Source organism: Anolis carolinensis, chromosome 1, assembly GCF_035594765.1.
Source record: "Anolis carolinensis isolate JA03-04 chromosome 1, rAnoCar3.1.pri, whole genome shotgun sequence".
NCBI lineage: Eukaryota > Metazoa > Chordata > Lepidosauria > Squamata > Dactyloidae > Anolis > Anolis carolinensis.
Window position 1 is genome coordinate 165,562,198 of NC_085841.1, and position 72,089 is coordinate 165,634,286.

Consider the following 72,089-nt stretch of genomic DNA (forward strand, 5'->3'; position numbering starts at 1 on the left):
AACTCCCAGAAATCCTAACAGCTGGCAAACTGGCTGAGATTTCTGGGAGCTGTAGGCTAAAATACCTGGGGACCCCAGGTTGAGAACCACTATGTTAGATCAATTTCTTATGATCACCTATAACAGTGGTTCTTAACTTGTGGGTCCCCAGATGTTTTGGCCTTCAACTCCCAGAAATCCTAACAGCTGGTAAACTAACTGGGATTTCTGGGAGTTGTAGGCAAAAATATCTGGGGACCCACAGGTTGGGAACCACTGACCCACAAGTATGTATACTCCTGTGAGGGTCAGTAATATTAAGTTGTATGTGTACTGTCTGATATTAACCTATTAGTTTTGCTTTCTGAATATGTCTCATTATACAGGCCTCAGCAAGAAGATTTATGAAGCATGCCTCATTTAACTTCTAAATGAGAACATGAAGCACACTAAATGCAAGATAGGGAAGTGAGAAAAATCATATTCTGTGACAGATGTAGTAGTGCTGTGAAAAACCCAACATATGTATATTGCCCAGTTGGAACATATGATAATCATTTGAAACAGTCACTTATTTTTGTCCTAAACACAAGTACCTCTAGATATTTTTGTGGGGGCAGAATAGACATATGACTATTCTGAAATTTTGACCCCAAAAAGAACCTTCATGTGAGAGATGCCATGATTCCCTCATGGAATGATAGAGCTGGTTTTTTTTCCCTTTCTGTCCCTGGAAATAGAATCAAAATTATGTCTCTGAGAAACAAGAAGATGGTATGATGCTCATGTTTAGGATGTGGAGACATACTTCTGGGTCATGGAGTGTCCACTTTCTATCTTGGCAACAACTCCCTCCTCATTTTGGTGTAAAAATATATACTAGAAAACACCAAAGAACAAATAGTTGTAGCCTGGAATATCTCACATGAAAAACAGATTGGGGTTCAGAGGATTTAAGCTCAGAAAATAGTAATAGAAACATAGTTCAAGCATGGAAAGTTGAAAATGCCATTTTCTTTACACATGCACACAGAACGTGACCTTTATGAACTGCCCAGATTTTCATCACCCATTGTTTTGTCTTTTTAATTTTGTGTTCAAATATTTGCAAATATTCTTTCCACTCCTACTTTGGTGACACCCTTTCATTAAAGAAAGTGACACCTTTGACCAGTCTAACTTTAGTCTAAGAGTACTTTTTATGGAAACTCAGCAGTTTGGTTTAAGAAGACATTGGGAATAGGTTCCCCATGTATTAGTCTCAATTTGTTTTGAACACAAGAGACTGTGGTGTAATCAAGGAGAGAGAAAATGTGAAGGGAAGCAAAGAGAGGTCAGCCATAGACCTATAAATCAGTGGTAGAAAAGACATAACCCAGCCAGAGGGGACTGGCCATGCTGGCTGGGGGAAACTGAGAGCTATAGGTCACAAAGTAACTTTTCCAAATCCTGGACAGAAGTGTTATCAATCTGTGACAGAGAAGAATAAATGGGAAGAAAAGGGAGCACTTTTGAGGGATTCGTCTGACAAAAGTCTGACAACACTTATGCCAAGTCTTGGACAGTCCTTTAGGGAACTCGCTCTGCAACATGGGCCCACATGTTGTTGGATGACAATTTTTATCAAGACTGGTGATATGATTTGTAATCCAATGCAGAAGATCAGGAAACAGTGCTTAAGGGCATAGGGTTAAAGCTCAGTGTCTGAGCACATGATTGTAAATCATACAAGTTTGATATCTGCCATCCCTGCCATCCTAGAAAAGACCCCTATCTAAAAGGTCTAGTACTAGGGGTGAGGAAACTTAGGCATTCCAGATGTTGATAAACTGCTACTGTCATAATGCCCCACAATGCAAAAAAGACCTCGATTAAATCCCTAGCATTTCTAGGTTGGCTTTAAAAAGACCCCTGACCGAAACATTGGAAATCCACTTCCAATCAATATATCAGGTGTGGGGAAGCTTTGGTCTTTAGATATTGATGAACTATTGGCCTAATTAGTCAGGGTTAATGTGAGAGAGAAGACAACAATATATAGAGGGCTATAATTTTTTTCAATCTTGGTGTAGATGGTATAAAGCTGAGTGTATCAATGGCCTGTCTAGGCCAAACACAGCATCTGCACAACCCTTCTGGCAGAAGATAATTTCTTTATTCTTCTTGGTGTCTGATCCTAATTCATTCCCATTTAAGAGGCCAGACTGCCCATAAAGCAGTGAGATAGGGCTTATGGTACTGGGCATAGTAAATTCAAGAATGGCTAAATAAATAATCATAAATGCACAAACATTTTTACAATCCATTCCTAAATCATTTGTAATGGCACATATATGTCTGTATCATTGTTGCAACTGAGAGGATTTCTGTACATTGTGGAAGTGGGTACATACACTTGGTTTTGTGGGCACTCTGGAACTCTGTGGGTTTTAAACAAGAGCCAGAAGGGCCTGTAAATAAATATAGGTTGTGACAGTGTCCTCTCATTAATGTTGGTAAGAGGAAATGGTGCTCATCATCTAAGGTCAATGCTTGGGGCGGGGTGGTGGTGGACTTTTGGACTACAATACCCATAATCTCCCAGTTAGCATGACCATAGGTCATACTGGCTGGAGTATTCAAAGAGTCATGGTCCAAAAAAGTAGCATATCTAACCACTGCCTAACTGTATGATGTGAATTTCTGCACTGCCTCCAGATCCATGTGAACACAAACACTAAGCAGAAAGATGTGATCAGACAGGTTTTTTCATCTCTCAGGGCTAGTGCTCACATGTCTGTTAGGAAACTGACCTCAGATGACCTTGAAAACCGTGGCTTTCTGGAGCTCCTGTTTTGAAGTGTTAGACCTTTTAATGCCCAAAGGGCTTTCTACAAGTAGTAGTAGGGACCTTGTCAAATCAGCAGATTGAGCAGGAAGATACGGACAGTGGGATATAACACAGGCTGTGTTCCCACCAGTGCAACTCCCCAAGAGGAACCCTCAGTGGTGCAGTGGGTTTAACCCTTGTGCTGGCAGGACTGCTGGCCTGAAGGCTGGGTTGCTGACCTGAAAGTTGCCTGTTCGAATCTGCGGAGAAAGTGGATGTGCTCCCACTGTCAGCTCCAGCTCCCCATGCAGGCACATGAGAGAAGCCTCCCAAAAAAGATGGTAAAATATCAAAACATCCAGGCATCCCCTGGGTAATGTTCTTGCAGACAGCCAATTCTCTCACACCAGAAGTTACTTGCAGTTTCTCAAGTCACTCCTGACACATAAAAAGCTCCCCAAGAACCCAGAAGCATGGAGGGGATTGGGAACTTTCACACTACAGGAATTATAATGTTATTATTCCACTTGAACTGCCAGGCTTCCATCCTATGGAACACTGAGATCTGGAGTTTTGAGTATTTAGAATGCTCAGCCACAAAACTGCTGAGCCACGTCAAACTATGAAGCTCAGGATTCCATAGAGTATAACCAAGAAAAGTACAGTGGGATCATACCAATATATGTAGTGTGAAGAGGCCCTTTGGCATTTACATTCCACATGAAAAGCTAAACATGACTGCAAGTGAGTCAAGGATTCAGACGAATCCAAATCCCCAGACAAATTAAGGTGATTCTGGCAGAGTCTGGGAGCCCTCCAAAATGGAATAGGTCTCTTCCAAATATGGAATTTTGGACACTACTGAAGATCATTAGCAATTTCGATTCAAAACAGATATTGAGATACAGTGTTTCTCCACAAATGCTTAGATTTCTCCCAAATTTATGGGAAGGACCAAGATGTGCAGAACAAAAGAAGGTGTTTGTGAGGGGGCAGTTTTATTTCTGACAGTGCTAGCTTCAAATCATAGTAAATGGCCTGACCAGGTCTCTTCAGAGTCCTAGAGCTTTTGGGGAGAGGTGCTGAAGTAATAAATCACCCAAAAATCACCCAGTGTTTATCATCTTACATCAAGAGCAAGTTCTCTTACATCAAGAGCAAGAACTCTGAAAGTCTGTCAGTGGCCAATCATGAAAACCTGTTTAAAGCAAGCAGATTATTTGTCCTTAAGCATTTTTACTGTTTTTCCACTGGTATTTGACTGTATGATTTTCATCATGATTTCCATTGATATCTCAAGAGTTTGTAAACATGACCTTGGGGTCTCTGTGCCCCCCCCCCCCCACTGCTGTACACTACAGCCTCCCCAGCTGCCCACGCAGCCTAATCCAAAAGGCCCCATGGGAGGAGGTAGCTCGTATTTCTTCTGCTACAATTTCAGTGAAGCTGAAATTGCATTGAAAATTGCATTGAAAAGATATTTCTCATAGCACTAATTATAGAGTAATCAGTAGGCAGGAAAGATATTCCATAATACCAATATATAATAACAGGGTACATTATATAATAACAGTATAGAGGGGTAGAGATATCAAAAAATATTCCTTGGCTGGGAAAACAAAGCTATTACAAGTACCCATAACCCAACTCGCCTTGCCGATATTTCTGCTTAGAGACTATTTATTGCATCATTTCTAACCAGCCTTCTGCCAATAGACCTGAAGCCAAGGTAGAATCAATAAAATCATCTTAAAAGCATCCAGACAATCCAAAACATTTCAGAACAATTTAGCAATTCAACAGAACAATACCAGCAAACTCATAGCTTGGAAAACCAGTTATGATCTCATTAGGCACTGAATGCTTGAATGAATAGCTGGGTTTTCACTAGGCTTTGCAAGAAGGGCATAGTCAGCGCCAGACTGGTTTTCAAAAGGAGGACTTTCTACAAATGGTGTCCTAAGGCTGGGAGAAGTCCTTATCATTTCCACTGCAGCCATTTGATCAATTCAAGATTTTTTTCCCTGGCCTCTCTTCTCGTAGGCTTCTTGTATCCATCGACAATGTTACTATCCACCTGAAGATGAGGAGCTTTCATTGCCCTTTGACTCTTATGCTCCTTGTTCCCCATATTTATTCCACAGCCAAGGCATGTTGCTTTTCCATTTGCAGCAAGGGCAAGAGTCAGTTGTGTCATTGAGGTGCGATTCTCAGCAGCCCTAGCTATCAAAACCAATGGTGAGATTTTCTAAGAAGTGCAGCTCAATAATTTCTAAAAGGGCAATGACTCCCTACCCAGCTTCACCTCTTCCAGCTCATCTGGGTTTTTACCCTTCTCCTTTCCAAGGTTCAGCTCTCTCCTCATGGTCTGCTCATATCAATCTACCATTCTTCCATCAAAATCATTTGTGATTCTTGTCACATTGAACATGTGACATCTTTCTAAAATCTACAAGTCACCATTCTGCTCTTGAATCCAGTAGAAACTTTTTGTCCTCCACGCTTTTGCTCCAACGTGGTCTCTCAGCTCTTATATCCCTAAATATCTCTACTGTTAACTGTCATTACTATAGTTTTACCACTGACCAGAAGTCTCCAGTTCCATTATTTGTTTTCTTGTTGCCCCATGAGCTCAGGGGTGAGACACCATGTCACCGGTGTGTTACCATGTCACTTACAACATCTCAATCCCTCTGATTGGACAAAGTGTGGTCCATGAACTACATGCAGCCTTTCAGGGCCATTTCTGTAGTATCCAGTATCCACCAGAGGTCAACAAATACATCCAAACCATTCCAAATGAACTCTAAGGGAGTGCATTTCCATTGGGGGGGGGGGGGGCTGGACATTCAGGGACCCTAAACATTCATTACAAATTCTCCTCTTTCATGAAATGCTCCAAGATGTCTACTGAATGTGAACTGCATTTCCACCACATTTTGGATTTTCAAGGAATTTTTTTGGAAACAGGGAGTTAACAGGAAATTACTTCTGCTCACTTTTGATTGCTAAAAGGGCCTGTCCTAAAGTGGCCCAGAAAGTCACCAAAACATGATAAAAATGCCTCCCAAATATCGTGGTGAAGAGGTACTGTAGTCCAAGGTCTTCTGGTTGATAATTCAGCTCTTTAGCCTTCCAAAATTGTCCACCTCTGCTCTAATTCGTTCCCATGAAGAACCTCCCAGGTTCCAGACATTAACATGCTAATTTGTCCTATAGCTAAGGAACTCATCAGACAGGCAAAATTCCCTATCCTATGACACTTGCACTTTGTCACACATGCCGCTGAAGATGTCATAGATCACCGCATCCTGGTGATGTCATGTAGGGGGCATGGGGACCAATCATCCCATGTCCTGGTCTGTCGCGATCCCCCCCCCCCCCCAACACACACACACACATGGGAGGAAGCCCTTTTTTGGCTCCTCAATCCATCTTTCCTTATGAAAAGACAGGGAGCCCACCATTGTCTGCCATCACACTTCAACCATGGAACCTCCCCGGAAGTAGTTATCTGGGGTGTGATGGGAGCCATCAGACTCTGTGACTGAACCCTAAAAATCCATCTGCCACTGCCAAAAAAAGGTATGTGTGAAGAGGTCCTTGGACATCTCTTCAGGCACAAAGCACACCAGAACCCATCAGAACATGACGTCAATTTTAGCAGGGCTCCGTGCCTGAAGTGAGGTCCATGTGTCCTTCTCCTTTCTCTGTTATTCCCTTTGTGTTAAATTAAGAATTTGTACAATGTGGAGAAGTGTGGTGTAGTGATGAAAGTGGAGAACAAGAACTTGAAAACTCCACTTTCCATGGAGCCGTAGATTTCCCAGAAGACCTTCAGCCAAGTTGTTCTCTTCCTCTCTCTCTCTCCCTGACCTATCTTATGAGCTCAAATGGAGAAGAGTAGAGTTCATTGGTGGAATATTGGGATATGAGCCTAAACAATAAATATATATATATAAATCACCATGTACGCTAACTTGCATTCTTTTTTTCCCCCTCCTCTTCCTCCCACACACATGTACAGAAAGAATGTCAGTCTGTTATCTATTTGATGCAAGTGAGGTTTGCCCTTTAGTGGAATCACGACCCTGACTGAAGAGATTCCTTCCCACTCACTTTCCCCTGGAAATCTGAGGACAGATCTGAGGTGAGTGATCAGGGCCGGCCCAAGGTAATTTTCAAGTGTAAGCGAACAGAATTTTGGCGCCCCCCCCAAAACAATCGGATATCGAATTGTTGGCAGTTGTGAGGCTACCCTGAGTCCTCTTCAGGGTGAGAAGGGCGGGACACAAGTATGGGAAATAAATAAATAAATAAATAAAATCAGGACAGTAAAAAAGAACACTCAAAAACAGGGGAATTCCAGACATGAAACAATCAGGGCCAGCTAACACCACCCAACAAAGATTCCCTCAGGCAGGAAGCAGCCAGGTTTTGAATATGTGAGGGACATTCAATGCTAATCAAGGTGGCCAACTGCAACATTCACACTTGCCTCAAAGAGTTCTTTATCCCACCCTGGACATCATTCCACAGATATATAAACCCCACTTGCCTAATTTCCAACAGACCTCACAACCTCTGAGGATGCCTGCCATAGATGTGGGTGAAATGTCAGGAGAGAATGCTTCTGGAGCATGGCCAGACAGCCCAGAAAACGCACAGCAACTCAATAATGATAATGATAATGATAATTTTATTTCTTACCCGCTCAAGACGGTTGACAACATTGCTAGAACACATAATAATTTAAAAACACTCCGTAAAATATACATATGGAAACATATTTCCATAAAATACACAAAACAAAAAGGAGCCCCGGTAGCGAAGTGTGTTAAAGCACTGAGCTGCTGAACTTGCAGACCGAAAGGTCCCAGGTTCAAATTCCGGGAGCGAAATGAGCGCCCGCTGTTAGCTCCAGCTTTTGCCAACCTAGTAGTTCGAAAACATGCCAATGTGAGTAGATCAATAGGTACCACTTCCGGCGGGAAGGTAACGGTGCTCCATGCAGTCATGCTGGCCACATGACCTTGGAGGTGTCTACGGACAACACTGGCTCTTTGGCTTAGAAATGGAGATGAGCACCAACCCCCAGAGTCAGACATGACTGGACTTAACGTCAGGGGAAACCTTTACCTTTACCTTACACAAAACAAAAATTAGACATAGAGTGGAAGTTTAAACAATATCATGAAAAGGGCGAGAAATCTGCCCCTCTCCATATGGTATGAATCAGGGGTCCCCAAACTAAGGCCCGGGGGCCGGATGCGGCCCATCGAAGCCATTTATCCAGCCCCAGGGCACAAGGGCAGAAGGGGGTTGGGCTAAGTAACCCAAGGGGTCTCTTCTTCTCTTACAACCATTATTATTATTATTATTATTATTATTATTATTATTATTATTATTATTATTGAGGCTGGGTGGCCATCTATCAGGGATGCTTTGCTTGTGCTTTTGGTGCACACAGGCAGAAGGGGGTTGAACTAAATGGCCCAAGGGGTCTCTTCCAATCCTATTATTATTATTATTATTATTATTATTATTATTATTATTATTATTATTATTATTATTATTATTGAGGCTGGGTGGCCATCTATCAGGGATGCTTTGCTTGTGCTTTTGGTGCACACAGGCAGAAGGGGGTTGGACTAAATGGCCCAAGGGGTCTCTTCCAAACCTCTTTCTTCTTCTTCTTCTTCTTCTTCTTCTTCTTCTTCTTCTTCTTCTTCTTCTTCACATTGACGCTGGGTGATCATCTGTCAGGGGTGCTTTGCTTGTGCTTTCGATGCACAAAGCAGAAGGGGATTGGTGACTCTGGGGGTTGGTGCTCATCTCAATTTCTAAGCCAATGGCCCAAAGGGTGTCTTCCAACCCTCTTTTTTATTGTTATTATTATTTATTTATATATTTATTTATTATTGCTCAGTGGCCAACTATAGTCTGGCCCTCCAACGGTCCGAAGGATCGTGAACTGGCCCCCTGTTTAAAAAGTTTGGGGACCCCTGGTATGAATAAAGAAATCCACTGGACTTAACTGGCACTTGTATCTTTATTTCTCCATTGGAAGAAGTGAGGCACCGTGGAATTAACATAGTTTGGCTCCACTTTCACTGCCACGGCTCAATGCTATGGAATCCTGGGAGTTATAGTTCGGTGAGGCATCTAAACTATTTGGCAGAGAAGGTTTAAAGACCTTATAAAACTACAATTCCCAGGGTTTCATAGCATTGAGCCATGGCAATGAAATTGGAGTCAAACTGCATTAATTCCAAAGTGCAGCTGCCCTTTGGTGAGATATATGCATCCCTCTGAAGTACACCACTACAATATACACTACAATATACTCTTAGGCCCTTTCTGTATTGCCATATAAAATGCAGGTTATCTGCTTTGAACTGGATTATATGGCAGTGTAGACTCAGATAACCCAGTTCAAGGCAGATAATGTGGATTATCTGCGTTGATAATCTGAATTATATGGTTATGTAGAAGAACCCATACCCTGCCATATAAGATCCAGACTATCTGCTTTGAACTGGATTATATGGCTGTGTAGATGCATATAATCCGGTTCAGTGCATATGACCTGGATTATCTGCCTTCATAATCTCAATTATATGGTTATGTAGAAGAACCCATACCCTGCCATATAAAATCCAGACTATCTGCTCTGAACTGGATTATATGGCTGTGTGGATGCATATAATCTGGTTCAAAGCAGAAAATGTGGATTATCTGCCTTGATAATCTGTCTTCTATGGCTGTGAAGAAGGGGCCTTAGGAAACTATAAATCCTAGGAGTAGGCCCACATGTCCCAGCTTCTGGAACATGGCCAGGCAGCTGAAAAACCTGCAGCAACCCAGCCTCAGGCCCCTCCATTTCCCCCTCAGTTGCCAAGTTGGCCCAGGCCTGCCCTGGAGGTGCATGGCAGGAGGTGCATGGCAGGGGCACAGGCCTGCTCGACCTGCCAGAGCTCCTTCCAGCCACGGAGGGCTGCCGGGCGTTGCGGGAGGAATCCAGGAAGGGTGCAGGTGGAGCAGCAGGCCCAGAGGCGTGAGTGGGCCGAGTGCGAGAGGGGCGTGAGTGGGCCGAGTGCGAGAGGGGTGTGAGTGGGCCGAGTGCGAGAGAGGCGCGAGTGGGCCGAGTGAGAGAGAGGTGCGAGTGGGCCGAGTGCGAGAGAGGCGTGAGTGGGCCGAGTGCGAGAGGGGCGTGAGTGGGCCGAGTGAGAGAGATGTGTGAGTGGGCCGAGTGAGAGAGGGGCGCGAGTGGGCCGAGTGAGAGAGATGCGTGAGTGGGCCGAGTGCGAGAGAGGCGTGAGTGGGCCGAGTGAGAGAGAGGTGCGAGTGGGCCGAGTGCGAGAGAGGCGTGAGTGGGCCGAGTGCGAGAGGGGCGTGAGTGGGCCGAGTGCGAGAGAGGCGTGAGTGGGCCGAGTGCAAGAGGGGCATGAGTGGGCCGAGTGCGAGAGGGGCGTGAGTGGGCCGAGTGCGAGAGAGGCGCGAGTGGGCCGAGTGAGAGAGAGGTGCGAGTGGGCCGAGTGCGAGAGAGGCGTGAGTGGGCCGAGTGCGAGAGGGGCGTGAGTGGGCCGAGTGAGAGAGATGCGTAAGTGGGCCGAGTGCGAGAGGGGCGCGAGTGGGCCGAGTGAGAGAGATGCGTGAGTGGGCCGAGTGCGAGAGAGGCGTGAGTGGGCCGAGTGCGAGAGATGCGCGAGTGGGCCGAGGAGTGCGAGAGGGAGCCTCAACAGCGCCCCCCTTGACGTGCGCCCGAAGCGGCCGCTTAAACGGCCTCCATTGTTGGACCGGCCCTGTGAGTGATGGATTCAGAGTAGAAGAAAATGAAGTTCCTTTTCAAAAACTGAAGTCTGCTTACACCGTGACATTTAATGGTGCCTAGATCACAATCTTCTGCTCTTTCTTTCTGAAATGTTAAGACAGTGTGTAATTCGCCTTCTGCAGCTGTTCCAACCTTCGGACTGCAGGCCCTTCCTTGTTAAGTTCTGCAGTGTGTTTACAAGCATCATGAGCTCATGCCTTCATTTATTACCTGACATATCTCCATTCATTCTGTATGACTGTTATGTCAGTGCTGCACAGTTCAATGAACTATGGCAGTGGCTCATTTTTCCAGCAATGTCTCCACCCAGGTGCAGTTCCTTTCCTGAGTTCGATCTCCAACTGTTTGTTCCATGGCATTAAGATGCCAGGCATTTGAAAAACAATTTATACCAACATCTTCCTATTCAGGGATCTGTATGTGGGCATCTCACCTTCACAACAACATGTTAAACAGCTCACAATATTCCCATTTTACGGATGAAAACCCAAACTTAAAAAAACTATGTTTTGCTCAACCTCGCAAAAAGAATCTCTGATGCAGCTACAATCTCAACCAAAGTCCTCCATCTATACCTCATAGATTTCTAAGCTCAACCTGTTGTGGACCAGGCATATTCCACCTTCTGTGTCAGCTACCCATAGTTTATAGTTTTACACCTGATTCTTAAGTGAAAGTTAATAATGAGTAACACCTTACTCTAAGAGGAAGAGACAGGAGCAACAAAACAGCACCCTTGTCCTGATGCCACAGTGATATGCGACTAACAGTTCTGTAGCCATCCGAATTACTCTTAATTGCATTTTCGACTCTGTCACTCAGTTTCATGCGCCGTTGTATATAGTCTCACACTGCCACATCTATTATCAATGCAACATTTATATTAGATGGGTGTCCATGGCAACAACAGCTCTCAGACAGCCATTACAAATATTTATTTACTTTCCAAAGGCTTTTTTTTTTCAAAAATCAAATCCATTCCTCCTTTTTCCCCTTCCTGTGGTTGGTTTCACAACATTTCATCTTTAATACAACAGATGCCAAATAGAAACAAAAATAAAAATTCATAACTGTGCTGATGTAGCTGACAAATCACAGATTATTAAATCTTCATCAACACTTTCAAAACTGTCTCACGAATCCTGCCCCTCCTCTCTGTCATGTACATGCTTCCTATCCCCAAGACAGCATTTGCAACCGAGATTTCGCAGGTTTTAGGTCCGTTTGAGTGCATTTTCATTCAAAAGTGACAGTTATTAAATGAGGCAGATTTGCTGCAGCATTAATATTAGTAATTTCTTGCTTCAGTGACGGGGTTTTTTAAATGCAGATGGCCTCACAACCCAGTTGTAATTTCTTTCCGATTATATGCTGTGCTATTTGAAGCTCTGTTGGTATTTTACTGAGAGTGAAGGAAAATAGCTTACCATAAGTCCCTTTAATGAATTCATAGCACAAGGAACTTTTCAACTAGGGAAATTCTTTATTTATAGCTGGAGGCTCTATCCAACATAATCCAATGTAATTCAGGCCAAAACTAATAAAATGAGTTTCAACAGGAAGAAATGTGTAGTACCACACATAGGCAAAATGATAATGAAATGCATAGGTATAGGAAGGATGATGCCTGGCTGGACAACAGTATATATGAAACATCTGGGAGTCGTAGTGGACTGCAAACTGAACATGAGTCAACAGTGTGTAACACCTGCTCAAAAAGCCAATGTGATCAAAGGCTTCAATAGGAGGATACTGTCAAGATGAAGGAAATGAATGATATCACTCTATTCTGCCTTGGTCAAACCTCACCTGGAATACTGTGTCCAGTTCTGGGCAGCACAGTTCAAGAGGGATATTGACAAGCTGGAAGGTGTCCAGCAAAGAGCAGCCAAAAGGCCCAAAGATCTGGAAACCAAGCTCTATGAGGAGCATTGCAGTGTGTTCAGTGTGTTTAGCTTGGACGAAAGAAGGGAGAGGACTTTCTCTGTGAGGTTTTTGTTTTTTGTGAAAACTTCCCTGTAAAGAACTCAGGCAGGGGGGATCTTTTTTGAATCCCACTGCTGCCACCAATTTGTAAAGATGTTATTATTATATATTTTATATATATCCACTGCCACCACTTATTAAAGATGTTTTTATTTAAAAGCTGCCACCAGAGGTAAAGATGTTTATAATGCAACCACCAGATGTTAAGGGGATTATCTACTCTTGCCACCACTATAGGAATATGTAGCCACTAGCTACTTAGAGAGGAGACTTTTATTTTTCTTCTTTCTTCTTGTTTATTCTTGATGTGTGTATGTATGACAGACTGAGATGTTTGAGAGAACAATAACAAGTTTATTCAGGCACAACTTAATAGTTACAATAACTTTTCTTCTTGTTTGAGGCACGTTACTGAACAGTTGCAAAACTATATTGAGATGTTCCAAACCTCTTAAAACGTCACTTCTTTCTCTACTGCCTAAACCTGCAGTTGCCCTGTGAATTTCAGTCACAGACTATCTGTTCCTTATCTGGAAACAGGTTACCTTAAAATAAGTCACCAAACTTATTTTAAACTGACTCAAATCCAACCTTTGAGCTACCCTGATTCTCCAACTGAGAATCAGTCTTAACTGCAATTCCTCCGATTACAGACTATCTTAAAATAAGTCACCAAACTTATTTTATCCCTGATCCCCTAACTTAGGATTAGCCTTCCCTGAACTTCAACAAAGCCCAGACTTCCCTGTGGTTCGCTGACCACCGACTGACTGACTGAGTTTTCCCTCCAAATTCTGCTCTCTTCAACTAACCCAGTTGGCTCCGCCCCCTTCTCCATTGCAACCAACTCTGAGTGCTGAGTAACTGAAATATTAACCTTTTTTAAAACACAGTTAAACATGGCATCTGTAAATAAAAAATCATACTTCGTTACATTCCCCAAAATGGATTAGGAGCTATAGGCCCCACAAAAACAGTTCACAGCCACATGTATCCCATGGGCTGCACATTCGCCATCCCTAATTTATACTGCAATATTTCTTTCTAATTCTAACAAATGTGTTAAAACTTTTCCAGCTCTTCTTGATATAATACTTTATTTAGTAAACTGTTGTTGTTTGCAGTGTGGTACTGAGTATGGTTTCTGTTTATTGCTCTTGTCTAATGTAGGACTACAGATATCTTTTTATTTCGTGCCCATGTCATTCACTAGGGTTCGTTCATAAAGCCATCTGAACCACTTTCTGTGATAACCAGAGCCTATTTAATTTCATCTTTCATGGAAAATCATATTTGTACATATATTTATGTTGTTTTCATGCAAAATATGCCATTGTATACATGCACTTGATCTATGATGTGCATACTTACTCTGCGTTTTGCATTGCAAAACTGAGAAAAGGGAAAACTCTGAAGGAGAAATATGTTCTACCAATCTGATAATTAGTCCAAGAGGTATATATCAAGTCCATTTGCTTTGCAATGCAAATTGAATGAACTCCCAGAGCATCCCTACCTTGAGGATAAGATGAGAAACAGCAATGCCTTCCTCCTGGTCAGCAAAGTGCAATTCCAGCCTGTCGCTCACACACAAACTCAGTGTTACCAGCAGCACATTATGTCTCTGCTTTTTCTTTTTAACCCTCAACTGGCTTTCCCACAGATATGTCAGAACAGGTCACCACTTTTGCCTTGTCAGTGAGATGCATTTCAGTTCATGATTTCAGCGGGTCTGGCATCAAAAGGCATTAAACCATGTATATTTTCTAGCTATTGGATAGACTCCTGTTATTTGCTACCCTTGCTGCAGAGATTATCATTTACCTCTCTGCAACATCGCAATGAAAGTCATAAAACTGGCCAATTCATTTCCTCATTTCTCCTTGCTTCCTCTGGACTCCGAAAATGATTACATGAAGAGGAGCAGGGAAAGAAGCACACAATATGCCTGATGATTCAGAAGCGATGTATGTGTCACTTGATGCTCGCCCTGCTTCAGCTGGCAAATCATTGGTGGCAAGACTCTCCATCTCCTTGGAATACTAAAGGTTTGATTTGGTGGGAGGACAACATCAATGGATGAGATAGTGCAGGCTCCAAATGAAGTGTGGCATGACTCAGTGGAACATCTCCCAAGTTCTCCTGACTTCGTTGTTGTCTTTTTTAATTTTGCAAGAGCTGTTTAAACTACCTCTGTCTGCTAAATGGCAATAGCTACATTTGTTCTAATCCAGATTTGACTCTGCAGCAATGGGCCCATCTATACTGCCATATTATGTAGCTTGAAACTGCATCATATAGTCGGTGTAGACTCATATAATGCAATTCAATGTGGTTAATCTGCATTATATGAGTCTACACTGGTTACACAATGCATCTGAAGCTTCTTTGATATTAGAGACATTAATTGAGGCCAATCAAGAATCCAAGCCAACACTTTATATGTGTACTTTTCTGTTATTTCTGAATAAATATGGCATGTGAAATTTTATAGCAATAATGAAAGAGGCAACAGGAACATCCAGCTCTGATTAATTAATGGACATCTATATTAGCATCTATAAAACTATGTTATAACCCAAGCATGGGCAAACCTCAGCCCTTCAGATGTTTTTGGACTTCAGCTTCCACAATTCCTCACAACCTACTGGCTGTTAGGAATTGTGGGGGTTGAAGTCCAAAACATATGGAGGGCCGAGTTTTGCCCATGCCTGCTATAACCTTTCCACACTACACAATTATAAGTATCCTCTTTCCACTTTATCATAGCACAATAATTGTGTAGTGCAATCTCATTCTACACCTTGTACAGAAGAAATTGCTCTTGTGGGTGTATTGGTCACTATGGAAGAAAGGACTTAAATGGAAGAAAGGACTTAAATCAGGGCTTTATAGGCCCCTGGGCAAAGCAGTGCATTGGGCCCTGCCTGCAGAACCATTTACAAGAATAAAAATATAAATTATTGATCAAATGAACCTATATTTATTGGTGGCTCCAACAAAATCAGTGTTTCGATATTAAAAAATATGCTGTACAGCAAAGATGAATCAATATGAATGTTTGGACAATATAATATGATCCTTGAACCTGTAAAACAAAAATGTGAACATAAAAATGGTACAAGTTCTAATTTTTCTGCTTATACTGAGTTAGTCGCCCTGAGTCCCCTTGGGGAGAGTGGGCGGGATATAAATAAAGCTTTATTATTATTATTATTATTATTATTATTATTATTATTATTATTATATAAATTTTGAGGCAGGTAATTAGAAAATTAGAAAATTCACGTTAAATTCCAAACTATGCATAGATTAGCATGGAGCCCCCATGTTTGTAGGTTCCCTGGGCAACTCCCAGTGTGTCCATGCATTAAGGCAGCATTACTCTAACTCACCAAATTGTTAGAGATATAATACTGCATATGCTTCCATACCACACATGTTTTTGGAGTTGTTCTATAGTAGATACATTTTGGGGGGAAATAATCACAGGAACAATTTTGGTTTTGGAAAGTTCCCTGATATTCAAAGACATGCATGCTTTCAAAAATTATTTACCTGTTTCTTGGAAATGAACAAATGACCAACAGAAGTGGGGTTTTCTTGCCCCCTTGACTGCTGAAAGACTGATGCCTTCATTACTGGAAAGATAATTTACTTCCAGCTGTGATCCAATGCACAGAAGATCTAACAACACTTGCAACATTTGAAAGAATTGCTATGTAGTCAAAATTTACAAATGGACTTATATTTGGGCATTTGGTCAGCTTTTGTAGAAATGTACAATTAATGCAGCTGTTTTTCCTCCTTTTGTGGTTTTACTTTCTTGTTTTTGTTAAACTGTACTGGGACATTATTGTGTGAAACTAAGATCCCTTTTGAAACATTAAAAATTCAATAAATAATGTTCTCCTGCCATTGTTGCTCCTCTCCATTTACTTTCTACACTGAACAGTTATATTACTATAATTTAATTCGACACCCAGTTAAAATGAAAGAAAATCTAGATTTAAAATGCATTTTATTCATATGTATTTAGACAATGTACAAATAGCAATGTACAAATAAACTAACAAACAGAAACAAAGTTAAAAATACATTTTCTAGAATAAAATAAAAGATATTACTACTACTATGTTCAGTACATCAGCAAACTAACTACATACAACCAGCATTATCTAATCTAAGGGCTTTACTGTCTGAGAATATAACCATCTCTGTCTGATGGTTATATTCTCTCAATTATATACATCCATTAAATGAAAAAGAACCACTGATGCATCCTTTTCCCCAATAACACTCTTCTAGTAAAAAAGTGATGGAGGTTTGACCCCATTGTTGCTGGAAGAACACAATAATTGGGGCTAGTCTTTTTTAAAGTTAGAATCATAGAGTTGGTAATTGGGTCATAATTGGGCCATCCAGTCCAACCTCCTGCCAAGAAGCAGGAAAATCACATTCAAAGCACCCCTGACAGATGGCCATCCAGCCTTCAAAGAAGAAGCCTCCACTACACTCCAGAGCAAAGAGTTCCATTGCCGAACAGCTCTCACAGTCAGGAAGTTCTTCCTAATGTTCAGATGGAATCTCCTTTCCTGTAATTTGAAGCCATTGTTCCGCGTCCTAGTCTCCAGGGCAGCAGAAAACAATCTTGCTCCCTCCTCCATATGACTTCCCCTCACATCATGTCTCCTCTCAGCCTTCTCTTCTGCAGGCTAAACATGTCCAGCTCTTTAAACTGCTCCTCACATTGTTGGCTCATGTTCAACGTGTTGTCCACAAAGACTCCAAGATCTTTCTCGCACGTACTGTTGTTGCGAGGCGTCCTCCATTCTCTATCTTTACATTTCTTTTGTTCTGCCTAAGTGGAGTATCTTGAACTTCATTTTGTTAGTTTCAGCCCATCTCTCTAATCTGTTAAGATTGTTTTGAATTCTGCTCCTGTCTTCTGGAGTATTGGCTAGCCCTCCCAATTGGTGTCATCTGCAAACTTGATGATCATGCCTTCTAGCCCTTCATCTAAGTCATTAATAAAGATGTTGAACAGAACTGGTTCCAGGACAGAGCCCTGCTTATGGCAATCCACTTGTCACTTCTTTCCAGGATGAAGAGGAAGCATTGGTGAGCACCTTCTGGGTTCGTTCGCTTAACCAATTACAGATCCACCCAACCATAGTTTTGCCTAGCCCACATTTGACTAGTTTATTTGCCAGAAGGTTATGGGGGACCTTGTCAAAGACCTTACTGAAATCCAGATAGTCTACATCCACAGCTTTCCCTGCATTGACCCATTTGGTTAGAGATCTCTCCTTGAGTAACATAGTAAGTTAATCCATTTCTGCAAGTTAACATATTTTCATAAACAATTCATCTTGTGTCAGAATTATTGACTCTTTCCATCTTTGAGCAGAGATAGTTCTTGCTGCCATTGTCATGTATAGCAATAACCATCCATATTTTCTATCGAACATCTCAGGAAGATAGAATTCAAGTTTAATTTCAAATTTAATTTTAACAATTTCTTCTAAAATCATATATATATTTGTGCCCAGTAGATTAAATATTCTTAGCTGATGGAAACCAACAGATTCACCTACCCAGGAAGAGATCTTGAAGTTCCTCTCTTAGAAATCTAAATTCAAATCTCCGTATATAGTATGACTCCTTTATCTACAAAACTAGCACCGCATTTTCATTCATCCACTTATAAAATACTAGCTGTGCCCGGCCACACGTTGCTGTGGCGAAGAATGGTGGTATGGGAAATAAAGTATTGAGGAATTGGTGGTAGTGAAGGTCAAGGGTAAAGGTTTTCCCCAGACATTAAGTCCAGTCATGTCTTACTCTGGAGGTTGGTGCTCATCTCCATTTCTAAGCCGAAGAGCCGTCGTTGTCTGTAGACTCCTCCAAGGTCATGTGGGATGACTGCATGGAGCAGCGTTACCTTCCCACCGGAGCAGTACCTATTGATGCACTCACATTTACATGTTTTTGAACTTCTGGGTTGGCAGAAGCTGGGGCTAACAGTGGGGGCTCTGTCAGTTCCCCCAATTCAAATCTGCGGCCTTTCGGTCCAGAAGTTCAGCAGCTCAGCGCTTTAACATGCTGTGCCATCAGGGGACATTATTTCCTAAAGGTTGTGAATATACAATATTTCTGATTGTTTTTTTTTTTGTCTGTTGGAGGCAAGTATGAATGCTGCAATTAGGAAAAATGATTAGGATGTAATGGCCTTGCAGATTTAAAGCCTAGCTGTTTCCTCCCTGAGTGATTTTTTTGTTGGGAGGTGTTAGCTGGCCCTGATTGTTTCCTGTCTGGAATTACCTTGTTTTCAGAGTGGCGTTGTTTGCGATATTTTATATGCTTCTACTGTCTGTGGCCCTGAGAAAACAGAGGATTGGCCAGACTTTGATGATGGGAATCCTTTGTTGGGAGGTGTTAGCTGGCCCTGATTGTTTTCTGTGTGGAATTCCCCTATTTTCAGAGTGTTGTTCTTTATTTAGTGTTCTGATTTTAGAGATTGTATTGTTCTGTTTTATTATACCACATTAATTTTTATATATTCTGATTTTAGTGTTTTTGAATACTTGGAGCCAGATTGTATTCATTTTCACGGTTGACCGCAACACAATAATAATAATAATAATAATAATAATAATAATAATAATAATAGTAAGGATAGTAATGATAGTAATAATAATGACTTTGGTAATACATAGTGCTTCACTGCCTTCTCAGCTTCCTTTCTGGAAGAATCCTTTCTTGGGAGGTGTTAGCAGGCCCTGATTGTTTCCTTTGTGGAATTTCCAATTTCCTTGCTTTATTTACTTTCTTTATTTCTTTATTTCTTTATTACTATCCTGGTTTTAGAGATTATATTGTTCTGCATTATTCTATCCTAGAAATTATTTCATATCAAAGTAGAATCTCACTTATCCAACATTCGATTATACAATGTTCTGGATTATCCAACACAGTCTGCCTTTTCATAATCAGTGTTTTTGTAGTCAGTGTTTCAAATTCATTGTGATATTTTACTGGTAAATTTGTAAATACAGTACAGTAGAGTCTCACTTATCCAACATAAGTGGGCTGGCAAAATGTTGGATAACCGAATATGTTGGATAATAAGGAGGCATTAAGGAAAAGCCTATTAAATATCAAATTAGGTTATGATTTTACAAATGAAACACCAAAACATCATGTTAGACAACAAATTTGGCAGAAAAAGTAGTTCAATACGCAGTAATGCTATGTAGTAATTACTGTATTTATGAATTTAGCAATATATCATGATATATTGAAAACATTGACTACAAAAATGCGTTGGATAATCCAGAACGTTGGATAAGCGAGTGTTGGATAAGTGAGACTCTACTGTAATTACTACATAGCATTACTGCGCATGGAACTACCTTTTCTGTCAAATTTGTTGTATAATATGATGTTTTGATGCTTAATTTGTATAACGATTACCTAATTTGATGTTTAATCAGCTTTTCCTGAATCCCTTCTTATTATCCAATATATTTACTTATCCTGCCGGCCTGTTTATGTTGGATAAGTGAGAGTCTACTGTATATTGATCATCTTATATTATCTGCTTAGAACTGGATTATATGAGGCCCCTTCTTCACAGTTGTATAAAATGCACACTGAAGTGAATTATATGGAAGTGTGGAGTCAAGATAATTCAGTGCAAAGCAGATAATATAAGATTATAAATGGGTTATATAGCTGTGTGGAAGGGCCTTGAGTCTACACTGCCATATAATCCAGTGCAAATTAGATAATCTGTGGAAGAAGTCTAAGTGAGGCCTAAATCTGCCTGTCCCCTAACTGAAACCTGGCTGTCCCTTGGTTGCTAGGCAACGAAGTGGGCAGAGATTAGCCCTCTAAACTGGCAGCAATTGGATAAAAAAATTATTGCTCTCCCTCTAATTAGGACTTTATTTTTCTTTTCTTTTTGTTGTATCAACCTAGAGGCATGGATGATGGGTTGTGTTGTCAAATTTCGAGGTTGGGGGGCCTGTAGTTTTGTTGTTTTGTCCACTGCCCTGATGCCATCACTCTTTTATATATATAGATGCTCTCTTTAGGCATGAATCTATGGTATTTCCGGATCAGAAATCCTTCATTTCAGTAGGGCTTGCTGCTACCCACAGTTTGGCAATGTATCCCTCGTGGATGTGGTGGTCACACTGCATTTAATAACATCTGAGGTTGTCAGATCTTTTTTTAATTATTCCCTTGAAGGCTCCACATTTTTAGCACCTAAATGGCAGGCAGACAGAACAGATCCTCTTCATGCAGGAAATAACACAATTTATTTAATATGATTGATGCAAATAGATAAGGGATTAATTGCAGTGTGTTAATGAAGAATTCACCTACATTTAAAAACTCCTTTGCATTGGTGACAGAAAGACCTTGAGGCTTAAAAAAGATGAATAAAGGAGAAAAAGAGACTGGCAGAATCTCATGCTGCAAGAGAGAAAAAACACAACTTTCAAATCCAAACTTTCAGAAATATCTCTTCTTCCATCTCCTTCTTATTCTAGGACTTGACTGTTCCTAAATTCTCAATGAGGTGATAAATCTGTGTGTACATTACGTACAGCATGAATGAATTACATTGGAGGTGCTATGATAGATTTCTCCTTACCAAAACTATATCTGCTCACAGACAAGGAACATGTTTGCAAGAAGATGAACCAAGGAAGGTGAGCCCAGTTCAGAATTAGCAAGCGGCATATCTTCGACACACAATGACAAGGGGTTAAGATAAAGGTTTTCCCCTGACATTAAGTCTAGTTGTATCTGACTCTGGGGGTTGGTGCTCATCTCCATTTCTAAACCAAAGAGCCAGCGTTGTCCATAGATACCTCCAAGGTCATATGGCCGGCATGACTGCAATGCCATCAGTGACAAACTCAGCAAGAATTTGGTCAATTTTTTCCTCATTTTTGTGGCTTCTGCCTTTGGTAGAAGGCTTGATGACTTTTCAGCCACCCGCAGTGTTTATCTCTCATTTGTGGGCTTCATCTTGCTCCACCCTCAGGATATCCAGGAAGCAAAAAGAACATTTCACATTCCAAACGAGAAATGAGGAAAAGTGGTTTGAGAAAGAAAAACATGGACCTCCTTTCCACTCCAACAGCAGGGGAAAATTGACCCAAGGCCAAAGCATTCCCCATCCCTTTTATACCATAAATGGCATCTGGAAAATATTATCTATCTGTGATATTATCTATCGCAACCTTCTTCAAGCTTCCACTAATTAATTTGTTTTATATATGATTTTGTTTGCTTACTATATTGTATATGTGTGTTTTGGTATACAGCTTTCCCTTTACTCTGTTTCTTGAAGTTGTGGGAGGGGCTGAAGACCACATGATCAGATCTGGGACTGCTCAAATTTCAGACTCAATTAGAACACAGCGAGACACTATTAGACTAGGTTGTGAGTATACTAGACATGTTACTTTTAATGAAATTTATTTTTTTCTCTTGAGAGCATGATATAGAAACAAGATATTTTATGAGAGAGTAGAAGTTTTGAGGCACTGAAAAGGACCACTTCTGAAACTGCTGTTTTTGGGCATTGGCATAATCTCTCTTCCTAACAGATCAGAGACAATCAGGTTACCAGTCTAACAACTGGAAACCAAATTGCCTTGCATAAGTACATGTGGTTATATACCACTGAAGAGAAGATTTTACTCAAATGAGTTTTTGGCTCTTCTCTGAAAGATCATACTTTTTACAAAAGGTTATGATTTTCAAATGGTTGTGAATACCATTATTCTCCAAAAGATTTTGGTGATAGTGGTTTTCCAAAAGGTTATGATTTCTAAAAAGTCATGCCTTTCCAAAAATCCTAAATGCTATTCTCCTTCCAAGATAATGATAAATAAATAAAATGCAGAGCTATTTACAAGGGAAACCATGGGCAATGGAGTCTCAGCTTTAGGTGCCACCTTGCATTTGAGGAATGACTGTAATGCAGCGGTAAAGCATGTGCTTCACATGCAAAAGATCTCTGACATCTCAAGATAGGACGGTAAAAGAGTAGGAAAAGGAAAATACTCCTCCATCACCCCACCACCACCACCACCCCCTCAAAAAACATTCTTTTTTCAATCAAGTTGGGGGATTAAATTCAAACATACTTGGGAGGGGGATGAGAGCTGTATGGCGTTTATGCAGATATCATGCTCAATTTTCACAGTGGTCTGAGGCTTCTTTTGTATTTTATTTTTCTTAACACAACCTTTTTAGTAAGTGTGATGAACCATGGGCCTTGTAGTCCTGCTCAGGACATTGTAATCCCTGATGAAGATGAAAACTTGGGTTTTTTACCTTCCCAGTCTGAACTGGATTCCTCTCAGCCAGATCCTTCCCAGGCAGATCTGGAAACCTTGCACCTGCAAGAAAGTTGTGCCCCAGAAGTATGTCAAACAACCCCAGAGCCTACTTCTCCCGTGTTCTTGCGCCGGGAGTTTTGTAAACAACAGAGAAGTTTGGATTCAGCTTCGCGCAGGAGTGCGAGGATAGCAGCTAAGAATGTTGCCAATTAACATTGGTTCTCGTGAGAATCTTTAAGGAGTTTAACATCTGGTCTCAGAGTTTAGCTTTCGTTTCTGATTCCCAGAGAACCGCTTTGGTGAGAAAGTTGGACTCTATATAGGTGTTTTGCCCGCGTAGCAACTTCGCGGAGTCAATTCGTCAGCCTACGGAGCGAGTTGTGTCTGGACAGCGCGCTCCGATTCAAGCCTCGCTTCAGCTCAAGCCTTGCCTTGCTATCCAGCCTTCGCCTTGCTTCCCAGCCTTTGTTTACCTACGGACTTTGCCTTGTTTCCCAGGACTAATCCTTGCCTTGTTTCACGGATTTTACCAAGTTATTCCACGGACCTTGTTCTTGTTCTTAGTTACCTTGTTCCACGTTCAAGCCTTGTTTCAAGTATCAAGTTATTTCCTAGCCACGCTCAAGTTTTATGGACTAAGGACCTTGTCATCTCCCCTCACTTTGCTTGGCAAAGTGAGTGTTTCGGTTATTGGATTACAACTTTGGACCTTAATATTTCTTATTGGACATTGCTTTTTTGGACTAATTCTGACCTTTCCTGAAGGGTCTAATTCTGGACTATTTTCTATACTTGTTTTTATTAACTTTATATATTCCTTCAATAAAGATATTAGTTAGATTCTGGCCTCTGTGTATGGTTATTGGTGCCTCTGCCGCCTGGGTCGTGACAGTTTGACTCCGCCACCCATAAGCACCAACTAACCGAGGCCAGGATGTCTACCGGAGCCGCGCCGGCTGGACAGCCGCTCAGCTACACCATCAGCAAGGACGAAGTGGACCGCATCCGTGACAGACTCAACGCGCAGGATGGAGAAATAAAAGGGTTGAGGGAGCGCGGAGTTCGCCTCCCGGCCATGGCGTTGCCTACCAAGTTTTCTGGAGAAGCTGCTAAGGTTCATGTTTTCCGCCGCCAATGTCAAGCTTATCTAGAGGCCCGTGATGCCGAGTTTCCCCAAGAAGACATCAAGGTGGCGTGGGTCTACAGTCTTCTAGACGGACCAGCGGCTAGCTGGGCGACGGCCCTGTTTGATCAAGCCTCCCCCCACCTAAGTTCAGCACAACGCTTCTTGGATCACCTTAAGGAGACCTGGGGAATCGAGGACAATTTGGAGGCAGCCGGTCACAAACTCCGGCGCCTCCTTCAAGGAGACAGACCCATGTCTCAGTACATAGCCGAGTTCCGCGTGCTGGCCCACAACACCGGCTGGAACGATGTAGCCCTCAGAGGACAATTTCGGGAGGGTCTCAACATTGAAATGCTGGAAGAAATCTCCAAGGTGGATCCTCCCCAGACCCTCGAGGCACTCATTGATCAATGTTTACGGGCTGAAGTCATGATTGCCAACAGGAAACAATGGGTTCGAGGCCAGGGCGGTAGAGCCGGGGCAAAACCCCCCGCTCCCGCCAGTGTTCAGCCACGTCCGGTGTGGAGACCCCCGCCGCCAACCCCATACCCCAGAGGAGGCGAGGAGGTGCCGATGCAGTTGGGCAATGTGCGTCCCAGACTAGATGCCGCCGAGAAGGCCCGTCGTCAACGCTTGAACCTCTGCTGGTACTGCGGGAACGGGGGCCACTTCGCCAGAGAGTGCCCAGCCAAAGGGAAGCCTGCCGCCCGTCTTGCGGCGGCGTCCTCCACGGAGTCGAAGGCGTCTGAGCCGACTGGCACACAGCCGGCGGGGGAAGCCAACGACCGGGTGTAGAGAGGCTCGCCAACCCGGTCAAAAAATCCATCCAAGAGCCGCCAACCGGGGTCCTGTTCCTTCTCGTGGTCACATTATGGTCAGCAAAAAGGGGACCCGTCATGATCCACGCCATGATAGACTCTGGAGCTACCAACAATTTCATCGATAGAGAGTATGCCGACTCTCTGGGATTACAATATCATGATTTCAAGAATGCCCGTGTGGTGCAAGCCATAGACGGCCGTCCCCTCAAGACGGGCCCCGTAAGCCAGTGGTCGGAACCCACCAGGATGTGGATAAGGGAACATATGGAAGAGATTTCCTTCTTTGTTACCGAGGTTCCCCATTTCCCTGTGATTTTGGGAATTCCATGGCTGACACTCCACGACCCTAACATCTCCTGGTCCAACAGAGAACTGCAGTTTGCTTCACCGTACTGCCAAAACCATTGCCTCGTAGCCAAGGTATGCCATGCCACAGACTCCGAGCCCATCATCACCTTGCCAAAGAAGTACTCCGAGTATTGGGATGTATTCAATGAGAAAGAAGCCGAAAAATTACCCCCACATAGACCTTATGACTGTGCCATTGACTTGGTGGAGGGGGCCCCGATCCCGCGAGGGCATCTCTACTCCCTGACTGAACCAGAGCAAGAAGCTCTCAGGGAATTCTTAGAGACAAACCTTCGCAAGGGGTTCATCAGACCCTCTCAATCCCCAGCCGCCTCCCCAGTGATGTTTGTGAAGAAGAAGTCAGGGGAATTACGCTTGGTGGTGGACTACAGAGCATTGAACAATATCACCAAGCGGAACAGCTATCCCCTGCCCTTAATCTCGGATCTACTGGACCGACTTCGAGGAGCCAAGGTCTACACCAAGCTGGATCTTCGGGGGGCTTATAATCTAGTTCGCATCAGAGAAGGGGACGAGTGGAAGACCGCCTTCCAGACTAAATTCGGATTATTCGAGTCCCGAGTTATGAATTTCGGTTTATGCGGAGCTCCCGCAACGTTCCAGCATTTTGTCAACGATATTTTTCAGGACTATCTAGACAGATTCTTGATAATCTACCTGGACGATTTTTTGGTGTTTTCCAGATCACAATCAGAACATGAGAACCACGTCAAAATGGTGTTGCAACGACTGCGGGATCATGGACTTTATGCCAAGCTAGAAAAATGCGCTTTTGATCTACAAGAGGTAGATTTCCTTGGCTACCGCATCTCGCCTCTAGGGCTTTCCATGGATCCAGCCAAAGTTTCAGCAGTATTGGAATGGCGGGCGCCAACTAACAAGAAAGAGGTGCAGCGTTTCTTGGGGTTCGCGAACTACTACCGCAAGTTCATTCCAGATTTTGCCCGCTGGTCCGACCCCATCACTAGCTGCATCCGTGGAAAGCAGCCTTTCCGCTGGACTGATCAAGCAGAGAAAGGGTTCCAGCAACTGAAGAAACTATTCACCTCCCAGCCAATTCTACAGCACCCAAATCCTGGAACCCCTTTTGTGGTGCAAGCGGACGCCTCTGATGTGGCAATTGGGGCTGTACTCTTACAACCGGTGGGAGATCACCTCCACCCCTGTGCCTTTTATTCTCGTCAACTAACCACACCAGAGAGGAATTACACCATTTGGGAAAAAGAACTACTGGCCATAAAGGCAGCCTTTGAAACTTGGAGACATTGGCTAGAAGGGGCCAAATTCCCCATTGAAGTCCACACTGATCATCGTAATCTAGAACATCTAAGAACTGCCCGCAAACTAAATCAGAGGCAGCAACGTTGGGCTTTATTCTTTGAACGTTTCAACTTCCAGATCCATTATGTGACCCCAGCTCAAACCAAGCAAGCAGACGCCCTGTCACGTAAACCGGAATACGCTGCAGGACGCAAGGAGACCTTTGAATCCCAACTGCTACAACCTGAGAACTTTGCCACGCTCACAGTGGGGAACACCAAATCCAGTCCCATTGGTTCAACTTCCCCTACTCCAGGACCCATCTGTGCTCAAGAAATCAGGGCTAGTCAGCAAGCAGATGCCTGGGCGCAGGACCAACTTCGCCAAGGTCTGCATTTTCCCTTTTCGCTTAAAGATGGGCTGCTCTGCTATAGAAATCATGTTTATATCCCACCCGGACCGGGCAGGGAAAAAGCGCTTCGTCTGTGTCATGACTGCAAACCAGCAGGACACTTCGGACTATTTAAAACCATGCATTTGATCCTAAGAGATTTTTGGTGGCCCAAGATCCGCAAGGATGTGGAAAAATATGTCAACACCTGCCCAGTATGCCAGCGCTCCAAGATACGAAGGGAGAAGCCCTCAGGGCTTTTGCACCCCCTTCCTACCCCATCTCGCCCATGGGAAATAATTTCCGCGGATTTCATCACTGACCTACCACCTTCCTGTGGATTCACCACGATCTTAGTGGTGGTGGACCTATTCACCAAGTTAGCCCATTTCATTCCCTGCGAAGGCCTCCCCACGGCCAAAGAAACTGCGGATCTATTTCTTCAGCATGTTTTCAGACTACATGGATTGCCCAAGAGTTTAGTCACAGACCGTGGATCTCAATTCACCTCTCGTTTTTGGAAGGCACTACAAAAACTACTGGGCATAGACTCTCGCTTATCTTCAGCTCATCATCCCCAAACAGATGGGCAAACGGAGCGCACCAATGCCACTTTGGAGCAGTATCTTCGCTGTTATGTAAACTACCAACAGGACAATTGGGCTTCTCTGTTACCACTGTCTGAGTTTGCCTACAATAATGGAGTTCAAGCTTCTACAAAAGAAACGCCGTTCTTTGCAAACTACGGTTTCCATCCACGTTTCTTTCCCCCTGTCATTGAAACTTCAGAAGTTCCCGCAGCAGAGGATTGGCTGCAGGAACTCACAGCGGTGCAACAACTTTTGCTCCAGCAACTGGACCAAGCCAAGGAGGACTATAAACGCCACGCTGACAAACACCGCCAGCCGGGCCCCGAAATCAAGGTAGGAGATCGGGTTTTTCTGTCCACTCGCTTTCTGCCCTCCCACCGCCCATGCCGGAAGTTAGATGCCCGCTTCATTGGCCCCTATCCAGTGGTGGCGCAATTAAACCCCGTGACTTTCAAACTCCAACTTCCGCGTTCAATGCGCATTCACCCAGTGTTTCACCGTTCCCTGCTCCTTCCGGCGGATGGTGTGCGTCCTGATACAGACCAACCAGCCCCCCCTCCTGTTTTGATGAATGGGGAGGAGGAGTTCGAGGTTGAGGACATTTTGGATTCTCGCTTTCATCGCCGCCGCCTACAATATCTCATTGACTGGGTGGGTTTTGGGCCTGAGGAACGCTCTTGGGAAGACGCCTCCACAGTCCATGCTCCTGATCTAACCCGTCGCTTCCATCTGACCTATCCCACCAAACCGCGACCTCGCGCCTCGGGGAGAGGACCCCAGTTTGGGAGGGGCCCTGAGGAGGGGGATAGTGTGATGAACCATGGGCCTTGTAGTCCTGCTCAGGACATTGTAATCCCTGATGAAGATGAAAACTTGGGTTTTTTACCTTCCCAGTCTGAACTGGATTCCTCTCAGCCAGATCCTTCCCAGGCAGATCTGGAAACCTTGCACCTGCAAGAAAGTTGTGCCCCAGAAGTATGTCAAACAACCCCAGAGCCTACTTCTCCCGTGTTCTTGCGCCGGGAGTTTTGTAAACAACAGAGAAGTTTGGATTCAGCTTCGCGCAGGAGTGCGAGGATAGCAGCTAAGAATGTTGCCAATTAACATTGGTTCTCGTGAGAATCTTTAAGGAGTTTAACATCTGGTCTCAGAGTTTAGCTTTCGTTTCTGATTCCCAGAGAACCGCTTTGGTGAGAAAGTTGGACTCTATATAGGTGTTTTGCCCGCGTAGCAACTTCGCGGAGTCAATTCGTCAGCCTACGGAGCGAGTTGTGTCTGGACAGCGCGCTCCGATTCAAGCCTCGCTTCAGCTCAAGCCTTGCCTTGCTATCCAGCCTTCGCCTTGCTTCCCAGCCTTTGTTTACCTACGGACTTTGCCTTGTTTCCCAGGACTAATCCTTGCCTTGTTTCACGGATTTTACCAAGTTATTCCACGGACCTTGTTCTTGTTCTTAGTTACCTTGTTCCACGTTCAAGCCTTGTTTCAAGTATCAAGTTATTTCCTAGCCACGCTCAAGTTTTATGGACTAAGGACCTTGTCATCTCCCCTCACTTTGCTTGGCAAAGTGAGTGTTTCGGTTATTGGATTACAACTTTGGACCTTAATATTTCTTATTGGACATTGCTTTTTTGGACTAATTCTGACCTTTCCTGAAGGGTCTAATTCTGGACTATTTTCTATACTTGTTTTTATTAACTTTATATATTCCTTCAATAAAGATATTAGTTAGATTCTGGCCTCTGTGTATGGTTATTGGTGCCTCTGCCGCCTGGGTCGTGACAGTAAGTCTTTTTCCCCACCTTGATAGTAGAGCTGTGGCTTAGCAGCACATCTGTCAAGCACACTGAAAATGTGGTTCTGATTAGTAATGAGACCTGAACTTTATCTGCTGGGAATGATGGAAGACCAATTGAAGGAGAAACAGAGCAAGCTTAATTCAATACATGCTGACAGCAGCAAGACTTTGTTTGCTCAAAGATGGAAGGTCACCAATACGACAAGGCAAGAAGATTGAGTGATGAAGTTATACAATTTGGCCAAGATGGACAAATTAACAATTTTGATTAAGGACAAATGTGTATTTAATTTTAAGGAAATATTGAGATTCAGTAATCAATTCTTGAGACATTGTGGTTTCAAGAATTAGTAGAGATCTTATTATAGATACTCAATTAAGATAAGAATTACAGGAATGTTATGGTTTTGGCTATTATATCCACTAGTGGAGAAACTAGTAAACATTATTCTCTGTATGTTGTAGCAGTAGGCTACTGCTGCAGTTTAGTTAAATGTATTGTGTGTTACATGTTTTATTATTTGCATGATATTGAATTTTGTTTAGTTTTTCCTAAATATCGTATATATGTGTGTATAGTGTTACTAAAATATTATAAAATGGAAGTGACAGTACATGATTGCCAAGCCTTGCCTTGAAGAGGAAATATGCACATTCCCCCAAGCACAAATCATGAGGATAACCATCCTTGAATTTCCCATGTGTGGCCTATTGTGCTGCTGGATGCTCTGTTACTTAAAACAACTTTAACTTTGCCTGCCCCTAATTGACCTGACCTGTTTAAGGAAGACTCTGTTCACTTCCCCTGTGAGCTCTGAGTTCCAACATCAGGACTGGGAACTAATAAAGCATGCATGCATGCAGTCGCTTTCAAAGGACAAGGTCATCAGCAAGCCAGATTTTATGTATCAGGCCAAAGCCATATAATGTAGATATACTTTTTGTTGTTGTGTGCCTTCAAGTCATTTTTGACTTATGGTGACTCTAAAGCAAATCTATCATATGTTTTTGGGTGCTGAGAATGTGTGCTCGCCAAGGGTTTCAATGTCGGAGTTGGGAATTGAACCCTGGTCTCCAGAGATTGTATTCCAATGCTAAAACCACCACACTACACTACTCTTAGACAGATGAATATTTCATTTGGTACTGTTCCATTATCTGGGCAGAAGCCACAAGCGGGTGCTAGAGAGAGAAGGTTAGTTCATTGAAGGAGGAAAAACATTTCCCCCATTTTCATTTCCCCCATGTCATAAACAAGGGTTGATTCCACTATGAGAACATGGGTGGGGAGAATAACAGGAAAACAGGGGGGAAATATTTTACTCCTTCAACTCACCCTCCAACCCCATAAAAGGGACTATCCTCCTCTCTCTAGCACCCCCTTGTGGCCTCTACACAGATAATGAAACAGTACCATCCATTTATACCAGTTAAAAGGATATTGAGCTCATTTGGTATTCAAGGCACTGCAAATAAAGTGATAAAGATTTTTTTTCCAGAATTCATTTTTAGTTGGAGACATAACTTAACAAAAATTCAACAGAACAAAGTGAATCCCACAGACTATCCACATTCTTTAACAAAACAAGTAATAAACACATATAGATACACTCCTATTTATTTATTTATTTACGACATTTATATCTCGCCCTTCTCACCCAGAGTGACTTACATGAGCGGCATTATTCCATGCCCGAACAATAACAATAATTGAAAGCAATTAAACAACAATGTAAAACAACATTAAAACAATTATGTAAACATTAGATGACTGTTGTGCCTAGATCCGAAGCCAGATAATCAGGTAATTATATTCATCAATCCAAAGCCAATTCCAACTATATTGCCCAGATAATTATGCTCGGCCAAAAGCTTGCTCCCAAAGTCAGGTTTTCACTTTTTTGCAAAATGGCAGGAGGGAAGGGGCTAACCTAATCTCACTAGGGAGGGAGTTCCACAGCTGAGGGGCCACCACTGAGAAGGCCCTGTCTCTCGTCCCCACAAGTTGTGCCTGCGAAGATGGTGGGGCCAAGAGTAGGGCCTCTCCAGAAGATCTTAACCTCTGTGCTGGTTTACAGAGGGTGATGCCTTCGGACAGGTAAATTTGGCCAGGGTCATTCAGGGCATTATAAGTCAAAGCCAGAACTTTGAATTGTGCTCGGTAGCAAACCGACAGCCGATGGAGCTGGAGCAATAGAGGGGTTGTGTGCTCCCTGAACACTGCTCCCATTGGCAATCTGTGTGATGCCTCATGGGCCTTGGAGTTCTGATCCCAGCGCCATTGTAGCTGATGAGGAGGAAAACAGGGGATTTTTGCCGGCTCAGCAAGAGCCGGAATCTTTCCAGATGCCTGTTGTTGATGTTTCTACCCGAGAGCCCATTAAGGAAGACCTTGACCAGGCCTTTCCCACTACCTCCCCTCCTTTTCCCAGGAAACAGTTCTATGCGGCGGGCAGGGGAGAGAAAGAGCAGGTTCGGAGGAGCTTGAGAATAGCAGCTAAACAAGACATTAATTAGCCATGTTCCCCTGGGAAATTCTAGGGAGGAACGCATCTGGAGGGAGATGTGTTTCGTTCTCCTTTCCCTTGGGAAAGGAAGTTCAGGACACCTGCTTTGCAGAGAAATGAAACCGGGATAAAAGTGCCTGACACGAAGAATTCCGTGCGGAGTCAACAGATCAGCTTCAGGAGTGATTTCGTGTTTCCAGCCAAGTGTGGACTTCGCAAAGTCTGCAACTCCAGTTCCCTTGCCTCGCCTTGCCTTGCCTAACCAAGTATTCAAGAACTATCTTGCCTTGCTTCCAGCCTCGGACCTTGTTTCTAGTATCAAGCCTTGTTTCCAGTTCTTGTCGTGGACTTACTTTGGACTTTGAAAAGATCTTTGGATGTTTCCCCACTCTATTGCTTGTAAATAGAGTGTGTTTCGGTTTGGGATTATAACTTTGGACTCTAATATAAAATATTGGACAATATAATTTTGGACTATATTTGACCTTCCCTGAAAGGTCTTATACTGGACTACATTTCCTACTTGTTTTTATTATTCTTACATATTTCCTTAATAAAGATATTAGATAGTTTTTGGCCTCCGTGTGTCGGTTCTTAGTGCTCTGTTGCCTTGGGCGTGACAATCTGGCTGCTGCACATTGGACTAACTAAAGCGTCCAAACAGTTTGCAAAGGCAGCCCCATGTAGAGTGCATTGCAATAGTCTATACGAGATGTAACCAATGCCTGGACCACCGTGGCCAAGTGTGACTTCCCAAGGTACAGGCGCAACTGGTGCAAAAGCCCTCCTGACCACTGCTGAGACCTAAGGTTGTGAGATCTCACAACCTCTGATGATGCCTCACAACCTCTGAGGAGACCTCACAGCCTCTGAGGATGCCTGCCATAGATGTGGGTGAAACATCAGTAGAGAATACTTCTGGAGCATGGCCATACAGCCCAGAAAACTCACTGCAACCCAGTGATTCTGGTCATGAAAGCCTTCGACAACACATTTCTGAGATTAGCAGTTCCCTCACAAAAGTAGCTTTTCCATGCTCTTAGGAGGTGCATATGCTCACTCGCTCATTCATAGGTAATTCAAGTCTCTCTCCGTGAGAAACAGACTGTACAGAGTGCTATTCCCAACTTAGATTTCAAAACATTGCACCTTTTTTAGAAATTAAATACTGAGTTCAATGCTTTTATGAGTAACAGCCAGAGAGCAGGCACCCATCCTCCTTTCCTTCCTGATTTCACTTTGCCGGAGGAGTCTTCATTCAAACAAGGTTTCTTTTCTTGCTGTTGTTCAAAACAACCGGTCCCACCCAGCCACACAGAAACTTTTCCTTCTAATAGACTGCTCGCAGTGTTTTACAAAGCACTTGATTTTTGATAGGTATGCTGGGCTTCAGCTTCAAGCACCTATAAGACAGAAAGAAGAGAATGAGAGAGACAGACTTGTTAAAAATTAGGACATTTTGAGTGTATGGTTGTCTCAGAAAGCTTTTAAAAGAGTGACAAGACAATTGGATGTTAAAGCGATCGAAATGATAAATAGATTAGACACAAGACAGATTTTTAAAAGTTTGTAATGAAAGGCTGAGCCATCTTCACCAGTACAGTACCCTCCTCGTGTTTTGGACCATCAACCATAGTTATCATAAGGATGTTTAGGTGAGATCTCTTTTTCTGCAGTTTGGACCCATTGCTCCATGTTGTAGTCTCTAGAGCTGCAGAAAACATGTTTTCACATATTTAAACATAACTATCATGTCACCTCTTTGCATCTCTTGTGGGGTCTAAACATACCCAGCTCCCTAAATCATTCCATGTAGGGCATGGGCTTCTAGGCCACTTACCATTTTGATCACCTTAGTGTGGAAACCTCCAGCTTTTCAATATTCTTCTGGAAATGTAGTGTGCAGAACTGGATGCAATGCTCCTGGTGCGGTCTGACAAAAGTAAAATATAGAGGTACTATTCCTTGATTTAGATACTTTTCCAGACAGCCAAAAACAAAGAAAGGCCCCTAAACAAGTCTTTAAAAGACACAACGAGTCAGGGTTGAACCTGCAAACAAAGCTCACCTTCTCTCTCCTTAGAGACTGAGCTCTAAAGTCAGAAACAGCAGTTCTAGTGGCTGCTAGCTTCATCCTAAAGCTTCAAGTCAGTGAATCAGTAGAAATCCTGACCCTTTTGACCTTATGGTCAGGAAGAGCATATGATCTGAAACAAAACAAAAAAGACCCCACGAAAGCCTTTAAAATATAGTGGAAAAGTCAGAGTTGACCCTGAAAACACAGATCTTTAGTTATTTCCTTAGAAACATTAGGGAAACATCACACTAGGGGAAACTAGCTTAGAACAGGCATGGGGGATAATGGTCAATTTTCTTCTGGTTCAAGGTGGGAGAAAGAATTGCACCATTCACACTTGCCTCAAGCAGACAAGAGTTCTTTCTTCCACCCTGGACCTTCCACAGATGCATAATTTCCAACAGACCTCACAACCTCTGAGGATGCCTTCCATAGATGTGGGTGAAACGTCAGGAGAGAATGCATCAGGAACATGGCCATACAGCCTGGAAAACTCACAGAAACCCACATCCCTCCAATAGTTGCTTTCATTACAGAAGTATAGTGCAGGGACTGCTCCATAGACAACGCAGTAGCTGAGGCATGTATAAAGTCACAATTCCACACAGCACAATATTTAAACCTGAACGACTAGAAACACAACACAATATTTAAACCTGAACTACTAGAAAGGATTTTCTTTTTGCCTGGATTTTTTAAAAGAATATTTTGTAAAAAAAAAAAATCACCACAATTTATTCAAAAGATCTAAAAGTGTCCCATATCCTCTTTTTACACAGTTGGGGAATCAGAGACTGCCATGTATGTCTAATTAAAATTAACCCTCATTTCATTCAGTAGGGCTTATTGTCAAGTAGAGCATGGGAAAAATACTTATTTGGACTAAATCTCCTTTTACTTGCCATCCTGGCTCAGATTTGGGGGGTTGTAAGCACATGCAAATGTGCTGATGTACTGGTGGAACAATTTATTAGAACATAATTGGGGAGAAAGGGAGGAGCAATTTCATAAAGCTGTTCATCCTCTAATTCCAAAGTCAGTTTCATGAATTTTTGATCAAATCATTCCTTTGCTACAGCTCTTAGCACTAAACTTTAAAAGGAGACTATCCACCAAAGAGAAATAGCTGCTTTTTTATGAACTGCTATGTATGTATATGGGGTACAGAAAGAACAGCCCACAGGCTACATGTGGCCCATTATCCTATTTTGGCCTCTTAAGCCCCACCCAAAGATCAGACAAAAACTGGTCCACAATTGAACTGGAAGTGACTTGAAACTTCTAGTTATATTAGGAGTTCAGGGAGAGAGGTAAACAGGTGAAAAAGACCTCTGACTCCTCCCCAGTTGCCCACCACTAATGAGGCCAGTGATTTAAACAAAATAAATCAGATTTAAGGCTTACTGAGGCCCCACCTACACTGACTAAATTAATGCAGTTTGAAGTTAGCTCTAAACTGTAGTGGCCAGATAACAAACTTCCACAAAAGTCTCCTATCATGTCCCTCTCAACCTTCTCTTCTCCAACCATTGTGTGATATGATCCCATTAAGAGATCCTCTAAGCGTGGGCAGAGCCTGGCAGAGATAGGAAAGCTGTTGTGATGCTGAAAGGATTTCTTCTTCATGAGAATTCAATGCTACCAGGGAACTGACCATGGTGCTGAAGTCTTCGTTAATATCACAGCCAACATTATTGTTAACTAACTTTGGGACCCGTCAATGCCCAGGTTTATAAAAGAAGGTATTGTTTGTTTTGGGATGTTAGGTAATATCACTTAAGTTGGGTCCAGATCCATCATTGGTTGGGTTCAGTGCTGTCTAGATAAGGGTGAACTACAACTCCCAAAATTCCAGGGCAATCACCCCCAAACCCTGCCAATGCTCACAGTTGGCTATGTTGGATGTGTATGCCAAGTTTGGTCCAGATCTGTTGTCAGCAGGGTTCAGAGCTGTCTGGAGAAGGGTGAACTACAACTCGCAGATCCAAGGTCAGTCACCCCCAAACCAGGCCTCTATGCACACTTGGCCATGTTGGCTCTGTGTGCCAAGTTTGGTCCAGATCTGACATCAGCTGGTTCAGTGCTTTCTGGATGCAGGTGAACTACAACTCCTAAAATTAAGGTCCATTTCCACTAACCCCTGTAGTATGTTCAGTTGGTCATGGGGCTTCTCTGTGCCAAGTTTGGTCCGCGTCCATTGTCGGTGGGGGTCACTGTATCAGTGAAGTTACTTCAAGTCCCATTATCCATGGCAAATTTGGTCCAAATCTATCGTTGGTTGGGTTAACAGTGCTCTCTGGATGTCGGTCAAGTACAACTCTTGTAAATCATGGTGAATTCTCCCCAAACCTCTGTTCCTCTGTTAACTGTGTGCCATAGGAAAGGGTAGGAAGGGGTTAAGATAGAGGCAGTGAACAGGGGTCATGTAAATTAAGGAACCCTGGGGTGTCTATTCTAGAGGAAAAACAGAACATCTAGGATGAAATTGTCCCCACATGAAAGCCTTCACTTGGGTGGCGGGCCAAATGGTGTTTTGGAGGGCACTGACAGGGTTTGGGCTACATGTTTACAGCGCTCACTATAACCTGCATGTCAGTGGAGGGTGGGCCATTGGTGACTCCTGCTCAGTGGGAACTATAGCTGTTTGTGGAGGCAGGGGTCTGTCTGTGTAAGTGGAAACCTCCTCCACACACACATTTTTCACTTTTATTATGTATAGATCTTGAGGGGATATAGGGCTGCAGGCTGTTAGTGCCATCAAAGAGCAAAAGATTGTTAGGTACTTCATTTACTGTTATTGTATTGTTACTATTAGGAGTGAGCAGAGGTGCTTGTGAGATTAATTTGACTTTTCACTTCAAGTATGTTTTCTAAATATTCTTTGCCCTGATAGAGGACAGGGAACACAATTTGTTTCTATACCTTTGGCAGCAAAGCACCTTGACCCAGCACTGCAGATTCTGTGTTCAACTGAATGGATTTCCTGTATTTCGACCATGAATAAGAGCTACTTTGGAAAGTCCTATGGTGTATATCAGCCCCTAAATTGTCTGATGAAGCAGAAAGCAAGTAACAAATAGGGATCCGACAGATCAACTATTGAATGCCACCAAGGGCTCTTAAGAATGACTGAAGTGATCCTATTACCAGTAGTGCAGATAATAAGCATATTATGGAAAAGAAATAATCTTCTTATGATTTTGGTTTAACCACCTTTGGAGGCTTTGTATAACCAACAAAAAAAGTCAAAAGATCAGAAAATCTGAAATGGATGTGTGTGTGGGGGGCAGGGGCAGAGACATTTCAGATTTCTGTATCCATTAGAAAACCTCTTCTTAAGTAACCCTCTCAATATTATAGAAACAGGAATGGGACTCTAACCAAGACATAAAATAATGTAAGACACTAGAAACCACTCAAGTGTAATAGTCACACAGTATAGTGCTTAGGAAATGAGATGGAAAAGTAATGATTCATCATTCTCAATGAAACAAAGCCTGCTTTCTTCATGGGGACATTGCAATGTGTGCCTGAATAGTAATGAAGAATGTTTTTCCTCAGACATATATACATACCTATCTTGGCTTTTCCCCCCTTCAAAATAATTCAAAGGAAAGAGTCTCTCTCACACAGAGAGAAAGACCTTAAAGGGGACATAAATTAACCTGGTAGCAGATGTGAGTAGGCATCATACATTTCTCACAACGATGTCAACATACCAGTTCTGAGGCACTGTAGGAAATTTTAAATTGTAGGGTTCATTTTATAATTCCAACAGCAACTTAAGACTGACAACACAGCCCAGTTTATTTTATTTGGGTTTTTTGTTTCTTTGTGTCTTGAATGTATCTTCTGCCTTTCTCTCAATTCGGGGCCGAGGGTGGCTTCCAAATACAATACGTTAAAATAGTATCACACATAATGTCAAAATAACTGAAATCATATAATACATCTTAAGTATTAGGGAATTCTCCCAAAAATAGCAGAGCATCCAAAAATACAAACAAGATACTTAATTGAGCAGTCAGCTCACAGCAAGTAGAAAGGTGAAGTGTTGTGTGGCTGCCAAAGAATTTTGATCACAGAAGGCAAAGATGCAGAGTTCAATCTTTAAAGTTACCAAAAAGGTTTATTTACAAATAAGAACTACATTTCTTGAAAGGAAAGAATTGGGTCTAAGCTTCTCTCTAACTCCATGACTTCTAAGTTCCAAAACAAGTGGAAAAACCTCCAAACACTATATCTCTTCAAACACAGAGAGTAGAGAGAGGTCTGAGTGCAAAGATGAAAAAGCAGAAGTCTTAAACAAAGGCATGCAACCTGAAGAATATCCATTCTACACCACCAATCGGGATGAGAACAGAGAGAGAGAGAGAACCAATAGATACATTCCAACTGACATTCAGGAGTCAGCGGTGAAGGGATTCCCTCAGCTAACTGTTCCTCATTGAGGAGTGCAGACTTGGGCAGTATGGTGTTGAAATCCAATATTAAGTTCCATTAAAATATACAGAAATTAAAAGATACATAAAATATACCCATTAAAAGGTCATGGAAGGCCCAGAGAATGGGAGCAGCCACTAAGAAGGCTCTGTCTCATGTCCTCACCAAGCATGGCTGTGGTGGGACCAAGATAAAGCTTTCCCTTGCAGATCTCAAGGTTTTGACAGATTGGTATAAGGACATACGGTCTCAGATAGTCAGGCCCTACAAACTATTAATGGCCTACTGTCATGTTCTGTGATATAGATGGGGATTATCTCAGAGTCATCTGATTGTTGACCCTCATCTGTGATACTCTTTCCTGAGACATTTGAAGTTGGCCCCAGTCAGTTCTGGCCTTCAATAGAAGCTTTGAAGACATGTCTGCTTCATATTGTTTTTATACTGAATTATTCTACAGATTCTTCTTCTGGTTTACTGGTTTTAGGCTGATGTTGTAGTGCAAATATATTATAAAATATCTTTGTTGGTGGTTTCTGGTTCTTTTTTCCAGTACAAATTTAATGTGCAATTCTGCTTTCAGGTGGGTCTGTTCCAATCCACTTTGTGAGGGCTCTGATCTACAAAGGAAATGTGTCAGGGCCATTGAGGGAATTGTGAAAGCACCATTTACAGTTCCAGGGCAGGTGTCAGAGGGCCATACAGATGCTTGAAGGGTCTTAGTGGTTGTCCAAGGGTGCCAACCAAAGCTGGAGGCCTATTTATGAGCCACATTTGTCTCCTTCCAAATGGCCATGGATATAGTGAGACACCCGGAGCTGTTCTCTCTGTAGACCTCACTGTTTCTCTCTGTGGCAACAGTGTAAACCTTTCATTTATGACATGTTTTACACTGATTTATGAAAGCATCCCTGTGGGAAGAGTCATTCTTGAAGGCGAAACAAGATCTGTGTGCAACATTATAGGCGCCTTTCTACATTTAACATTTTGAGTGACAGGCAGTAGCAATATTTTTATTCTGGGTGACTATCTCCCTGAGCATATGAAAGAGTAATGTCAGCCATGGCACTATCCTGGAAATTGTTCAAGGCTCTCAAAGCTAGAAGTCAGGTCTGTTTGTCTCTAGCGCTCAGGAGGAGGAGGAGATTCCAAAATCCAAGGCATTGTGTAGCCTTTGCATGCTATTTGATTATAGCATATTGACTCCTTTCTCACTGCCATGGCCACATCCCATTGAATCCTGGGACTGATAGTTCACCGGCTGAAGATTTTAAATGCCCTCCCTAAACTCCAAATCCCAAGATTTCATAGGATGCAGCCATAGCAACTGAAATAAAATTAGAAACTAAAATGGCATAGTGTGATGCAGACACGATGAGATCAGGGGGAATACGCATTTTAATAACGCCAAAACCTAGGGATGCAAAAACTTTTCTGTCCCAATTTTATTACTTTACTCTGAATTGTATTTGCAAGTTCCGAGACCTTGGGAGTGAAGGAGAATTCACATGGAAATTTATATGTATTTCAACATGTATGTTTCCTGTTTTATACATTTCATGTGCCTTTGAACTTACTGGCCAAAGGGTGTCTGTGCACATTTTACCCCAAAGATGTTTTATTTTGATTTGCATGCAGTAATTTATGAATAATTCAAATTGAGATAAGATAGAGACTTGCAATGTAGAATTTCGTCCCCATGATGGGAAGCTGAAATCTATGGAATTATTTTGACAAAAAGTCTCATAAGTCACAGATAGGATAAATGTGTGTGTGTGTATGAATGAACAGGTCAAATTCACTATTGCAGTTTCAGATGCACAACCTAGAGTTACACATTCATAACTGATTCATATTGATGATACCAATGTATTCATAATCACAGAACCATTGTCACAATTGTAAAAGTGTCTTAATTTTGCTTTACTGGGCAGCAATGAAAGCAATGAAGATTTGATCCCCTATTGATCAGGGCACAGATTACTGGTGTTTTCAACCCTCTCCTGCCAGTGATCTCTGGCGTGAGGTAGATTTGTAAAAAGGATCCTACTTTGAATTATCACACTGGCAATTGCTAGAAGGAGGGCATTGAAACTTCAGTATGAATCGAAAGAACAGACCCATGTCATTCCCAGTGGCTGCTGCTCAGTAAAACAGGATTGGCAGGTTGTCTTGGGACTTCATCACACGAGGTAAATAAACTGGCATTGCCACTAGACTGCCCCCTTTGGCGATGGTCCCTATCACACAACGCCATGTACCGTTTTGCCTCCCCCTGCCCCATAATTCTACCATCCCTAACTATTGATGAGTAAAACTGATCAAGTAGTTCCCAATCCCATAATGTTCCCATCACCTAACTTGGCATAATGAGTCCCTTCTGCCTCTGTGCCAGCATGCCAGCAGTAATGTGGTGTCAGGGGCAAGATTTTCAATGCTGCACAACTTTTGTTAGGTGACCAAGCTAATCTTTTCTCTCAGATGGGAAGTGCCCCACGGCCTCACTGTTCTCGGAGCACAGAGGAGGGAGTGGTGGCGAGGTCACAGAAGTCACTGCCACCGAGTGAAGGAGGAGGCAGAATAGGCAGAGGCAGCAGGGATAAAGCAGAAGTCCTCCACGTGCAGCACCCTCCACCCAGGCGTGGCCTTCCTCTCCTTCCGGTGCTTTGCCCCCGCCACCTCCACGGCCGTGGCCTGGCCCGCCTCCGCGGCCTGGCCCGCCTCCACAGCCTGGCCCTCCTCCACAGCCATGACCTGGCCTTTGCCCTTAAGACCAGGTCTCCGGGCTGCCTGGCCATGTTCCAGAAGCTTTCTTTCCTGATGGTTAACCCACACCTATGGCAGGCATCCTCAGAGGTTGTGAGGTCTGTTGGAAGCTAGGTAAGTGTGGTTTATATATCTGTGGAAAGTCCAGAGTGGGAAAAAGAAGTCTTGTCTGTTTGAGGCTAGTGTGAATGTTGCAGTTGGCCAGCTTGATTAGCATTTAATGGCCTTGCAGGTTCAAAGCCTGGCTGCTTCCTCCACTGGGGCAGCCTTGGTTGGGAGGTGTTAGCTGGCCCTGATTGTTTCCTTTCTGGATTTCCCCTGTTTTCAGAGTGTTGTTCTTTATTTACTGTCCTGATTTTAGTGTGTGTTTTTTTAATACCGGGGGCCAAATTCCCTTTCGGTGGCCTTTTAATTCCTATGGATTCCTAAGGACCCTCAGGGCTCTTCCACACAGCCATATAACCCAGAATATCAAAGCAGAATAACCCACAATATCTGCCTTGATCTGGGTTATCTGAGTCCACACTGTCCTATATCCCAGTTCAATGTTTGGTGCTAAATTAGCAAATACAGTAATTCCTACATAACATTACCATATATTTAACTGCTTTTTCTGTTGATTTGTTGTAAAACATGATGTTTTGGTGCTTAATTTGTAAAATTGTAATGTAATTTGATGTTTAATAAGCTTTTCCTTAATCTCTCCTTATTATCCAACATTTTTGCTTATCCAATGCTTTTATTTTTCAGTGATTGGTTGTGGGGCGGGGGGCAAAATTCTGTTCACTTACACTTGAAAATTGCCTAGGTCTGGCCCTGCCTATACCCCAAGACTATCATAGAGGGTCAAGTAGAAGAAGGCTGTCTGGCTGTTCCTGAGGCTACCTGACTGGGCTGGTGGAATGCAGTGGCTTCCTTAGGCACCAGAGTTTATTGTCAGTGATTTAAATTGTCAGTTATTTAGTTTTGCTGCTGGAGGCAGGGAAAGATGCTTGAGGGGTTGTCTGCCTCATGTGCTAAAATAATTTTGAGGGGAAAAACAGAAAGAACTAGAACTATCCAGTAAAATTTGATGTGAAGAAGAGACTGAATCTCAGGTGATACAATAACAGCTCAAACGTGATGCTTTTCTGTTACATCAGTCAAAATAACTTGACCAGCTTTGAGTGCATCTATGAGCACTGACTTGGGGAAGGGCAGGGTGTGCTTTTTGCTGCTTTGCCTCAGGCAGCAAAAATGGGTTGAAACACCTAGTTGTCTTATGATGGTGAGAGTCAATAAAAAGGGAATACTGTACTATTTCTGGTACTGTGCTGCTCTTTACCCTCCACGTCAATGCATCTATGTAAACCATTCTCACTTTCTTGCAGCCGCATTTGAAGCATTCACCCAATCAACCCTCCCAAAGTAACTGAGTTTGTAAATGCTACTTTTTTGACTACAACTGTTAAAATTTCTCAAGCAGCAAAGCTTCTGGCCTATACCTAGTCTCCAGAGCAGCAGAAAACAAGTTTTCTCCCTTCTCAGTGTTTAACTCAAATAGTTAAACATGGCTCTCATGTTTAAGATGATCGTCATAAGGCTTGGTTTCCAGATTTTTGATTATTTGTGTTGCCCTTCTCAGTTTGGTGTCATATCAGATTTGATAAGCATATCTTCTATTCTGTCATCCAAGTCATTGATAAAGATGTTGAATAGTACTGGGCCCAGGACAGACCCCTGTGGCACCTGAATAGTCACTTCTCTTCAGGATGAGCGGGCATCATTGGTATGCACCTTTTGGGTTCAGCCAGTCAACCAATTCCAAATCTACCTAACAGTAGCTTTGTCTAGCCCACATTTTATTAGCTTCTTTGTGAGAATGTCATGGGAAACCTATATCCACAGCAATCCCTTCATCTTCCAAACTTGAACTCTATCAATAAAAAAAAACAAGGTTCATCTGGCATGACTTGCTTTTGAGACTTTTTGTGAATATGGCATTCTTTTTTAAGTGCACTGCTTACGGATTGTCTCTTTAATGATCTGCACCAGAATCATTCCTTGTATTGAGGTCAGGCTGACTGACAGCAATTGTTTAGGGCCCCTTTCCTTCCCTTTTTTGAAGATGGGGACAACATTTGACTTCTTCCAGTCTGCTGGAACTTCTCCTCTTCTTCAGGTAAGATGATTGCCAGTGGTTTTGAAATTACTTCTGCCTCTTCTTTTAACACCCTTGGATGTAGTTTATCTGGCCCCAAAGACTTGAATTCATTTAATCAAATATTCCTATATGGCCCCTTTACCTATCCTATGCTGCATTTCCCTACTTTATCCTCTGCTCCAGCCTCCCCAAGTTGAGCACTGTTAACCTTTTGGGAGAAAGAAGACTGAGGCAAAGAAGGCATGGAACAGTTTTTCCTTTTCTCTGTCCCCTGTTACATTCTGCCATCACATGTATGCAGCAGCTCTACATACAAGTGGACATAATCCCAAAATACCCCCTTTTGTTGTTACTAACCTCCCCTCTCTGCTGTATTACAAAATTCTGAAGAATATGGTCACTCCCACCTATGGAAACCACTACATCCATCCCATTTACTAGGTCATCACTGTTGGTTAGGTGGAAGCTTGCCTCTTCCACATTTTGGACCACAACATTGTTTGCAAGGCAAGTGAGGAATTTGTTGGACCTGATATTCTTGGCAGAGTTTATCTTTTGACAAATATCAGAGGGAGATTAAAAAAGTGTGACTTCCCCAAAGACACTCAGTCAGTTTCTATCCAAACCTTGGTCTGCAGATTCACAGATCAACACTCAGAGCATCACACCACACTTGCTCTACCTAGTTAACTGAGTGCAATGCATGAGAGATCTCAATTTGCTACAACTGATGTAAACTGAGAACCAAGGGAAGTGGGAGAAGTAAGAGAAACTAGGAGATTTTAAAAGCAGCTGAAAAGTGTATGACAAACAATTAATTGGAATCATCCCTGCCAAATGTGAACAATGGGAGAGTATAAGAGAGTCAAGAGGCAACAAGAGAGTGTGAAAGGAATGGCCTTTCATCAGACAGCTTCTTGAAGGGATGTGGTCCTTGTTAGTTTTGCACATATTTATTTGTTAGCAGTCATTTACTAGTAGCTAGCAGAGAATTAATTGAGACTGTCCCTACCAAGTCAGGGATGATTACCTCTGATAATATGCAGATACTCTAGCAAATATTGACCAAATCAGAAATGGAAAAGTTCTGATATAGCAGAAAGTATGAAGATGGAACAAAATGATGTGCTTTTTCTTAGCTTATCCACAAGCATGCTTATGTAATGTAATTGGGATTATAAAGAAGAAGAGGCAAAGCTGATAATTGGCATCTTATATTTTCTGGTTGTTGAGGTCTAGTCAAAACATAAATCTCTTCAAAAAGATATAGGCTGCTTGATCTAAAGAGCAGGAATAGGGTGAAAAAAAGTTTAAAAAGCTGACGGGGAGGGAATGAAGGCAGAAAGGACATAAAGTTTTTTTTACCACTTGCCTGCCTTTGGTTGTGATGGATTTACAGTGGGTTATTTGCCTGCCTTTTTACAGACTGTTGTGATGGATTTACAGTGAAGGACCCATAGAGTTACTAATTGGATTCAGTCTTTTATTATTCTCTGTTATACACACATGCACAGATGTGTTATTAACTATTTATGCTGATAATCAATAATGTTAATAAGACAGCAGATCCTACAGAAATGGGCCCACAGCAAAAGAACCTAAAGAATTGCCTTTATTAAAAGGTGGTTTATTATTACAGAGACTGCAACAAACCTAGTTTTTGAAAACCTATGTTCTAGGCATCAAAAGGTCAAGACCTTTCAAATTCAAAATGGCTCCAAATGCTTCAGAGATTATACCTTGAGTAAAAAATATCTTCAACAGAAGATTGACTCTATATGACAGCCTTTCCTAACCAAATGCCTCCCCAAATGAGTTGGACATGCATCAAATCCAAACAAAATGACTCCAATATATCTGGAATTAAATTCAGGAGTGTCTCCAAACTACAAACCTGCATTTTCACAGAGAATGTAACCTCATCAAACACAGGCTGAATTCCCATTCTCAGGTCTGTCTTTCAATTGACCATAAACAGTAACACCTCTGTCTTGTGTGGATTAAACTTCAATTTGTTTGCACTCACCCAGCTTGTTACAGGTGCAAGGAATCAGTTTAGAACAGGAAAAAAATCCTTGGAATTAGGTGGAATATGTGCCTGTAGTTGCATACAGGAATCCATTGCATATAAAATTGACATGCATGTTTATCAAAGCATTTCTTTAATGGCTTCAAATCCACAAGATGGGGTGAGCTCCCGTCTGTCAGCCTAGCTCCTGCTAACCTAGCAGTTCAAAAACATGCAAATGTGAGTAGATAAACAGGTACCACTTCTGCATGAAAAGGCAAAAAGACACTCCAAGCAATCTTGCTTGCCATATGACCAGGAGGTGACAACGCAGGCTCCTCGGCTTGAAAAAGGAGAAAAAGCACCTTTCTGGAGCCAGAGATGAGCACCGCCTTCAGGCACCGGAAATTAAAGGAGAAGCCATTGCCTTGTTTGTGTTTGTACATCTCATTGAAATTGACTGTAAAGGCATTGAATGTTTGCCTATGTAAATGCTGTAATCTGCTCTGAGTCCCCTAGGGGAGAAGGGTGGCATATAAATAAAGTGCATTGTTGTTGTTGTTGTTGTTGTTGTTGTTATTGTATGACACAGCAAACAAGATAGATATGCTGGATTTCATATCACAAAATCACAAGTCAAACACTTCCCAAGTGTCTAGGACTGTGTGATGTATTTTCGGATGATGCGTGCAGCTCCCAGTAGGGTGGCCTTTTGCAGTTGGCAGATCGTAATTTTGTCAATGTCTATTGTTTCCAAATGCCGGCTGAGATCCCACAGACTTTGGCAAGCACCAGAAGTTTGCTGTCTGTGAATTCCCCACAGGACTCCAAAATTGACTAGTAAACAGACCCTAATTGGAAATAAGTGGTGTCCCATGGTTGCCCTGTCAATGTGAATAAATCCAGCCTTTAAAGAAGAACTCCAAGGCATTTGGCCCTATTTCCTATAGAGGTTCAGTACTATAGAGCAGTCCAAGATCTGGAAGGAATTCACTGGGGCTCAGTTGGCAAAACCATGTCTCCCTGTGCTGAAAGGACCATAATAATAATAATAATAATAATAATAATAATAATAATAATAATAATAATAACAACAACAACAACAACAACAACAACAACAACAACTTTATTTTTGTATCCCGCCCCATCTCCCCGGAGGGACTCGGGATGGCACACATGGGGACGAAGCCCAGTACATCATAAAATACAGTATCAAATGCATTTAAAATAAAAACACATAAAATAAGAATATAAAACAAGCATATAAACAATAAAACATAACAAACAGTAGACGAGACACTGTTGGGTATTCGATGGGTCAGGTGATAAAATATATATGTGTGCAGTCATTCTAATCTCTGGAGCTGGGCCAAATACAATGCAGTAGACGGGGATGGATGGGGACATTGGGAGAGGGATAGCGTCAAGTATGCCTGTTCAGTCGAACGCACTCTGAAATAGCCAGGTTTTCAACCCTTTTCGGAATGTGGCCAGAGTTGGGGCTGATCTAATTTCCCTCAGAAGGGAGTTCCAGAGCCCGGGGGGGGGGGGGGTGTGCCGAGAAGAAGGCCCTTCCCCTGGTCCGCACTAGCCGTGTTTGAGACGGCGGTGGGAGTGAAAGGAGGGCCTCTCCGGCAGATCTCAAAGTTCTTGCAGGTGCGTAGTAAGAGATGCGATCACAAAGATAAGCCGGACCTGAAACATTTAGGGCTTTATAGATAATGACCAGAACCTTGAATTGGGCCCGGAAGGTTATCAGCAGCCAGTGGAGCTGTTTCAATAGGAGGGTTGTCCGCTCTCTATAATTTGCTCCCGTTAACAATCTGGCTGCTGACCGTTGAACCAATTGAAGTTTCCAGGCCGTTTTCAAGGGCAGCCCCATGTAGAGTGTGTTACAGTAATCCAACCTAGAGGTGACTAAGGTGTGGACTACCGTGGCCAAGTCAGGCTTCTTGAGGTAACGTCGCAGTTGGCGCACAAGCTTCAATTGTGCAAATGCCCTCCTGGCCACCACCGACACCTGAGCTTCAAGTGTAAGTGACGAGTCCAAGAGGACACCCAAACTGCAGACCTTCGCCTTTAGGGGGAGTGTAACCTCCTCAAGCAGAGGTTGTCAACCAATACCCCGATCGACCGCACAACTGACCAGGAGGATCTCTGTCTTATCTGGGTTAAGCTTCAGCCTCATCCAGTCCATAGTGTGTTTCTCAGAGACACATCCCCATTAGGGCCTCTTCACCAAATATGGATCTTAGAGAACTGTGGAGAATCAAAATATGTGAACAATAAGGTGAATATGTAAATTCTTGCCATTGCAAACTCTTAAGGAGAAGTCCTTCTTTGTTTATATAAAGGAATCATAGCAAATTCAGCCTTAGCAACCATATGGCTTAGTAACTGTAGTTACCAAGACAACCAAGCAGTTGGAGAAGTAGAAAAGGTTCAGATAAGTTGTGATAATGCAGCTTCACTCTTAATCCAGTTGCGATTACATAAAAGGCAAATCTAGAAGATAGAGAAATTGAGTCTACCATTATGGTATCCATTTGACAGAAGATGGACCTTTATTAAAGTCATTCTCTATTTTATGTTTCGGGTGGTCTTGAGTCTCTCAGACATTCTGGACCACGAAATGTCTGAGTCCATTAACTTTGACTGTTCAGTAGGGAGGCGATTCCAATTGGAAATCAAAATTACTGCAGGGCCAAAGCTGATCTTCCCCAGCTCTGTTTGAACGCTCATTAAAGATATTGGTCCACATTCTACAACATCTACTTAGCTACTTATGTATAGCCAAGTAGCATCTCTTGTCCCATCCCTGCTTCTCAGACCAATTTTACCACACACCAGCTGCACCAAGAGCTGGAAGTCAATTTAACTGGTGATTGCAGTGGAGGAGGAGGATGTTATCTCACTACTCTCAACAGCGAATGTGGCTACGACAAGGGATTTCAAGAGGGGCTCTGCTTCCAGTTGCCACAGTCACACTTGCTAATGAGAGGAAGCAGGAAATGTCATCTCCCTGATCATCAGTTGAATAGGCCTCCATCTCTCAGGATGACTGTTGCCTGGCAAAGTAAGTTTGAGAGATCATAACTACATAGTACTAGTGAATACAGACCAGTTATTAATGTGTAACTCTAGGTAATAAATCCTTAGCTGTAATGCACAATGCCAGTCAAAGAATCCAAAGAAGAGAGAGCCAAGCAGGGATCCTGAAGGCACCCATCAACAGTTCAAGCACAAGGATAGCAGACTGAGCAGCAAGCACCTAGATTGCCCATCAATGCCCTCTCAGTGTCAATTTTTTTGTTTTAGTGCTAATAATTAAAAATAAAAGGAACAGCTAGCCAGAATAAAGAAAAAAGAGGTCAACAATAAACTTATTTCTAAAGGAGAAACAATTATTTCTTTATTAAGAAAACATAAAAATTAGTAGAAATCCAGCTGAAGAGTTTGCGTTCAATACAAGCTGTTTCTCAAAGGATACTGGCATAGGTGCTAGACCCCTACTTCAGACAAATCTAAGGGGGTTTGGGAGGGTCCTGCTAAGCTTTAAGATATGCAGCAATTTTTCCGCCCACTGATTCAAAGAAAAGCTGGATGGCTGAAGATGCAGCAGCCAAAAAGGCAGGGAATTGGGTCCTTAATGAAGAGAATCATATGAATAAAATCCCCTGAAGATTATCTTTCTGAGACTTTCTCCTGCTTTTTCCTCTTTCCTGTTCCTAACTTGGGGGGTGTCACTTGGAGTGCAGGTGTCACCTCTGGGTGGGGCAAAACATGACCTTAGTGTTATTCTATGAAGAGTTCAAAAAAGACCCACGTGCTTAAAGTGATGAACTCAAAGTGTATGCCTTGTGTGCAAAGGTTGTGGTTCTGCATGCAAAGGGCAGATGTGAATGTGACCTCTGCCTGTTACCCACTGGGCACTGGCAATGACTCTTAGCAGAGCTAGAGTTGCACACACTGGACAAAGCCAATCAAGTATAGGCATCTGCCCTCTTTCAAGGTATGAAACAGTTTCTCGGGGTCTCTATTAAGTATAGGTAAACAAGAGAGTTTTGCACTGATTTCTCTCCTGAATGCAACAAGGCGGTCATTTTCTTGTTAGCAGGAGGGAAGAGAGGTGAGAGACAATTACGTGACTTCTTCCACAGTAACCAGGGATCTGGGCTCTAACTCATTACCCTGCAAACATGCCTCTTACAATGCATGCAGACTCTCTGACTACCACATCAAAGTCTACTTGCAATTAATATTCATTGAGCATAACTCGTAACAATGTCCTCCAGAGCTGCTAGATACTACTTTCATCCTTTTCAGACAGCAGGGCCAGTCTGTAGTTATTGCATTGCATGGCTGCAGTTTTATGCACACTGTCCTAGGAGTAACCCCCGTTGAACACAATGGGACTTTCTTCCAAGTAGGTTGTGCCTGTAAGAACATTATCCAACACATATCCCTTTCTAAACACTTGTAATACAGAAAGGAAACAATGTATAATGGAGCTCATCACACAAAGCAGAACTTCCTCCCTGTGTTTCTGAAGTGTCTGGAAATGAAGGGGAAAGAAGATGGGCAGAGATCACCTACTGAGCTCAGGAATCACTATAATACAGAAACAAAATGCGGAAAAAATATGTGGGATGGGATCTGTCAAATTTACGCCGTTGTGTCACTTCAGTGGTGTGAAGTAAGGGGCGTTCCTATGGGTGATCTCCTACCAAACATTGACATTTCCCTCCCAAAATCCTGCTTCATGAGCCTGGCATGGTAATTTTTTAATGAATGTAATCATTAAAAATACTAAAATTTCAAAGTACAGCCACTTTGCTTTTCCTGTCATTGCTCCTTCATAGTAATCTTGGCTTTTGAAATTGCGCTACAGCTAGCTTGTGAGATTGGGAGGAACGAGAAGAGCCCAGAGAAGTGTGTGTGTGTGTGTGGGGGGGGGGGGATGCAGGATTAGAAGGGAAAGTCTAAATCTCCAAAGTGGTGTGTCTCTTCCCAGATCAATGCCTCCTGTCTCCTTGGGAGTAGCAGAATTGGAAGAGAAAGTCTAGTATGGAACTCACCCCGTTTATGGAACTCACTGCCCATTGAGATCAGGCAAGCCCCCACTCTTTTAGCCTTTAGGAAAGATTTAAAAACATGGCTCTTCCGGTGTGCTTTCGGAGAGTAACTGTATATACCTCCTTTGTTTCTCGCCCCAACATCTATCCTTTAGACCCCTGTTCCCCATGGTTTGATTCTTATCTCTTCTTACCCCGAGTTTTAACTTTGTTTTCCATGCGGCCCACCCTTGTTATGTTATGCTGCGTTTGCTTTGATTTTGTTCTGTACTGTGTAGTGTTATTCTTGTATTGTTTAATTGTATTTTGATATGTTGTTTTTATATTTTGTTTATTGTATTGTCTTGGGCATGGCCCCATGTGAGCCGCCCCGAGTCCCCGTTGGGGAGATGGTGGCGGGGTATAAATAAAGTTTTATTATTATTATTATTAGTATTCCCAAAGTTTTGTCCCCAATATTTTTTTTAAAAAAACTGCACTCACTAGTGTGACAAATCTGAAAATGGATGATTTCAGGAGTAAACGCAAGAAAGAACAACATGTGATGGGATCTGAGAAACTATACGATTTGCTTTCTAATGCAACAGGACATACAGTAACACCACAGATATATGATACCCCTCCCAAACCCCATCATTGGATAAAGTCCTAAGTCTGCTGTCCTGTATCCACTTACATGGGAGTAAAACAGAACGGAGCTGCAAATTGGGCTTTTGAGTCACAACCTAAGCGAGGAAGGTGGCAGAACTAGGCATGTATTCTCTTGAGACCAAGTGTCATCCACTCAGGCTGGGGATGCTCTGATTAAACCGCACCAGATTGCTCTTTTTAGTATGTCATCTCTTCCCCTTTTCTCCTCACACATCGTCCAAAGAGAATCCACTCCAAGATCTCAGAAAACACATTCTCACACAGCCCATTTTGCCTCAGGCCTTTTCTCAGAACCAAAAGGCCCTTTACAATGAAATGTCATTTAAAGTCAATGCAACCTTTGATGCTTTCTTTCTCACCACAGAAAGCCTTTCCACATCATCAGCGAAATCACCATGCGCTCTCCTGCCCTGCTTGTCGAGGCTTTGTGCTGAAAGGTCAGGCACATCCCCTGCTCCTATTTGGTAGAAAATGACAGAGCAGCACACTCGAGGACAAGCTGACCTTAGGGCCGCTTCACACATTACACTTTATGGCACTCACTGAAGGCTTTTCAGAACTACCACTGAAAATGCAAGATGCAGTCGGCATCTGTTTGCAAGCATCTAGGCTTTGCAACAACACATTTGTCAAGAAAAAGCTATGCTTGTCTGCAGCACATGCTCAGTGGCAAAATCTAGGAATGCCATCATTCTTCAGAAGGAGATGAAGGGCCCAGGACCTGCCCTTCCATGTGGCAAAGGGAGGCAACCATCACAGGTTTTCGCTGTCAAAGCGCCAGTAACTCCACGACCATTCTTCTCTCTCCAGCGAGAGATTTATGTCTATCACACAAGCTGTACTGCACTCCTTAAACCAGCCAAGTCAAGTCAGATTTTATTTGACATCAAACCATTGCCATTGCAATGATAACAGATATAATATACTGCATAGAGCAAACATCAGCAATGTAAAATCTTACCGATACTATCTTATTTCTAAAATATGGCTCTGATGCTCAACCCAAAGGGCCTTACCAAGCAAATAAGATTACTGAGTTCATTTTAAAATTAAATATATAAAATTGTACATTTTACTACTCAGGATTTGATTGTAGCTCTTGTTTTAATAGCAATTGCTTAAAAATTCTGTTTTTAATATGACCATAAGATCAAAATCCTCAAGAAGGAAATTTACATAATAATTAGCTGGATGCCTTGGCTGAGATAGCAATAAAGAGAAAGTGAACTGTTCTCATGAATCTCAATACAAAGAACACAAGAGCAAAATGGGCAACAGTTTCAGTGTCTGCAAGTGTAGTAAAAGAGACTGTCTTTTTTCAAACTGTGTTGAACTAAAAATCAGCTGCCAGTCCAGTTTGCCTTAGGGTATAAAATACGAAGGTGCTTTTTTTATCCTCTGCCCCAGGCAGTGAAACATCATGGGTTCACCATGGTAATGCTCACTGAATACCTCTGACCAGGGCTTGGAAAAGTTCCTTTTTTCGACGACAACACCCATCATCATGCTTTATTAGCCATGCTGGCTGGTGGGGGGGGGGGGGGTGCTGAGATTTGGAGTGCCAAAAGTACCTTTTGATGGCTCTGCTTATAAATAAATATGTCAATTCCTACCCAAAGAACAGACTCTATGTTTGGATTCACAAATGCAAAGTTCCAAGCGGGACAAAGTTAAGTTGCCTTAAATCTTCTTCACCAGATATGTAGAAGGTCATATGTCTTCATGCACTTCACCAAGCCAGGGTCTTGGCTGCCAAACCTGTGTCATGAGAAACTACTTAGCATACATACTCATGTATACGTTGACTTCATTTATTAATCAGGGCAAGTTTTGAAGTCAAAATTATGGATTTGTATATGACCCTTGGATAAATCAAGGATCATTCCATGGAAAAGGGAACCACTAATTCCATCTTAGGGGGCCAGAAGACGTGCCATGGTAGAGAGTCTTTTACCAGTCTACTCAGTGAAGAAGATAGTTGCTTTTTGAAGATTTAAGGTATACTACTCACATTGACCCATGGATAAGTTGATCCAGGTTTTTGGGGTTGATTTTTGGCTAAAACATCAAGACTTCTTAAATGTCTAGACTTCTAGGGCACTTCTTAAGATTTCATGGGATTGCGCTGTGTTTTTCTGCAATAGGCCCTCATGCTGTGTACAATGTTTCTACCACTCAACTCTATGTTGAGAGACACTTCCTTTGTTCATTTTCTGTGTGTGTCAGGTTGTTCTTAAAGCTCATGACCCAGCAAGAGATAGAAAAATAGATTTGAAGGTCACCCAGGGCCCTTCATACAGCCATATAACTCAGAATATCAAGGCAGATCATCCACAATATCTGCTTTTAGCTGGATTATCTGAGTCTACACTGCCATATAATCTAGTTCAATGTTGTATAGAAGTGTATAGAAGTGTATACAGCTGTATAGAAGTGGCCCCAGAAGCCCCATGGAGATTTTTCAGGACAACAGGTTTGAGGAACCAGCAACTGAAATCCAAACGTTGATACGTGTCTGAAAAATCTAGTAACTTGCATGTTTATTTACTTTCAATGCTCAGCAGAGAACAGAATGAAACCAAAACCAAGGGAGTTGATTTGGACAAAGTCATACCATTAATCTCTGTATTACCTACAAGATGCCTAGTTAAATGAGGGATCATGGGAGTTGTCATCTGGAGGACACTAACTCAGGAAAAGTTGTTCCACACTTACTCACTGCATCTCTCCAGATTTAAAGAATGATTCAGAGTGTATTGCCAGTGCCGGATTTACCATTGTGCTTAGGTGTGCTTAAGCATAGGTCCTCATTTGCCAGCGGGGCCAATCTTCCTGCCAAAACAATGTGTTATGATGGATTTTGCTTATGTGGTGCATTTCTAAATTCGAAGGTGTTCTGTTTCAGAGCAATTCCAGACATAATGATAGAGTCGATAGACTATGAGATTGTGTCACAAAGTAGGCAGTGTAGGCCTACTGGGCCGACTTCCTTCAGGGCCCAAGGAAGGAAGGGGCCTCATAACTTAAGTAGCAGAGAGCCTCATTTGTCCTAAATCCAGCACTGTGTACTGCATTATTCTAGTCCTCTGAAATACCTTGTTCCAGCTCCTGTCTTCTAAGTTTAACTCAATAGCAATGAGTGTTAATGCTTTAAAAAAATGAGAACAGGATAATACCTGAAATGCACCAGAAGATCTGAGTTACATCCAAAGAAATAATTGATGCCAATAGCATTTTTCCACTTTCATTTATGTTATGATTTTCAAAATAAAACCCAACTTGTGGGAGGCATTTGAACATACTGCTCCTTAAATAGGTCAGGGTTGTACACATTTACTTTAGCATAAAAAGATAGAGCTCTTATATGTAGTTTAAACCACATGTAGCTTAGTTGTAGTGAAACGTGGCATGTATACTTCTGACATAACTCTGATGGGGCAAGTTATAATCCAGTTTTTACTGTTGTACACCTAGAAGGTAGAGAGCTGTCAAATTAATTATTTGTAAGCCTCCTTGGGACAACTTGACTGAAATAGTGGTAGAAACATTCTGAATAAATTCGTCCAGAAAAATTAATTTTTCCAAGCTCTGTTTTAAACATCTGAATTGTTTTTCAGAGCTCGGACTTCTTGTATCTCTGAAGACCTCAGTTACACACCAAGACCTCACATCCGCAAGGTGAAGAAATTAACCACAGAAGCTTCAGGTTGTGTCCATTCCACTTTGGTTGTCCTGTAATGGAATATTTCAGGCTGAATGTGAGAAGGAAAAAAAAAAGCTGGTACGAAAGTTATGTGAGTTTGGAGATGAACCATATGCTGAATATTTTGTTACCTGTGGTGAAAAAGAAGTGCCTCCTTGAATCTTATGTAGAAAACAAGAGTAGACTGGAACTTGATATGATATTTTCTTTAACATTGATAATGGACAGCATTTTCCATCATATCCATAGTCAACAAGGTGAGCTCATTAAATGCAGCACCTTGCCACTTCCTTGCAACTTCTGCCAATGAGGTAACAATCTCATTTTGTGAGACCATTCCTGAAACTGGGAGCAATTTTCTTCCTGATGGCTTCTGAGCCAGTTTGTGTTGGATATTAGATATTGTGATGAGTCATGGGCCATGTAGTCCCGTTCCTGGCACTGTTGTGCTAGATGAAGAGGAAAACTGGGGTTTCTCACCGTTTCAGTCAGAATTGGAACTTTCCCAGCCAGATTTGGAAACCTTGCACCTGCAAGAGATTTGTCTTCCAGAAGTCTGTCAAACAAGCCCTGAGCCTAAATCTCCTACGTTTTCTCGCCATGAGTTTTGTAAACAACAGAGGGGAGTTCAAGCGGCCTCTCACAGGAGTGCTAGGATAGCTGCTAAGCATTCAGCTGATTAAGTCTGCTTTCCATGAGAAACTTTAAGGAGTCACACATCTGGACTCAGAGAATAGCTTTCGTTTCTGGTTCTCCAGAGAACTGCTCTTTGGCGGGAAAACGAGACCCTATTTAGGTGTTTTACCCACAAAGGGATCTTGCGGAGTCAATTCGTCAGCTACCGGAGTAGCGTGTGTGGACAGCTACTCCGTTTCCAAGCCTCGTTCCTGTTTCAAGCCTTGTTCCCGATTCCAAGCCTTCGTTTCCAGCCTTGTTTTACTCTCCGGATCTTGCCTTGTTTTCCGGACCTCGCCAAGTAATTCCACGGATCCTATTCTTGCTCCTCGTTTCCTTGTTGCCTTGAATCAAGTCTTGTGTTTCAAGAATCAAGTTATTTCCTAGCCTTGCTCAAGTTCATGGACTAAAGGACCGTGTCATCTCCCCTCACTTGCTTGGCAAGTGAGTGTTTCGGTTATTGGATTACAACTTTGGACCTTAATATTTCATATTGGACATTGTTTCTTTGGACTAATTTTGACCTTTCCTGAAAGGTCTACTTCTGGACTAATTCATACACTTGCTTTTATTAACTTTATATATTTCCTTAATAAAGATATTAGATAGATTCTGGCCTCTGTGTATGGTTATTGGTGCTCTGCTGCCTGGGTCGTGACAGTTTGACTCCGCCACCCTAAGCACCAATTAACCTAGGCCAGTATGTCTACCGGAACCGTGCCGGGTGGCCAGCCACTTAGCTACACCATCGACAAGGACGAAGTGGACCGCATCCGTGACAAGCTCAATGCGCAGGATGGGGAAATAAGGGGTTTGAAGGAGCGCGGAATCCGTCTCCCGGCCATGGCGTTGCCAACCAAGTTTTCTGGAGAAGCTTCTAAGGTTCATGTTTTCCGTCGCCAATGCCAGGCTTATCTAGAGGCCCGTGCTGCCGAGTTTCCCCAAGAAGACATCAAGGTGGCGTGGATTTACAGTCTCTTGGACGGGCCAGCGGCCAACTGGGCGACGGCACTGTTCGACCAAGTCTCCCCACATCTAAGGTCAGCGCAACATTTCTTGGACCACCTTAAGGCGACCTGGGGAATCGAGGACAATTTGGAGGCAGCCGGCCACAAACTCCGGCGCCTCTCCCAAGGGGACAGACCCTTGTCCCAGTACAGTTCCGAGTGCTGGCCCACAACACCGGCTGGAACGATGTAGCCCTCAGAGGACAATTTCGGGAGGGTCTCAACATTGAGATGCTGGAAGAAATCTCCAAGGTGGATCCTCCCCACTCTCTTGAAGCACTCATTGATCAATGTTTACGAGCTGAAGTCATGCTTGCCAACAGAAAACAATGGGTCCGAGGCCAGAGCGGTAGAGCTGGGGTGAAACCTCCCGCTCCCACCGGCGTCCAGCCGCGCCCAGTATGGAGACCCCCGCCACCAGCCCCATACCCCAGGGGGAGCGAGGAGGTGCCGATGCAGTTGGGCAATGTGCGTCCCAGATTAGATGCCGCCGAGAAGGCCCGCCGCCAACGCCTAAATCTCTGTTGGTACTGCGGAAACGGGGGCCACTTCGCCAGAGAGTGTCCAGCCAAAGGGAAGCCCGCCGCTCGTCTGGCGGCGGCGTCCTCCACGGAGACGAAGACGTCTGAGGCGGCTGGCGCACAGCCGGCGGGGGAAGCCAGCGACCGGGCGTAGAGAGGCTCGCCAACCCGGTCAAAAAACCCACTCAAGAGCCGCCAACCGGGGTCCTGTTTCTTCTAGTGGTCACCTTGTGGTCAGCAAAAAAAGGACCCGTCATGGTCCATGCCATGATAGATTCAGGAGCCACCAACAATTTCATTGATAGAGAGTATGCCGACTCTCTGGGATTACAATATCATGACTTCAAGAATGCCCGTGTGGTGCAAGCCATCGATGGCCGCCCCCTCAAGACGGGTCCCGTAAGCCAGTGGTCGGAACCCACCAGAATGTGGATAAGGGAACATATGGAAGAGATTTCCTTCTTTGTTACCGAGGTTCCCCATTTCCCTGTGATTTTTGGAATTCCATGGCTGACACTTCACGACCCAAGCATCTCCTGGTCCAACAGAGAACTGCAGTTTGCTTCAAAATATTGCCAAAACCATTGCCTTGTAGCCAAGGTCTGCCATGCCACAGACACTGAACCCATTATCACCTTGCCCAAGAAGTACTCAGAGTATTGGGATGTATTCAATGAAAAAGAAGCCGAGAGATTACCCCCACATAGACCTTATGATTGTGCCATTGACTTGGTGGAGGGGGCCCCGATCCCGCGAGGACATCTCTACTCCCTGACTGAACCGGAGCAAGAAGCTCTCAGGGAGTTCATAGAGACAAACCTTCGCAAGGGATTCATCAGACCCTCTCAATCCCCAGCCGCCTCCCCAGTGATGTTTGTGAAAAAGAAGTCAGGGGACTTACGCTTGGTGGTGGACTATAGAGCATTGAACAATATCACTAAGAGGAACAGCTATCCCCTGCCCTTAATCTCGGACCTACTAGACCGACTTCGAGGAGCCAAGGTCTACACCAAGCTGGATCTTCGGGGGGCTTATAATCTAGTTCGCATCAGAGAAGGGGACGAGTGGAAGACCGCCTTCCAGACTAAATTCGGATTATTCGAGTCCCGAGTTATGAATTATGGTTTATGTGGAGCTCCCGCAACGTTCCAGCATTTTGTCAATGACATCTTTCAGGATTATCTAGATCGGTTCTTGATCATCTACCTGGACGATTTTTTGGTGTTTTCTAGATCACAATCAGAACATGAGAACCACGTCAGAATGGTGTTACAACGATTGCGGGATCATGGACTTTATGCCAAGCTGGAAAAATGCGCTTTTGATCTACAAGAGGTAGATTTCCTGGGGTACCGCGTCTCACCACTAGGGCTCTCCATGGACCCGGCAAAGGTTTCAGCAGTATTGGAATGGCGGGCGCCAACCAACAAAAAAGAGGTGCAACGATTCTTGGGGTTCGCGAACTATTACAGCAAGTTCATTCCAGATTTTGCCCGCTGGTCTGACCCAATCACCAGCTGCATCCGTGGGAAACAGCCCTTCCGCTGGACAGATCAAGCAGAGAAAGGGTTCCAGCAACTAAAGAAATTATTCACGTCTCAGCCAATCCTTCAGCATCCAGATCCTGAAACCCCATTTGTCGTGCAGGCGGACGCCTCCGATGTGGCAATTGGGGCTGTACTTCTACAACCAGGGGGAGATCATCTTCATCCTTGTGCCTTTTATTCCCGTCAATTGACCACACCAGAGAGAAATTACACCATTTGGGAAAAGGAACTATTGGCCATAAAGGCAGCCTTTGAAACCTGGAGGCATTGGTTAGAAGGGGCCAAATTTCCCATTGAAGTCCATACTGATCATCGGAATCTGGAGCATCTAAGAACTGCCCGCAAGCTTAATCAGAGGCAACAACGCTGGGCTTTATTCTTTGAACGTTTTAACTTCCAAATTCATTATGTAACCCCAGCCCAGACCAAGCAAGCAGATGCTCTATCACGGAAACCGGAATACGCTGCAGGGCGCAAGGAGACCTTGGAGTCCCAGCTGCTACAACCCGGGAACTTTGCCACGCTCACGGTGGGAAACACCAAATCCACTCCCATGGAATCAACTCCCTCTACCCCAGGGCCCCTTTGTGCTCAGGAAATCAGGGCTAGTCAGCAAGCAGATGCTTGGGCACAAGACCAACTTCGCCAAGGGCTACGTTTTCCCTTTTCGCTCAAGGATGGGCTACTTTGCTATAGAAATCATGTTTACATCCCCCCAGGACCGGGCAGGGAAAAAGCACTTCGTCTGTGTCATGACTGCAAGCCAGCAGGGCATTTCGGACTATTCAAAACCATGCATTTGATCCTAAGAGATTTCTGGTGGCCCAAGATCCGCAAGGATGTGGAAAAATATGTCAACACCTGCCCAGTATGCCAGCGCTCCAAGACAAGAAGGGAAAAGCCCTCAGGGCTTCTACATCCCCTCCCTACCCCATCTCGCCCATGGGAAATAATTTCTGCGGATTTTATCACTGATCTACCACCTTCCTGTGGATTCACCACGATCCTAGTGGTGGTGGACCTTTTTACCAAGTTAGCCCATTTCATTCCCTGTGATGGCCTTCCCACGGCCAAAGAGACTGCAGATCTATTCCTCCAACATGTTTTCAGATTGCATGGATTGCCCAAGAGTTTGGTCACAGACCGTGGGTCCCAATTCACCTCTCGTTTCTGGAAAGCACTACAAAAACTATTGGGCATAGACTCTCGTTTATCTTCGGCTCACCATCCCCAAACGGATGGGCAAACTGAGCGCACCAATGCCACTTTGGAACAATACCTTCGCTGTTATGTGAACTACCAACAGGACAATTGGGCTTCCCTGTTACCGCTGTCAGAGTTTGCCTACAACAATGGGGTCCAGGCTTCAACTAAAGAAACCCCGTTCTTTGCAAACTACGGCTTCCATCCACGTTTCTTCCCCCCAGTCATTGAAACCTCAGAAGTTCCCGCAGCAGAGGACTGGCTGCAGGAACTCACAGCGGTGCAACAACTTTTGCTCCAGCAACTGGACCAAGCCAAGGAGAACTATAAACGCCACGCTGACAAACATCGCCAGCCGGGCCCCGAAATCAAGGTAGGAGACCGGGTTCTTCTGTCCACTCGTTTTTTGCCCTCCCATCGCCCTTGCCGGAAGTTAGATGCCCGTTTCATTGGCCCCTATCCAGTGGTGGCGCAACTTAACCCCGTGACTTTCAAACTCCAACTTCCGCGCTCTATGCGCATTCATCCAGTGTTTCATCGCTCCCTGCTCCTTCCGGCGGATGGTGTGCGCCCTGATGCAGACCGGCCGGCCCCCCCTCCTGTTTTGATGGATGGGGAGGAGGAGTTCGAGGTTCAGGACATTTTGGATTCTCGCTTTCACCGCCGCCGCCTTCAATATCTCATTGACTGGGTGGGTTTTGGCCCCGAGGAACGCTCTTGGGAAGACGCTTCCACAGTTCACGCTCCCGATTTAACCCGCCACTTCCATCAGACCTATCCCTCCAAGCCGCGGCCTCGCGCCTCGGGGAGAGAGTCCCAGGTTGAGAGGGGGCTTGAGGAGGGGGATAGTGTGATGAGTCATGGGCCATGTAGTCCCGTTCCTGGCACTGTTGTGCTAGATGAAGAGGAAAACTGGGGTTTCTCACCGTTTCAGTCAGAATTGGAACTTTCCCAGCCAGATTTGGAAACCTTGCACCTGCAAGAGATTTGTCTTCCAGAAGTCTGTCAAACAAGCCCTGAGCCTAAATCTCCTACGTTTTCTCGCCATGAGTTTTGTAAACAACAGAGGGGAGTTCAAGCGGCCTCTCGCAGGAGTGCTAGGATAGCTGCTAAGCATTCAGCTGATTAAGTCTGCTTTCCATGAGAAACTTTAAGGAGTCACACATCTGGACTCAGAGAATAGCTTTCGTTTCTGGTTCTCCAGAGAACTGCTCTTTGGCGGGAAAACGAGACCCTATTTAGGTGTTTTACCCACAAAGGGATCTTGCGGAGTCAATTCGTCAGCTACCGGAGTAGCGTGTGTGGACAGCTACTCCGTTTCCAAGCCTCGTTCCTGTTTCAAGCCTTGTTCCCGATTCCAAGCCTTCGTTTCCAGCCTTGTTTTACTCTCCGGATCTTGCCTTGTTTTCCGGACCTCGCCAAGTAATTCCACGGACCCTATTCTTGCTCCTCGTTTCCTTGTTGCCTTGAATCAAGTCTTGTGTTTCAAGAATCAAGTTATTTCCTAGCCTTGCTCAAGTTCATGGACTAAAGGACCGTGTCATCTCCCCTCACTTGCTTGGCAAGTGAGTGTTTCGGTTATTGGATTACAACTTTGGACCTTAATATTTCATATTGGACATTGTTTCTTTGGACTAATTTTGACCTTTCCTGAAAGGTCTACTTCTGGACTAATTCATACACTTGCTTTTATTAACTTTATATATTTCCTTAATAAAGATATTAGATAGATTCTGGCCTCTGTGTATGGTTATTGGTGCTCTGCTGCCTGGGTCGTGACAGATATACACAGAAGCCACCATGGATATATTCTGACAGTGTGCTCAGGTTATCCCAAGCGTTTACGTTTCTGCTACAGCCATGAGCAACGGCATCCTACACATTCATCAATGGCCAAATCCTAAAATATGCCTAGTGATTCAGTGTGACAGCTGCAACTGACAGCAGTCTTGGGTTGGTGAGTCACTGAGCCTCTGCAGTGGGGGTCGGGACAGGGAGGGGAGAAATGGAAGGCAGCCCAGGCATTTATTTACACCATCAGGTTTACAATAAAACTCTGTAAATGGCTCAGACTGTGTGAATCAATGATTACCCCAGCATGAGCCCTGTGAATCTTCTCACAATCAAATAACACCTACATTTCTCTCCAGTGAGGTGGAATTAATGGTTGTAAATTGTCTCTGCGAGTACACTGCAGCACTCGTGTCATTGGCTATGTTCTTGTTGATGTGTCCTTTTCAAATGGCATTGCTTTGTGCTGAGGGGTTACTGCTGCTACAGAGAGTGCTTGCATGTCGTAGCAGGAAAAACATGAAATGCTTTCCACAGTGCAATCATGGCAACATCTTCTTAGAAATACCTCCAACTAAATTAAACAAGATTTATTCCCAAGTAGCAGCCTGTGATGGCTTCCATATTGTTCGAGCTGTCATTCTGCTGCAGACTTTCATCTGGGCTACAAAGGGGTTATCCAAGGTGACCAATCTGAACAAGCACCTTGAATAGCTCCTCTAAAGTTCAGTCTAAATCCTGATATAGATTTGCTAGGATCATGACTGCTATTGGATATGGGCACAACCAAATACAAATGCAAAGATACAGGGATGGATGGTGTGGTAGTCCAAGGGCTTCTTCACACATACCTTATTTTATGTGGATCGGCTGTATTTTTGGGCTTCAGACACAGAGCCCAATGGTTCCCATTACACTCCAGCCAATTACTTCTGGGCTAGCTTCATGGTGGAGTGCTGCTGCCACTAAAAAAATCGCAACAGCAGACAAGGGCAGGATCTCTCTTTCCATAAGAAAAGATGGGCCAAGCTGCCGAAAAAGGGCTTACCCCCATGTAACGAGGAAGGAGAGAAACCGCAACAGAATGGAGCCTGGGGAGGCAGGTTCCCACACCCTCTGCATGGCCACTGGCAAGACTAAGCGATCTAGGACTCCTTCGGTGGCAAGTGTGACAAAGTCACAAGTGGTGTTGAACCAACCCCAGCTCAGCCTTAGCCATTAACGCTAACCAGCTAATTAGTGGAGAAGGATGGTGTGAAATATAGTCCTGCAACACCTAGAAGGCCACACATTTAGACTACAGAACAGAAAACTGGGATGTGATGTAGATGATGGAGTTTCTGCTGTTCCAGAAACTAGAAAACAAACCAATGGATTTAAATTACAAGAAAAGAGATTCCATTTGAACATTAGGACGAACTTCTTGACTATAAGGGCTGCCTCAGAGAACAGTGGACTCCCTTTCTTTGGAGGTCTCTAAAACAGAGGTTTGATGGTCATCTCTTAAGAGTAATTAAGTTGTGTCTTCCAGAAAGGACTAGACTAGATAGACGTGTGCTTCCTTACAACACTATGAATTTATTATGTCATAGTGTTCCCTTCTGGTTTAATCACTGTTTTTCCTACCATTTCAATGTTTCTCATATTTCACCAAAGAGAAAGTAGTCTAAGCATTGCAATACTTTTCCTACTTTTATTCTCACAGCAACCTTGCAAAATGAGTTACCCAGCTTTATAAGCTTTATGGCTGAATGGGGATTTGAACCTAGATGATGATGGTGATGGTAATGGTGATGATATCTTAATACCCCAGTTCCATGTCTGATTCCTTACCCACAGCAATTCACTGGGTCTTCTGTGGTATGACCTAATTTGTTCCCCCATATAAATGTAAAAAAATAATTCTCTATTTGTACTTGCAGAATGTAATGGGTTAATGCTGGAAGCTTATACCTAGGAGGATATACTCAGGAGGTGATAAAAAGAACATTTTGTGTTACAGGAGATCCATTCTAAGATAGCTTAGAGCCCCTAAAGCTGGTTAAAGAACCCTCTAAAGCTGGCTTCCATGTGTGCAAAGTCTGTTCAGAAGGCCTACAGGGAGACTTCACCATATCCTGCATCTATGTAATTGAGAAAAAAAGAAGCAGGAAGTGAGGATGTATTTTAAAAAGGATATTTAAGTGTTTCAGTCTTATTATCATATAAAGACTATAGCAGCTGAAATAGTATATCAGTGGTGGCGAAGCTATGGCACACATGCCAGAAAGGGCATGCAGCATCCTCTCTCCTAGCATGTGTGCCATCACCCACCCCTTGCTCACTTGCCTATTTGCCTGCCTCCTTGCTTGCTTGCTCACTCGTCTACTCCTCTCTCTCCCCACTGGCTTGCCCATTTGCACCCCATTCCCTCATCGCTTGTCCCCACTTGCTTGCTTGCCCCTCCAGCTCACTCTCGTTTGCCCACCCTCTTTGCTCACTTACCTGCTCCCGCTTCCCCCCCCCACATGTCTACTTGCCCACTTCCCACTTTTTGCTTGCTCCCCCCCCCCCCCGCTCACCTCCCCAGGCTTGTCATGCCCCCAGCTCACCACCCCCATGTTCCTGACCTTCTTATTTCTTTTACTAGTAAGAAATTGTTGTTGGGAATTGATGAGCCAAAATCACCCCCTTTAAGAGGTAAATTCCCATTAAAATAGCAGAGTAAAAATGCAGCAGTGAGACTTACGCGGTGTTGAGTTTTGGAAGCCTTTGTGTATTCAGGACGGCAAAGGACCACAAAGTTAGCTTTAACGTTTAAAAGCATTTATTGAGGTAAAAAGAAATCCATTGATGGATAGAAAAGGTATGCAGCTACCTATCTTATCTAATCCTGTTCTAATACACATAGACGGATTAAAATAACAAAGGTCTAGATAGCTACATCTTGACTAGTAGAGGGACAAAATGCTCCTCTCTCTGGAACAAAGCAGGAAGATGGAATGGCGACCAAACCTCATGGGTCTATTCTTCTCTAGGGCCATAAACATTCCAAAAGCCAAAAGCCATAAACATTCGTCAAAGCCCTAGGAGAGATCACATTTCTAGAAACATCAAAGGATGGGTTGACCTAAACAGGATGGGAAGGAAGAAATGATAGTAAAGCCTAATCAAAGCATACAAGGAACTGGGGAAGGTGTCCCTAATTCTTGTCTTGGCTTCCTATCTAACCATAGAGACTTAAGCAGTACAGGATGACATTTTTCAACAATTATTTTACGTGCTATGAACACAGCACAAATGAACACTTGAACACCTAACAATTTCTACAATTAGCACATTATCTTTATTGGAGTGGGGATTATTAATCATCATAGTTTGGGCAATAGAAAACTTCCCATTCTGTGATTACATGCAATAAATGTCAGACTGTTGGTAAGGTTTGGGCTATCTGAATGTGCTTATGAGTCAGACAGATCTCTAGGACTTTTGAGGCAAGGAGTCTGTGCCCAAAGAAGGGAGTTATGAAATTCAGCATCACCTTCCCACAAATCTTAAGGGGGGAAATTTGAATTACAACTCCAAAACTATAGATGGCTGAGTCATTAGAGGAGTAATGGCTCCAAAAGGTAACTGACTTCACATTCTTAGGGAAAAGACCACTGAAAACTCCCAGATCATCCAAAGCAGTGATTCTTAACTTTACCAGCCAGTTTACCAGCTGTTAGGATTTCTGGAAGTTGAAGGCCAAAACATCTGGGGACCCACAGGTTGAGAACCACTGATCCAAGGTGTGGCTTGCCCTATTTGTGGAGCTTGCTAGGTCAAGATATGGTTGAGAACACTAGGAAAGCTGAATCAGTTTTTCAGTCTTGTCAAAGTTTATGGCAGAACCATATGAAGCAATGAGATTGCCATCACCCACACAAGAATATGTTCAGGCCTGTACATTAATATGGGGAAATGACTATTCCAAGACTCATTTTGGGGGATATAAACTATCAATAATTACTACTTAATTTGTTATTTTATTTCCAAGGATAAAGAGAGCTGCTTATTAGGGACTGTGCCTATGCTCCAGGATGGAAGGAAAAAAAGAGGAGGATTTTTTCTGCTGCCCTAGAGGCAAGGACTTGGACCTGAACATTAGGAAAACTTCTGACCGTAAAAGCTGTTCAACAATGGTACTCACTGCCTTGCAGTGTGATGGAGGCTCCTGCTTTGGAGGCTTTGAAACAGAGGCTAGGTAGCCATCTACCTACCAGAGGTGCTTGAATTGTGCTTTTCTTGTATGGCAGGGGGCTGAACTGGATGGCTCATGTGGTCTCTTCCAACTCTATGATTCTATGACTTTATTATTTTCTCCTCTGTTTCAGACCGCAAACAGCGTGGGCTGTTCCTGACCCTGGATTCTTCAGGATGAAGCAAATGAAAGGGTCCTAGTAGCCAAGATGAGCTGAATCATGTAACATGATTACTTTCCCTTTCCTCACACATCTGGTGGTCTCTTTAAAAAAAACTGAAGCAAAATTATTAATCCTTTATGGGAAAAGTTTCATGGGGCGGGTGGAGGGGATAGAATCTAAATGAAGTGGTTAATCATTTTGAAGATGATCTCTGACAGGTACAGTAACCTGCAGCTGTGCCGGGTAATAAGGAAACCTGTCATTTATTTAGCAAAGACCTTTTTTGGAAAAAAGAAAGAAAAGAAAAAATTCAGCTTGTACTCAAGTTGATTGCCTTTTCATGATGAGGCAATCAGAGCACATGTTTAATTTAAGAAGGGCATTGATGAAGAAGTCTAACCTTCCCTTTAATTTTAATTATAAAGGGATATAATTCCTGTATTATAATACATCAACTCTTCTGTGGAAAACATTAAGGGGGAGAGATCATTAGTTTGAAGTATCTTTTCTTATGCTGTTATCTTAAACCCATGCACTGAAGTGAAAGACTTGCTAAATTCAGTGGAACTTACTTCCAAACAGAGTTAGGAAAAGTGACATTCTTGGACTGCAGTTTCCCAGATTTCCCCACCAGCATGACCCCTCTGAGATCTCATGATATAATATAGCTTATTTTTTTTAATGGGAGATGTAATCTAAAATTAACTTTTCCAAGGCACCCCTTCTGTGAAAGCATATATAACTGGCTTCCCCAAACAGATGCCCTCCAATTGTGTTAGGCTACAGCTCTCTTAACTCCCAGCTAACATGTCCACAGTCAATTCTGGACAGCAATTCTAGGAGTCGAAATCCAACAACAAGGGTTGTTGTGTGTTTTCCGGGCTGTATGGCCATGTTCCAGAAGTATTCTCTCCTGACGTTTCGCCCACATCTATGGCAGGCATCCTCAGAGGTTGTGAGGTATAACTTTTTCAAGGTCTGCAAGAACATATCAAGATGATTGTTCAGTGGAAGTGTGGGAGTAAAGCAACTGTAGAACATCACCTTTCCATAACAGGGCAGCCTACGGCTGTTTTTCATTAGGTCCTTTTAGCTTGATGGCAGGGGACTGATGCGAATTCTAGACCAAAACATGAGGATGACTGATCTGCAGCTATTGATAAGCTCACAAGCATCTAGTTCAGTGGTTCTCAACCTGGGGTCCCTAGATGTTGGCTTATGCTGGTTTACTTTGTTCACCCCCAGATTTCAAAGAATTACATAAAGAGGCATCTAGTACTCACTGTCTATATCACTTTATATAGAGAAAGATCCAACCCACTCCAGTTGCCCTTCTGTCAAGACAGGCACAGTTCAGCTTGCAGTTTGCTTTAGGCTTTTGTTAAAACACCACATCATGCAAGAAATTTGTCACTCTTGACTTCTAGAGAGAGAGATCTCTCTGGCCTGAAGGCTGACAGTTTTATCTTTGAAACAGAACAATTCAGTCGCGTTGTACTTCTTACCATTGTCTGCTCGTGTTATCAGAAATCCAAGCTCATTTCTGCAAGCTAGCTTGGAACAGCAGCCTAAATCTTTTAATGGTCAAGATTTAACACTTGGTCACCTCTAACCCTTGATTGCCCATTCTTTCTTTAAAAAAATGTAGATTTTTTTTCAAAAGTCAATGCTCACAGGGAAACATCCAACCAATGACCCTGCTCTAATAATGATAAGGATCAATTTTGTCCACTGAACCTATTCAAATTTTGATTCACATGAACAAGCAATAAGAGAAAGAGTTGACCTGAACGTTCACCAGAAGTCCGCTCTGTTCCTTTTTCTTCTTTCTTGCATTTTGTCTGCTCCACTTACAACTGCTGGCAAGAACAGGGCTTGGAGCAGTAACACTTCTTTTTTTCAACATATTCAGTGAGGTTGTGCTCTTGGCTGGAGGATTTTGTGTAGCCAGGTGCTACAGGACACTGGAAAATGTCTCTGAGCTTCCGATATAGATGGCAAGAAACTTCCAAGGGTAGAACTCAGTTTCTTTTCTCTGCATCAAACGTTTGGGATTTCCTATACATAAGTAAAATAACAATTGCTTTCAAACAATGATAGGTGTGAAGCAAGGCTGATTCTACCATGAGCTTCAGTGTGCTTCCTATGTCTGGGTGCAGAAAAGGGAAGGCTAGCAAAGTCAGTATGCTCCCATCACACTTCAACGGCTTCCTTTCCAGCCTCCTGGGCTCCCAGTTGATGGGATTTTGGAACCATTTTGGCTTCTACTTTAAATGTAATGAGACTTTGGCCACCAGGACAAGATGAGCTGGATTTGTTGGATGGGAGCAGGGAAGAAATGGATTCCTAAGGTGCTGGACCTGAAGTCAGCTTCTAGCATCTCCATAATGTGAAGTTGCTCCCACTCCCTTCCAGACTCTTGTAGTATCCTATATTGCAGGGTTAGGCAAAATGCATCAATGCACCACTTGTGGATCCCTTTCTCCTTAGATTATTTTAAACTGATATTGTGGTTGCTACCAAAATTCAGCAGTAAAGCCCCAAATGCATAATAGTTGCTACGAAAGGAGATTAAGTGCAATGTAACTGATTAGATACTCAATGGGACAGTCAAAATCATGATCAATGTGATATTAATGAAAGTTAATTGAAGTATATTTTAAGGTGTGTGTGTGTGTGTATGTATGTGTATGTATGTGTGTGTGTGTGTGTGTGTGTGTGTGTGTGTATATATATATATATATATATATATATATATATATATATATATATAGGCTCAAATATGGGGAAAAATACCGATCTCCCAAAGAAGAATGGATTTTAAAGACTTTTGAAATGGCAGAGATGGATAAATTGTCTACTTTGATGAAACACAAATCTTTGGGCATTTAAAAAAATCAGAAACTATTTTGTCCTACACTAAAAAAGAAATAATAATAACAATCATGAATATTATTATTCATTAATATTATTATTATTTGACTTCTATTCAGAAGTTAAATAACAATAACAACAACAACAACAGCAACAGCAACAGCAACAGCAACAACAACAACAACAACAACAACAACAACAACAACCTTATATCCCACCCCATCTCCCCAAAGGTACTCGAGGTGGCTTACATGGGGACCCAGCCAGTGGAACAAAAGTTAAAATACAACATCATAAAATACATGTACATTACAAAGCATAACCACAGAAAAACATGTAAACCATGATTAGAAACATCAACTCAACAACAACTGATACCAGTAGTAAACTTTAATTAAATAGCAATGACAAGTTTACAGTATATTTTTATTGATGCCTTTTACGAGTGGGGTAGGAAGTCAATTTTTAATTTGTTTAGTGGGATTTGGAGGATAGATTAGTCGCAGTGGTTCTCAGCCTGTGGGTCCCCAGATGTTTTGTCCTTCAACTCCCAGAAATCCTAACAGCTGGTAAACTGGCCAAGATTTCTGGGAGTTGTAGGAGAAAACACCTAGGGACCCACAGGTTGAGAACCACTGGTGGTTGTCTTCTCTGAGGTTTTAGTATTTGGTTCTTTTGTAGACTTTCTTTTTTTTTCTCTTCTTTTTTGTTGCAGTGTTTTGTTTTATAGATGTTATTAAAATGCAAAAAGATATTTTAAAAATTAATAATATATGTGTAGGGGGGTGTTATTTGTTCATAATGAAAACAAGCTTTCCAGATGTTAATTAATCAAGAATAGAGGGAATTTTATTTGTTATTATTAGACTTAGTATTTCCAAACACTAATTAATCATATTTGATTACTAATTACCAAATACTAATTAATCTTTAAATAATGAGTGGGGAAGATTTTAATTTGTTAATAATGAAATTAAATCTATAATATATAATATAAATAATGCAGTCCATTCTTTCTATTTTAAGTAATTTCTGATTTCCATTCTTCCTATTTTAAGTAAAATGTCTTCTAAACTTCTCCTTAACCCACATTCCAAATAATGAGATGCTCAACATGAAGCACAGATCTCTGTCCCACAAAATTTCCCCACTTAGTATACTTTAATAGCAAATTCATTTTCTGAGTGTGGGTCTTTAAGTAATTAAAATAGCTCCAACCAAGCATTAGAGCAGTGGTTCTCAACCTATGGGTCCCCAGATGTTTAGGCCTTCAACTCCCAGAAATCCTAACAGCTAATAAACTGGCTGGGATTTCTGGGAGTTGTTGGTCAAAACACCTGGGGATCCATAGGTTGAGAACCACTGATGTAAAGGTTAGCATTCTACATGTTGGATATCTCCACTAGCTGCCAGGATTACACAGGAAGAGTCAATTGATCTTTAAATTTGCCTTGATTTTAAATTATGCCAAACCTTTTCAGAGACTGATAGCAAAGCAAATAGTACAGCCTAGAATAAAGGAGATATTCAAGTATGGCCCCTTCCACACAGCTGTATAAAATTCACATTGAACTGGATTATATGGCAGTGTGGACTCAGATAACTCACTTCAAAGCAAATATTGTGGATTATCTGCCTTGATATTCTAGGTTATATGGCTGTGTGGAAGGATCCTAAGTGAGCAAAATAATGGCGATATCAGTGATATTATGAGAGGTCTGTAACATAGGGAATATAAATAATAACCAAACAAGTGTCCTAAGAATATTCCAATTGCTGTCTCTGAGATCTTAATAGTAGTAGTCATAATAGTAAGGATCCCAGCTTATTTGGGCAAGATAAATACTAGAAGAAACAATGAGTTGTTTGCTTGCCTGGGGGAAAAAGAATATACTTGCATTGCAGTCCAGGATGAAATGGCTTTTTCTATCAGAAACACACACTGAGCCAGAAAGGACTGATTGACTTGAAACCTATCTAGCTTCCATCCTGACAAATGGGCAACTGTCATGACGCTTCATTCCATCTTGACACAAAGATAGGGAAAGTATGACTCACACAGAGAGCAAAACAGGACATAATTTGTTCAGCAGTCTAGTTTTGTGGGAGGTACTCAGCCAGTATGACGATAAAAGAAGGAGCTCATAAGATCCCATTGTCCCATAGATTGAAAAGGTTAGGGAAATGACTCCTCTTTAACTCTTTCTGATGATATGCTAGCTGTTGATGTGGAACACTTCTCTTTTTGCATTGTGCATTTACTAAAGTACTAAAGCTCAGTCTCTGGATTGGCAAATGTGTTGGGATACTTGAGCTCCTTCAACACAACTGAATAAAACCCCACAATATCTGCTTTGAACTGGGATATATGGCAGTATGGACTCAGATAACCCAATTCAAAGCAGATATTGTGGAATTTTCTGCCTTGATATTCTGGGTTATATGGTTGTGTGGAAGGGGTGCTAGATTATCTGCTTATCCCAGATTATCTGGCAATCTAAACTCATGCAATCCAGTTCAAAGCAGATAATCTGTGATCAGATCCTGGGATATAAGACAGTGTAAATCGAGCCTGTTTGGCACTTGTGGGAGCCAAACAGTTATAACTAACTACAGTATTGGAGATGTTGGGGAGCATTGTTTGAGAAAATTATGAAAAGAAATGTTTCTTTCGAAAACCAATTATATGGTTTTGTCAAACTACTTCTTATAACGCAAAGGCAGGAAACTTGTGGCTCCTCCAGATGTTATTGGACTGTGTTGTTGCATGCCTTCAAGTTACTTCTGATTTATGGGAATCCTAATGCAAACCTATCACAGGGATTTATTGCCAAGGTTTATTCAGAGAGAGTTTGTCTTTGCACCCCTCTGGGTCTGAGATATAGGTCATTTGAACCATGGCCTCTAGAATTGTAGTCCAAGTTAAAACCATTGAATTATAGGCTCTGACTCCATAATTCACAACCGATTGTCATTACTGCTTCTAGAGAGAAAGCTGGCATATGCTGGCTCTACACTGCCCTATATCACAGGATCTGATCCCAGATTATCTTCTTATCCCAGATTATCTGTCAGTGTAGACTCATATAATCCAGTTCAAAGCAGATAATCTGTGGCCAGATCCTAGGATATAAGGCAGCGTGAATCCAGTCATGGTGGGAAGACTATAGTCCTAAAAATGAAACTCAAATTGAAAACCCCACTCAGTTCTCTTGTAAAGTTAGAGACACAAACAAGAGTAGGCACAGTGCAGTCCATGGACCACATGGAACCCCTACACTCCACCTTTATGGCCCTTGAATCTCCCCACCACTTCTCCAAAACTTCCCAGCTCTTTTATTCCATGCAAATTTGGAGCATTTTCCCCATTTGAAATGATGCAGAA

The 72,089-nt window shown here is 42.8% G+C and overlaps 1 long non-coding RNA gene across 1 annotated transcript; it reads right to left on the minus strand.

Moving 5' to 3' along the window:
- Window positions 1–30,611: 30,611 nt before the first annotated feature.
- Window positions 30,612–38,629, minus strand: LOC134292607 (uncharacterized). Its single transcript, XR_009999864.1, has 3 exons — window positions 33,904–38,629; window positions 33,676–33,768; window positions 30,612–33,238 (listed from the first exon to the last, which is right to left on the minus strand). It is a non-coding gene; the product is annotated as an uncharacterized LOC134292607 (long non-coding RNA).
- Between the last annotated feature and the right edge of the window lie 33,460 nt (window positions 38,630–72,089).